Source organism: Panicum hallii, chromosome 3 (genome assembly GCF_002211085.1).
Source record: "Panicum hallii strain FIL2 chromosome 3, PHallii_v3.1, whole genome shotgun sequence".
In the NCBI taxonomy this organism is placed as follows: Eukaryota; Viridiplantae; Streptophyta; class Magnoliopsida; order Poales; family Poaceae; genus Panicum; species Panicum hallii.
Genome location: NC_038044.1, coordinates 16,952,964 through 17,013,911, shown reverse-complemented (window position 1 = coordinate 17,013,911; position 60,948 = coordinate 16,952,964). Strand labels below are relative to the sequence as shown.

At 51.5% G+C, this 60,948-nt stretch overlaps 7 protein-coding genes across 8 annotated transcripts; 3 read left to right on the top strand and 4 right to left on the bottom strand.

Annotated features, from left to right (window-relative positions):
* Positions 1–6,005: 6,005 nt before the first annotated feature.
* LOC112885291 lies at positions 6,006–9,249 on the bottom strand. Its single transcript, XM_025950941.1, has 3 exons — positions 8,540–9,249; positions 7,939–8,065; positions 6,006–6,809 (listed from the first exon to the last, which is right to left on the bottom strand). Exons 1-3 carry the CDS (start codon positions 8,998–9,000, stop codon positions 6,006–6,008), a joined length of 1,392 nt encoding a protein of 463 aa, XP_025806726.1. The 5' UTR covers positions 9,001–9,249.
* A 2,098-nt stretch (positions 9,250–11,347) lies between these two features.
* LOC112885868 lies at positions 11,348–13,735 on the bottom strand. Its single transcript, XM_025951546.1, has 3 exons — positions 12,267–13,735; positions 11,982–12,178; positions 11,348–11,844 (listed from the first exon to the last, which is right to left on the bottom strand). The coding sequence occupies exons 1-3, from the start codon at positions 13,550–13,552 to the stop codon at positions 11,810–11,812; spliced, it is 1,518 nt and encodes a 505-aa protein (XP_025807331.1). The 5' UTR covers positions 13,553–13,735; the 3' UTR covers positions 11,348–11,809.
* Positions 13,736–18,515: 4,780 nt separating this feature from the next.
* On the top strand, positions 18,516–21,464 carry LOC112887380 (glycerol-3-phosphate 2-O-acyltransferase 6-like). The gene is made up of 2 exons (XM_025953529.1): positions 18,516–19,142; positions 20,463–21,464. The coding sequence occupies exons 1-2, from the start codon at positions 18,528–18,530 to the stop codon at positions 21,330–21,332; spliced, it is 1,485 nt and encodes a 494-aa protein (XP_025809314.1). The 5' UTR covers positions 18,516–18,527; the 3' UTR covers positions 21,333–21,464.
* A 2,080-nt stretch (positions 21,465–23,544) lies between these two features.
* Positions 23,545–25,482, bottom strand: LOC112884251 (uncharacterized acetyltransferase At3g50280-like). The gene has a single exon (XM_025949626.1). The coding sequence runs from the start codon at positions 25,314–25,316 to the stop codon at positions 23,775–23,777; it is 1,542 nt and encodes a 513-aa protein (XP_025805411.1). The 5' UTR covers positions 25,317–25,482; the 3' UTR covers positions 23,545–23,774.
* Positions 25,483–31,411: 5,929 nt separating this feature from the next.
* Positions 31,412–34,880, top strand: LOC112885783 (coronatine-insensitive protein homolog 1b). The gene is made up of 3 exons (XM_025951430.1): positions 31,412–32,186; positions 33,198–33,672; positions 33,762–34,880. The coding sequence occupies exons 1-3, from the start codon at positions 31,669–31,671 to the stop codon at positions 34,563–34,565; spliced, it is 1,797 nt and encodes a 598-aa protein (XP_025807215.1). The 5' UTR covers positions 31,412–31,668; the 3' UTR covers positions 34,566–34,880.
* Positions 34,881–40,180: 5,300 nt separating this feature from the next.
* Positions 40,181–43,384, top strand: LOC112885827 (beta-glucosidase BoGH3B-like). 2 transcript variants are annotated; one of them, XM_025951493.1, is made up of 8 exons: positions 40,181–40,637; positions 40,722–40,821; positions 40,916–41,064; positions 41,145–41,388; positions 41,476–41,589; positions 41,668–41,850; positions 41,953–42,154; positions 42,685–43,384. In XM_025951493.1, exons 1-8 carry the CDS (start codon positions 40,279–40,281, stop codon positions 43,179–43,181), a joined length of 1,848 nt encoding a protein of 615 aa, XP_025807278.1. In that variant the 5' UTR covers positions 40,181–40,278; the 3' UTR covers positions 43,182–43,384. The 2 variants fall into 2 exon arrangements, with proteins under 2 accessions (XP_025807278.1, XP_025807279.1); XM_025951494.1 differs by having other exon boundaries at positions 40,182–40,637; positions 40,731–40,821.
* A 6,475-nt stretch (positions 43,385–49,859) lies between these two features.
* Positions 49,860–51,627, bottom strand: LOC112883873 (transcription factor DIVARICATA-like). Its single transcript, XM_025949128.1, has 2 exons — positions 50,590–51,627; positions 49,860–50,494 (listed from the first exon to the last, which is right to left on the bottom strand). Exons 1-2 carry the CDS (start codon positions 51,066–51,068, stop codon positions 50,041–50,043), a joined length of 933 nt encoding a protein of 310 aa, XP_025804913.1. The 5' UTR covers positions 51,069–51,627; the 3' UTR covers positions 49,860–50,040.
* Between the last annotated feature and the right edge of the window lie 9,321 nt (positions 51,628–60,948).

Sequence of the window (60,948 nt, the reverse complement as noted above, 5' to 3'; positions counted from 1 at the left end):
CGCGAGTGCGAGCTCTGCCGCCGTCGCGCCCTAGGAAGACCCACCGTCCCTTATTCTACCGGCCTTCGCTATGTTCGGGAGCTCCAAGGAGAACGACGTGGGAGGAAGAAGAAGATGATGACAAGTGGGGTCTCCTCGTGAGAGAGAGGAGAGTTGAGCGGGGAGGGAGGTGGATGACACAAGGGGTCCGCTTAACAGTTTTCTCAAAAGCTACAGCTGGCCAACTAAATGGTTTTCAGCTTTCTTACAGCACACGCCTCACAGCGGCTTTTCTACGTTCTACGTTTTTTTTTTCAAAAAACACAGCTCAACCAAATATAGCGTTGTGCAGTAGTGCACTGTACACGCATGCCTCGCCACCGGAGAAAAGCGAAAGCATTTTGCCAAAATACTCGACTGTGTTAGATGACATGTGGGACCACCCTCAACAATTAACATTTCTTGAATGTAATTAACATGTACCTCTAGCGTGTGCAGGCGAGTCCCTCACTCGTCTAGTTGTGCCGCTCGTGTCGTTAAGCTTGTCGAATTGGAGTCACCCATCAGTGCGTGACTGTCTGCGTCCGATGCATAGCACGACACGACAGAAATCACCTCAGCTCTCGTGACAACCTTCTGCACGTACCCCGTGTCTCAAATCCAGGGACACGCATCTTCCATTACACATTCCTAGTCGCCTTTTACGGTGTCGCGCACCACCGGTTTACACAAATCTGCACGGCTACGCATGATCCACGGAGTTCATTTTGGACTCGTGGCAGACGAGCTCATCAGTCATCAGGGCTCCCACACGAGAAGGGCCCTCCGCCCTCCGGTGGAGACTGGAGAGCACTGAGCTGGGAGCAGCACGCTGGAGCTCCGCTTTGGGTCCGAATTCCGTAAAGTCTATGCCGATAGATTAGACGGGATGGAATGGATAAAGATACCGGCGAACATCATCATAATAATGCGCGATTAGACATGTAGCTAAGATCTGTCCTCCTCCGGCGTCCCCCTACACCCATGTGTAGAGTTGGTGACCACGCACAGCGTGCGTGCGCTCTCTGATGAGAAAAATAAAATGCAGTCTTATTCAGGCATATCGTGACATGAAAGCAGTGAAAAAACTTGTTCCATTTTGCATTATTCTACTATCTGCTGGGAATGAAACCGTTCCGGTTCGTCCTTTTTATGCCCTGGTACACACACTGAAAAGGGCTTAGCTTCTCTGTGGTTTTATTTTTCAGATTGGGAATAGTCGGATGTAGCCCAGGACATTATACTAAGCCTAGCTAGGGCCCTAGGCTACGCCTAACTCAGCAAAGTCTGTGTTTTTCCGATAGATTCTCTTGCCTTTGGCAATATGGCCCAGATCCTGCCTAAATTCCGCTCAGGCTTATCAGAGCCTTTCGATGGAATCGGTTCCAGATAGGAGCGGTAGATGTCTAGCGACGCTTTCGCCAGCCTCCTGACGGAAAGCGACGTGCAAATATCACCATCATGTAATGGCTATGTGTTGTCTACGCAGGTAGCTTCCACGATCGCAGGCATAAGCATATATCCTCCTTGAAACGCAGCATATAATGCCCACAATGTTTTTTCTTAAAGGAAAAGAAAAGACAAGTTGTAATGTCCACGATGTGCTAATAAGTGTAAATTAAAAGGTTTATGATTAGTTGAAGGTCCACCACTCACAAGAGGTGACGAGGGCATCAATAATAGTTGAGAGATAGGCAGGCAGGTATTGTCTCCAATATTGTCCACATCACCTATAGATTTTATAAGGGCAATATCTACAATAAACTATTCCTAATATTAAGGGTCAACCATGAAAATATTCTAATTAATAATTTTATAACTTTTTAAGTATAAAACATAATTTTTTTACGAAACGTACACTGTACAAATATAGATGCTTATGTACACGCATGTGCACTCTCTACTATAAATACATGCACATAACCCTATCCATATAAGTAGGTTCGAGCGAACCGACATATTTTAAAGTTGAGGAAGTCAACACGAACCTCTCGTTGTTGACGGATATTTTTGCCTACTACCGAAAAGAATAGCGATTTTAATTCTTAAAATAAATTTAGAAAAATGCAAGTCACATGCCAAGTGGAAAACTGTAATCCTGGCGCCTCTAGGATGAAAAAAGAAAGGAAAATTTTTTCAAAAAGGTGAAGTGAACAGCTATAAAGCTCTTAACATTGAATGATATGGCATGAATAGCCCAAGGGTGATAAAATGAAAATGTGATTATGAATATTTTGCTATAGCGTTAATCCCCTCTTAAAGGGGATTATCCTACCCATTCCCCTCAAAATCAAACAAACCATATTACTGGTATTATTAGCAAGGGTATATAAACAATCAAGTAACGTCTCATTTCTCCATATTATATTTTGTTTAGGGAAAAGTCTGGTTTACACCCTCAAACTATCGCATAAGTTTGATTTTCAACCTTTAACTGCAAAACCGGATAAGAGAGACCATCCAATTGTTGAAAACGGACAAATTTGGCCCTTAGGTGTTTTGTATTTTTTAGAAAATAAACAATTATAATTAGATTAAAAAATCAAAACCAATTCATTTTAAATTAGAAAAATATGAAATTAGTTCCAATTTTTTTCCTAAAAATGTAATCTATCTATTATTGCTTTATTTGAATCTTATTTATTTAAAAATATTAGGCATAACTACAAACAACCAAATACTATGAACATAAAAAAATAGATCCGAATAACTGACAAGTATAGTGCCAATAGATAGGTTATATTTAGAAAACTTTTGATACCCATTTTGTATTTTTTATGATTTAAAATGTATTACTTATGAACTTTTTAGTTTAAATTTGAATATTTAACTTTTCATAAAATGGAAACCACCTTCGAAACCATCCAAATGGTCAAATTTACCCGGTTTTGATAGTTGGATGGCCTATGTTATCCGGTTTTGTAGTTGAAGGTTGAAAATAAGAATTTTGTGATATTTCGAGGATGTAAACCAGACTTTTATCTTTTTTGTATGCAGAAGCCAGGTCTTGGGAGCACCGGTGAAAAAATAATTTGCTTCTCAATTCTTTGTAGTAGTCCAACAATCTCAATATAAGGACTCATTTGCTGATCCAAAGAGTATCACATCAACAAAATACCATTGAAATCATGGTTGAAACTCGTTCTCCAATGCAATACCTCCCTGAGTATTTCATTGTGTTATTCATAGGCCTCCATGAAATTTTATCATATAAGTCATCACGAGCAGAAACCATGTACAAGAGGTTTTCGTCTAGACGAATCTGCTTCATTCGCTCTTTCTTTTTTACTTCTTTATAACATCATAAAAAATCCTACCCCATTAAACGAGAATCAAACTCCCATTACGAGTGGTTTAATAATATCATTTTTACTGCCAGCAGATTGTAACTGTAGATATATATGCTAAATTAGTAGATACTAGTACTAAATTTTGATATCATATCCCTTGGATATAATTTTAATGTGTGGTATCTCCCAAGGATTTCAAAATAGGGATGCAATACGATGCAGTTTATCCCTACACATGAGATCCGCTATATTTTTTTGTACTAGATCCATAATAATCTCAATGGAAGGATTCATTTTGTTGCTCTAAAGAGTGTCCGTCACATCAACAAAAAAAACCAAAGAAATCATGGTTGAAACTCTTTCTCAAATACATTACTCCCATGTGAGTATTTCATTTTGCTGTTCAGAGGTCCCATGATATTTAATTCTAGAACTCATCATGAGTTGGAACCGTATACAACTGGTTTTATCTGGATGGGCCTACTTAATTTTCTCTCTTCTTTGCTTATTTGAAATATCTTAAAAAATCATACTCCCATTAAATGAGAATAAAATTCCATTAAGAGTGGCCTAATATAATTGTTTCTTAATTACTGTCCTTGACAGATGTACCAACACATTAATTACTCTTTCCACTCCAATTTAGAGATCGTTTTAACTTTTCTAGATACATAATGTTCCTAATGTATCTCTACATTACGTATATCTATGTGCATAGCAAATGCTATATATTAAAAAATTAAAATAATTTATAATTTGGAATGGAGAGAGTATTACTGTAGATATACTAAATTTTAGTAGATACTGGTACTAAACTTTGATATCTCTCTAGATATTTTTTTGTGGTAATCTCTCGCCCTGAGGATTTTAAAATCGGGATGCAGTACAATGCATCCTGCGCCATTTCCGTTTTCGTTTGGTCCTCGTCGTGAGAAATTGAAACGAGAACTGTGCAATTTGGGTCCTAAAAAATCCTATCCCTGCGCATGAGAGACAAGCACAGTCACGAAAGCGTCACTGATGCGTCATCCGAGCAGATGCGCCTGGACGTTGGGCGACCGATCGGACTGGACGTGTCTGGTTGGCACGCAGATTGCAGAACCGAGGAAGACGATCGAGCCTAGATAGCATAGTCCTCCACACTTGCGCTTGCCCGTCGCATGCCGCGAAACGATCGAGCGAGCGAGGGGTTTGGCGCTTGGCAGCGCCGGGAGCCCACTACCAGCGATCCTAGCTGCAATGATTAGGCGGCGGATCCGGGCGCCGTCCGCCGAACCTGAAGAAAGCTACGTCTTGTGGAGGCGGGTCTAATCGCCGGTTAGTGGCAGTACATTTAAAGTAAAAAACCACTTGCTTTGACAGCTGATTGCTACCGTTGCTAGTAACCTTTGTTTTCTGTTGGCTGCTGGATCCATTGGCTGCAATGGCACCGGCGAGGTGAGGCACAATGTTGCCCTGCCCGAACCTAACTTGCTAGCTCAGCTAGGCGCCTGTACCAGATGAAACTGTCTGATGGTTCTTCATGCAGCACTTCGCCTTGACTGATTCGTGAGTGATGGATCAGCATTAGCTGCTTGCCTTGCATGTTCGAGAGCCACATAATCCCACTGCAATATACATGACAGGAATGCCATGACGAACCGGCTACAGCGCTAGTGCTAGTGGTGCAGGCACCACGACACGACCGCTGCCCACCGGCCACCGCGTCCTGCGGCCGGTGTAAAACCGGGAGACCGGCCCGGTGGCGCAAACGCTGGCGGCCGGCCGGACGGGCGTGTGCCTTAGCCGTTCTGTGCCGCTGCTGCTTGATGCAAGTGCCTTCGCCGTTCCCTTTCTTGTCTGCACCTGGGTGATCGATTCAAGACTACAGGATTAAAGGACCCAGCAGTGCTGCACTTGCTCACTGATCATGGTGCCGCCGCAGGGCGTGCCGACCATGTTCCGGCACTCAATCATGGTGCCGCCGCGCCGGCGCCGCTTCAGGAATGGTCGAATGGGGACGCAGGCAGGCAGGGCACTCTGGCGGAGGGGACTCCCAGCTGCAGGTACCAAATGTTGTCGGTCGGACCCTGACGGAACTGAATCCACCGAGATGCCCGCCACTGAATCCCTAGAATGGGGGCCTGCAGCTTAAAGTACTCCCTGTTCCTAAAATGCAGCTTAAACTGTACTCCCTCTTCGTAGATAAGTATCACTCGGGAAGCATGTTTACCTCACAAATATGCTTCCCGGACTTCTTTTCGTCATACATTGCAACCGCTTGGTCCAACCTCCGAACCCACGCACTTCTTTTCGTCATACATTGCAAATCAAAAGAAAATCACCACATGCTTGACCCCTTCAAATGAGAAACGCAAGAAATTCCAAGCGCAACCAATTACAGATTTAAAGCAAAATGAACTGCAGCAGCAAACAAAGCACAGATATAGTCCAAAGCATACCAAGGTTCTTAATTTATATCAAAACTCCAACAGGTAAAAGTACGACACGACAGCAACACGACATAGTTCAACGATACGACACGACATAGTTCAACGATACGACACAACAGTCAAACGACATGGTTCAACGATGGAAACTCAAAAAAGTCTTCGCCGTCCATAGAAGGCGCTTAATTTGTACTGGTTCTGACGAACTGCTGTGACGCAGCTCTGTTTATCTGTAGCCAGCAGTCTCATCAGAAGCTGGTTCTTCACCTCAAATGGCGCCGCCGCGGCCACGCTGGTTATGCTGGGCAGCTGGTGCGTTGCCGCTGAATGGCATGCCGGCCAGCTCCGGGGCCGCGGAAACAGAGCCAGCGTTGCCGTGCGCCTCGTCACCGCCAGCGCCGCTGTTGCTGTAGTAGTGGCTCGTCCCGTCCTCCGGGGCGTACACTTGCTGCCCAGCGAACGGGTTGTACGGGAATGTCAGGGGGTTGTAGTATCCGGCAGCCTCGGCGGCGGCGGCGACCTGGTTGGCCGGAGCGTAGCCGTCGTGCCCCGGCGTCGGCTGCAGGTGCACGTAGCGCACGTAGCCGTCGGCGTCGTACGTAGCATACACGCAGCTCTCGACGTTGTTGTGGTCTGGCAGTGGCGCTGGCGCCTCCATTATCGGTGGAGGCAGCATGCCGCCGCAAAGCATCGGCAGCCAGCACTGGTCGGGCGAGTTGGAGCCCGGCGATGGCTCCGTGGCGGCGGGGTTGTCGTCCGCCTGCCAGCCGTCCGGCACAGGATCCGGCACCGGCGGGTCAGAGGCGCTGGCCGGGGCGCCCGCCCCCTTCAGAACACCGCACTCGCGCACCATGTAGACCACGAGGACGTTGGGGTGGGTCCCATCCTTGACGGCCATCTCAATTGTCTCCCTGTTCTTCCACACATGGCGCCTGGTCGCGTTCCAATGGTTCTTGAGGCTGTTCTCTGGCCGGCCAGGGATGTGCTTTGCCATCTCAGCCCAACTGGGGCCGAGCTTCCGGTGCCAGGCTACAAGCATCAGGTCCTCTTCTTCTGTCCAGAAGGTATCCTTCTGCAGAACACGGTGGGTACAAACACAAATTGTGGGAGCATGTAAGTAAAAAAATATGTTTGAACGATAAACAAAAAGTTCACTGATTTTGACATTCAATAGTCCACTAATCCAGTACTCTGATTAGGATCTAATCTGAAGGTTGAAGATATATACTAATATAACAATACGAAATTATGGAAGGAGCACTACTATATCCTAGTACTATGCATAACAATACATATATACCAAATGCCTTGCCATGAGGTTAGGATATATATGTATGTACTTATTCAATGTTCCTTCCACGTTAATTCTTTGGTGAAAACCGATAAGAAAATTATTGGGAAAACAATATAGAATCACATGTTAAAAAATAAAAAAGGTCAGCCATCTACAAAATTCCATGTTAGCCCAATAAAAAGGAAAACATCAAAGATATCCACATATTGTTTCGCTGCAATTTTGTGGTTCAAAATGCATACTGGGAATCAAATAAAGATCATAAATAACCAGTTGTTCAATTAATGTTCTGAGAACAAAATCAGAAAAAAGCATTCTCTCGAATACAAACATAGCAAATTCGTTGTGCATAAATATGTAGTTAGAAATTGGGTATAAACATCCAGAAAAAGCACAGAATTAAGTACAATTTCTAAGAAATTTATCTGCATGTATACAAGTATTTATATCCAGAAGAAGAACACAAAATCAAGTGCAATTCCTAAGAATTTGATTTTGTATGTGTGCAAAAACAATTTCATTAGGATGTGCAATTATACAACTGATCCATAGATACTGTAGTTTAGATATTTGATTTCCACATGAAGATCTCCCCGGAACAGAGTCTAATAGGATTCAATTAGAGATGTTGTTCCCTTCCCTTTTTTCACATCCAAAATATAGGGCAAAGATATATGTTGTTGCTAATAATACGTGTAAGAACAAAATGACCCGTATCCTATCCTATGTATAAGGAAAATATACTATTGTGATCACACAAAGGAAGCAATAGAAACATGATATTCATTGAAGAGTAAGTATACACATATTGTAGTGATATGATACTCTGTAATGAATAATCTGAGGAAAGCATGTATCTATGCATTAGAAATCAATCTTAAAAGAACCATTGAAAAAGTAGGAATACCTTAATGCCAGGCTTCAAATGGTTGAGCCATCTCTCTCTGCATTGCTTTCCAATCCTGCCTGGGAGATCCTTTGCAATTTTTGACCACTTCTTTTCACCTTGCTCATTCACAAGCTCTCTAAGCTTACTGGAATTCAACACAAAAGGGGCAAATAAACATTTTGGGGCCACAAGCCACGCAACAGGACATTTCAAATTGCAATCAAATCTAGATAATATATTTGTTATACATGAAAAAAACTATAATGCTCCAATACTTAGGTTTGATTCATAGAATACTACAATTCCAACCTCGAGTATTACAGAAAGGAAATTGGATATGCAATTATGAGGGGGCATATATCCGCCTTTAAATCATACTACTCAATGATTGGCAATTAATTAATTACTGCAAAAAAATATGGTTGGGGGATAAGTATACACTTAAAAGAAAAGATTGCTGAGATCATTAGTATTATGTCAAGAGATGAACAAGTGTGAAAGAAAAATCATCTAATTCATCACACAAATAGAAAATCTTGTATTATCACAACGTACACATGACAACAAAATCTACAAAAGGAATTTCACCATGAACAACAAAGAATCTAGATTGTTGTACCTATCCTCATTAGGTGTCCACAGCCCTCTCTCGTTGTGGGTTGCAGCATCCTCTTCGGCATATGCCTGGCTTGCTGCCATATCAATAGTCACTGCAGAACTCTCCGAAGGAATGGTATTTTCCATAAGGGCCTGATTACTACATATAGCATTGCCAGAATCAAAATAACCCGCTCCCATAAATCGTGTAGCATCTTGTTGTGGAACCTTGCCATCTTGCGCGATATGATTTGACCCATGAAGATGGACATCACCGGTTGCAATCAGAGGATAAGGAGATGTACCATACATGTCGCCGCCTTGATTCTCTTCGGGGATGTACAGATCCGGGCCTGGGAGAGTGCCGGTGATGAGCTCCCGAAGCAAGGACCGGCTTGTGGCCCCGATTCTCGTTGATGGAGTTGTTCTTTCTGTCGGCACCGGCTCGCGGAACATAGATCTATCCCCAAATCGAAACACCATTGTTAGCTTGAAAGGATTGCGTAGTCTATAAAGAGGGCAAGAGATCCAAGGGATACCTCAAGGAGGTAGGAAAGGCGTTATATAGATCGACTTCATCATCTTGACCGTTGGCACCATGAGAATCCAGTGGACAATACTTACGCTAGCGAATAACCTTCCAACTCATTCTTTACCTAAAAAGGCCCCTTTTTCATGTTTATTTTTTTATTTTACACTTGATGTACTAAGAATGGCATATGTGACAATATAAAAAATAAAAAGAATAGTATGTATATAATAAATGCTATTAAAATAGACTTTTCCCTATTTTCTTAACACAAAATTGAACGCTCGCTCTACTGTTCACTTGTCATATGAGTGCAATAATGTTGGTATGTATTATTTTCTATGACAACCATTGCACCATCAGCAAACCGCTATGTTAGACGATTACATACTTCTATAGTAGTGATCCCTCTTTCTTAAAATACATAAATTGAATGTAGGTAAATGAATAAATTTTTCTAAGTGCCAAATGTCATCTATAAGTGTTGGAAACGCAATTTAATCTATAAAATCAATGTAAAAAGATATGCTTCATATGCCTCGCTGCCGCCGACGGGCGCATTGCTTACTACTAAAACAATAATTAGCTAAAGATGAAAAAAAAAATGTGAGCTATGCTCAAGCGTAGCTTGGTTATTTTAGTACTTTTGGCTATCGTGTTGGTAAGGCCTGTTGGGCTGCTGCCTTCTGGTCCAGAGAAATGGGCTAACATGTAGTTGGGCTGTCCTAGTGTAGGCCGAGGTTGTTCCGGGCCTCGCTATAAATATATGTCCTCCTGGAGGCGTTTCGCTTTGTCCCATACAGTATTTTGGACCTGCCCGCCACATGCAGAAAATCAAGCTCGTTTACTGTAGATAGACATACGCAATCCGATGAGCCCTGGACAGATGGCAGCCATGGCAGATGCTAATATTGTGCTCCCATTCCCAATGGGGACTGTTCGACCATGACCAGCCAGGGAGGGCATTCTATTTGCGTCCTTTTCCTGATTAGGGAGCGGAGAAAAAATGGAACATGGTCTGTGCCATGTTCCATACTCATGGCATTTTGCTCTTGGACACAACTCCGGATCATGCCCCCTGGTCCGTTCAGGGAGCACACCGGATCAATCAGCACAGGCAGGCACACATCTGATCACGGCTTGATCCTGACACGATGGGCGCAACCATACGGAAACGCACTAGCCACTTGGTCCGGCAGTCCAGCTCCAGCAGCAAAACCCCGCAAGGCATGTGCCGAGCCGACCCCTGTCTAGCCGGTGCCGACGTCCGTGCACGGAGCCATCCAGAACCCGCATTTTTTTTTTCTTTTTCCCGAGCAAACCACGCCGTCCCGTCGCGTACGCCGCCGGCCTCGCGCGCGCCCCCCATGCCGGGTTTTGGACGCGCGCTCTTGGTGCGTTAGCGATCATTAGCCCGGCCATGGCGCCTGGCAGGATGTGATCAACCTGTCGCAAGATTAACGTACTGTGCGCGTCGCGAGGAAGCCGTGGTCGCCGCGCACGCCCCGGTTTGTACTCTTTCCCGTGATCCGGAGCCGGGCGATGGAATATCGGCCCGTGTGCGGCTGAAGGCGGGTCGGTTCCGTGCCAAACCGGGCCGCGCGGGGGGGTGGGGCGGCTGGACTTCTCCGGCCGGCCAGTGAGATCGACTGTGGCACGCAGCGCCCGTGAAAATCTGGTAAATATCTTTTCGATACCTCTACTGGCAGCTCGGCGAAGACTCGAGGGGTCTAGTAAGTCAAGTGCTGAATGAGCTCTGAAACTGTTGGGCACGGGTGGCCTTTCCGGGCGTAAACGAGGTGCCCGTTTCCAGTGCGGTGGACTGGCCCGGGCACATGGGAATGGACGGGCCGCAGCTTGCACGGGATCGGAGGGAGTGGGCAGTGGGGAACTGTGCTCACGGCCTTACGCCGCTGCGGGATCGTGCTACGAGTCTAGCGGTCACTGGCTCAGTGCCTGTGACGCTGCTTCGTGCTCACTGGCTCAGTGCCTGACTCTGCGTTGCAGAGCATGTGCACAGGTACTATGATTGTTGCGCCTGCTTGGGTGAAACCGTTGTGCTCGTTACCGCTTCGGGTAGATAACTCTGCAATCCGCATCACAAAGAGACAGGCCTCACGCGTCAATTTCCGCAATCGTTCCACTGAATGTGCAGAGCATCAGGTCAGTGATCGAGATCCGCGAGCAGAAGACACTCTCACTTCCCACTTGGCTCCCGATCTCTCTCAGACGAAGAGCGAGCTTGCGATGGCCGATGATAGGGGCAATCCCAAGGAGTATTGGTGGTAGAAACACGCGAGATTCGAGGTGGATTGCACCGGGATTACCACGATCTTCTTATTCACTTAGTTATTCGTTCTCTTTTCCACATCCACATAATTACAGGATGCGAGCTGCTATACAATACTCAACACAACATCCGTCCATGATCGACGCCACCTCGTCGCGCTCCACGCCACTGCGCTCTACCAAATCTTTTCTACAGCCGTCCATACCGCCCGGCCGCCGGTTGGCCCCGACAGGCTCGTCGGGACCCGAGAGCCCGTCGTCCCCGATCCCGGCCAAAAGCTCCAATTGCCCGGATTCCCGGAGCGGGGGAAGAAGAAGCAGAGCCACCACCGCCATGTCCTCCTGGATCACAACTCACTCCACTGCCCACGGCACGCACGCACACTTCTAATCAAACTAAGTAAAGGGACGATATCATGTGTCAGCTCCACTCCACCGCCCGGGCCATGGACTGCATCGGTGTGATGTTGTGGTCTAGGCGTCTCGCCGCGTGGCCGCCCCCGCGCATGCTGCAAGAACTTGACTTCTTGAATTCTAAATTTTTTCTTTGTTCTTTGTTCTTTGGCATGGCCGGTTCGTGTTTGATCCGCGGCCATTGCGGTGCCGGTGTTGGCGCGTCAATCGAGTGGGTAGCATGTGTCCTCACCTCCGGTGTTCCAGAGGAAATGCGCGTAGGCGGCGGCGTGGTGGGCGTTCCCGGGGTCGGCCGCGATGGCCTCCTGGTAGGTGTCCTCCGCGCCGGCGAGGTCGTTCCGCGCCTTCCACAGGAAGGTCGCGTACCGGCTCAGCGCCTCCGCGTCCGCCGGCTCCGCGCGCACCGCCCGCTCGAAGTAGTGCTCCGCCCTGTGATGAAACGAGAGCTATTGATCAGTAACCGCGGTTGCGTTGGCAATTCGTCGAACAGTTGGTGGGCGTAGCCGAGAGGACCTACCCGTCGTGGTCGTTCTGCACGAGGTAGAGGAACTGCGCGAAGTTGGCGAGGATGAGCGAGTTGTTCGGCTCATCGGCGACGGCCAGCTCGTAGCTCTGCTGCGTCCGAACGTGCTCCGCGTGGTCCTCCGTCTCCAGCACCGCCTCCACCGGCGCGACGAGGCTCCCCAGCACATCCGGGTCGCTCAGCTCCTCGGCGCGCCCGCTGGCCTGCATCCTTAAAGCCTCCGTGACCATCATTTCCCAAATGGACTGCTCGTCCGCGTCCGCGGCGTCGGGCGCGGCCTCCCCGATGCCCGCCCCAGCGGGCGTCGACGGCTGCTGCGGCGCCACGCGGCTTAGTCGATAGAGGGACTCGTCCGACCGGCCGTCGCCGGTAGCACCCGCGATGGGCGGCGCCTTGCCGCCACCGCCGCTGTTCCCGCCGACCGAGGCCGTCCTGCCGACGGAGAACGTCTTGACCGAAGCCGCGTCGAACCGCTTTCGCGACGGCTCGGCGCGCTGGCTGTCCACGAGCGCCGCCGCGGCCGCGACGGCGGGCGGAGCGGGCGGGACGGTGGCGGCCGCGGCCGCGACGCTGTGGCCCATCGAGTGGACGGTGAAGTTGGCGAGGAGGAGCATGAGGGAGACCATGAGCGCCGGCGTGCCGGCGAAGATGTGCTGGAAGAGCCAGACGAAGGAGGCGTGCATCTCGCCCTGGACGCGCGCCAGCACGCCCTGCAGGTCGTCGCAGAGCAGCGCGTCGCGCATCTGCTGCAGCGCGAAGCTCTGCAGCTCCCGCACGATGAGCACCATCGAGGAGAAGGCGCGGCCCACCGACTCCCCGGCGGAGCCCAGCAGCCCCTCGTCCCACCGCGACTGCCGCGCCACCACCTGCCGCTGCTGCTGCGCCTGCTGCTTCTTCCGCTTCAGCATCCGCAGCGACAGCGGCAGCCCGACGCTGCTCGCGCTCCGCTCCACGCTGGCGGGCCACCCGCACCCCGCCGCGCCCGCCGGCTGCACCCCCGCCGCCGCCGCGAGTTCCTCGATCTTCCTCAAAAACTCCGCGTCCCCGGCCCCCATCCCATCCAAGCTCGCGCTCAGCGCGCACCTCGCGGTCGTCGGCGCCGGGCGCGGCCGCCGCACCATTAGGCCGGCTCCCCAGTTAACCGGCGACCGGGATCTTGCGAGCCCCGCGCATCCGCCGCCGGCGCCGAGGAAGGCGGGCAGCGGTCGCGAGGAGGTGGAGGGCGACGAGGAAGAGCGCGCGCACGGCGACGGTGCCACGGCGGCAACCTGGAAGCCCATGACCCGCGGTGTGGGACGATGCCTCGAGCGAGCGCCCCCGGCTGACCTCTGGTTGGGCCACCACCACCACCGCACGGGGGAGGTGTGGAAATAGCAGCGCAGCGCACAACCGCAGGACTGCAGGAGGCGGCTGGCCAAGCGCGAGGAAAAGAAGGGTAAGCGTTGGGGGCGCTTTAATTAAGAGGCGTCCTGGTCAGCCTCCCCTCGCTGCTCGTGAACCGGCGGCCTACTTGTGTTGTGTGGTGACAGTCACCGCGTGCGAGTGGGTAAAAGATCGCGGCCGTGTTTGTCCAAAAGTCCTAATAGTACAGATTAGGATTGATATTGATCTTATAAATTTTAGTGGTACATCATACTCCATGAAGAATAAAAAATGGTAGTGGTGCAACGTACTCAATGAAGTATAATCTTAAGAAGTACTCCATCCGTTTCATATTGTAGGTCGTTTTAGCAAATTTAGATGTATAATTTTTGTTATAGATCTATATCTAGATGCATTGCCAAAACGACCTACATTTTGGAGCTATTTTATTTGTTAATCTTTAATGACCATTGATCTGAATATGAATTTGGGTAAAACGTACATAATTAGCATGGCATCACAGCAACAAGAATTCAGAAAAATACATAAGATCTACCAAATATATTTTTATGGTGCTATGCCTTGTGTTGGTATTTTCTAAATTTCATTATCAAATAATCCATCACATAAGTTTGTTAGACCCCGCCTTTTGTTTTCGATAAAGGTTTCGAGAGCAATATGTCGTGGAACGTGAGTCCTTTGCAACTCTGAGTTTTCTTTACCTACATTTCCTCAAATATCTTGTAGGAAAATGAGTTTGACAGGCCTTATGCGATTCGGATTCTCTTCCCACCACCTCGCCGAAGCGTTGGCCAAAATCAATACAATATAGTTTCGAACAAAAGAATCTCAAAACTCAGATCACGCGTGTTCAAAACAATGCCAAGCCCCCCAGCTAAACTAAGATACTAGCTCCTAAAACATGTGGGATTAGATACTATGCACCAATAAAAATAATAGTTCATTCAGACCAAATAAAAGTCTCACTAGAAAATTGATCGTAGGTTAGTCGTTAGGTCTTCTCTGGTGGAAATAAAAATTGAGAGAGAAGAAAAGAAAAGAGGTCCCGGGCTAAAAGAGTCCAACGGTACCCAGGTCACCGCTAAACTAACCGCGTGATTGGCTACTGAACGGCGGTGCGACGCGGACCAGCTCGCGCATGGTGACGCTGACGCCTTGGCGCTAGGCGCCGGGACGGTAAAAGCGATGAGAAAATATCGCGGGCCGCGGGCGAACGGGAACGGGGCGGCTGCGCGGAGGGCGAAAAGATGAGGGGGCGTGACGCGGCGGCACCAGACTCCAACCTGGGTTTCCGGTGAGGATGGGCCTGGACGCTTCGCCCCGGCCGTCCACGCGCGGCACATGCGGAGATCGCGTGCGGGTGAAGAAGGTGAAGTGCTTCAGGGGCACCGTCCCGGTACGCTCTCCCCCTCCCCTGGTGCTTTGTTTTTATCTCGACGGAATCGGGAATCGGAGAAGCAGGCCATAGCGAGACTGCTCGACAAATGATTGGGTAAGGGCATAATGGTCATTTTTCTTGCACAGATATTATTACGCGTTCGTTTGATAGGAGCAAATTTGGTAGGAGCTCTGAACAGCATCGCACGGTGTAGAGCGTACGTGACGAGCCCCACCTTGTTCGTTCACTGGCTAAGGCGGCGTACGTGAAGGCCGGACCCGGCGTCCCCAACAGAGCCGCCAGCTCCCGGAGATATTTTGCCTCCTCCTCGGTCTAGTACTCTACTCTCACGGTCGCAGAACAGCCACCGCTCAATCGCTTGCAGATACAGGGACAGGACAGCCGATGCGCAACCTCTTAGCAGAACACGAGGATCTGAAATGAAATCTCTCCGTCTCCGCGTTCGAGTTACCAGCAGGGAAGCGCTAACCGTGTTATCAGATCAGATCGACAGCAGCAGGAACAACCAGATTCAGCGCTCTTGGTTGGTCATCTCTAGAGAAAGCGAGAAGCTATCCTTGGCTCCAATGCGTTCGTAGCAGCAGCTTCCCCCGGCTGCACCGTCCCTCTCGACGTGTCCGGCATCGATTCCCCTCCTCGCCCTGTCGCCAGCCGGCCGCCCCGCAACGCAACCCCCACCCTGCGCGCCTTATCCTCAGCTCCCTCCCGCCGCGGTTAACCGCGCGCGCGGCTCGCCTTGGCTAGCTCTCTTTTTCTCCCAGCACGCACGGCACGGAACACGCGCGCGCATGCGCGGGCGAACAGTCACCATACCCGTAACATCTCGCCGCTATCCTCAGCTCCTCCTCTCGCCGTCGCCGGAGGGACGGATCGGCTCGCCGCTGAGGTGGCGCCTTGCACGAAAAGCTGCCGCGCTCGCTGTCGCGCTAGCTAGCCGCCGCCGCCCCTCCCCGTCGTCGCGTGGTTCTTCCTTTCGGTCAGCGGCAAGCGAGACCTGCACCGATCAGAACCTTCCATCACGAGCCGTGCTGGCCGTGCTTGATCTGCTGATTAGCTGGATTTAGTGCGGAAATGCTGTAGCTCGCTAGCTTTAGCCTGGGTCGATCGACCTCGACCTGCTGCTTACGGAGTTCCTTCAGGCTGATGACTACTACCTTCATTCAGATGATCATCCGACCTGATGGCCGGGTTTTCAGATGATCGAACGAAGTCGACGCCGATCGCTTTTCTCGCGGCGTATCGCTGACAGCCTTGACAGGGAAGGGGCTGAAGGCTGCGTGTGCGACCTGTAGCGTAGTACATGTCGACGCGGAGCGGTCTCGCATTATCCGGAACCACTTTACGACCGGCAACAAAGAGGAAACTCAAGAAAGGGATGTATATAGCTAGGCGACGAGTGCTTTTTCTTCCACCTCAGCTGCTCCACGTTCCTCATCCGCCGTGTCAGCGCTAGCTTGCCAATCCCGCTTGGGTGGCACCGGTAGTGGTAGGTCTCCCTTAGTCAGACAAAAGATCAAGCCAGCCGGACGCATACGAGCTTCTGCTGCCGAACGTTCTAGCCCTATCTTTGTCTTCGCAGTGAACGTTCCAATGTCCGGATAGCGTGCGTATGATCCAAGCATACTGCTGTGTTGAAAGGTTTTAGATATTAATCTCGGGGTACTCCCAAGTGGTAATCGTGAACAGGATCGTATTCTAGCTACGAGATGGCGTCTATTAAAGATTTTCCTTTTCAGGAACAGTACATTTACAGATGCTCGAACGCACACGCACTCATCGCTGCGGGACACAAACTCTATCCCTATGAACACTATACGAAAGACTAGATTGGCAGAATATGGTATTATCAGAGACATCGCATCACCTTGCTGTTGATGAACATGTCATCTACCACCCAGAAAATAGCCTAATAGTGAGGCACAAATGGTATTGAGCTTTGAGTTTGATCCCTGATGGTTACGGAGCACAGCAGCCTCCACCTGACTATTCAAGCTATTGCTTGGCACTCGCTAGAGACGATACCTTGATGGTTGGAAAAACAAATGATACTCCTGACAGGTTAGGGTCAAGCAGAGTATCATGCATCTCTAATCACGAGAAAAGAGAGCTAAATCTTACAAATATAAGCTGCTGCTCTCTCGAGCTTGATTTTGTGACCTCGTAGGCATGCCCATCTAGATCTAGTGGAGGGAGCTCATTTCCCGTCTGCAATAGATCCAAGTCTCTGGTGACGTCAGGATTCGGCTGGCACTAAGATTTGGAATTATGGCTTGCTGATGGCCGACAAGGATTAGAGAGAGCGTACCAGTTTAGCGCCAACAGCAACAGCAACAGTGAGCCTAAAAGATTGTAAAAATTTCGATATTCGGACTGGCTTACTGGCCAGAGCCCGAAAGGCCTGTACGAAACAGTGAGCCCAAAAGACTGCACGAAACATCACCGCACGCGGGGCCCAATGTCTGGGCTCTGAAAGCGCAATCGCAAAAGCCCAGACCTAGCCCACGACGTCGAAAAGCCCGAAGAATCCGGTGGCCGTGACCGTGAGAGATCTCGAACAGAGTTTTGCAACCGCCAGGTCTGCCGCAACCCTTCTCCCTGTCTCTCCCCCCGCCTCCGCCTGCGCGTCCGGCCCCCCGCCCCCGCCGGCTTCCGTGCGGTAACCGCGCTCTCCCTGCCTCCTCCGGTCCTCCCCTTCCACTACTGATGATGATCCCTGCGCGTCGCCGTCGTCTTTGGGCATGTCACCGTGCCCGCGCAAGTTCTGCGATCTCTAGGAGCGACCCCCTATTTGCAGTCTGCTCTCTCTATCTCATCAGCCGTCACCGCCGACGAGCCCCCGTTACCGGACCAAGGAGACCCAAAGTGAACTGTGCAGGATAAAGATCTGAAGGAGGGTTGCTGCAGATCGATCTCCCAAAACACCTTTGCTGTGCTATGATTAAGGCCCCGGGACCTTGTCCATTCAGAGTTGTTCCGGGCATCAGTTGCGGCTCTGTCCTGAATGGATCAGGATTCAGGATTGGATCGAATGCATGGGAGACTGGAATGTGGCCATTGGATCTCCTCACATTGCCCTCAATACGCCAGGTGTCCGGAATTAAGCTAGTGTTGTTCGGGACAAAACATTTATGATTTATGTAGCAAAGCTGGCAGCCTTTTCTCACGGCTCCTTAGCAGTCTGCTGTCAAACCTCCAACGCCGCAGCAAAAACTGCACGGCTATTCTCAGATGCAATGGATGTTCTGATCAGAATTTTTTTCCCCGAAATTTTCACCTTGACCGTGACAGTGCAATTGTCGAGTTACATGATCCAAAAGTCCAGAGACTGGTAGACGCTAATGTCTGCAGCATTCAGACGTCCAGAGGAGCAGCTCGAATGAATCATCGAAGCACCTCTTCCACATATATACCTCGTCCCGGCCACTCCAAGGTTTGCATCTTGGCCACTCCATCCCCGCTCTCGCAAGGCAAGCATGGTGTCCCGGAGGTTCAACCCGGTCGAGCAGTGCGCCTGCGAGGGCCGGTCGCGCCAGGCCGTCGCGGCCGACCTCGACGGCACGCTGCTCCTGTCCCGCAGCGCGTTCCCGTACTACCTCCTCATCGCGCTCGAGGCCGGGGGCCCCCTCCGCGCCGCGGCGGTCCTACTGTCCGTGCCGCTCGTGTACCTCACCTACGTCGCCGTGTCCGAGCCCCTGGCCGTGCGCGCGCTCCTCTACGTCGCCGTGGCGGGGCTCAGGGCGGCGGACGTCGAGGCGGCGGCGCGGTCCGTGCTCCCCAGGTTCTACGCCGGCGACGTCCACCCGGAGGGGTGGCGCGTGTTCCGCTCGTTCGGCCGAAGGTGCGTCGTCACGGCGAGCCCGAGGGTGATGGTGGAGCCGTTCGCCAAGGCGTTCCTTGGCGCGGACGTGGTCATCGGGACGGAGCTGGAGGTGGGCGAGGACGGGAGGGCCACGGGGTTCGTCGCTGAGCCCGGGGTGCTCGTAGGCGAGCACAAGAGGCGGGCGGTGGAGAGGGAGTTCGGCGACGCGGTGCCGGACGTCGGCATGGGGGACCGCGAGAGCGACTTCAACTTCATGTCCGTCTGCAAAGTATGGTGACTTTCTTCAGCTGTGTGTTCTGAACTTCTGATTGCACGCATTCTGCAGGACAGCTCACTGTTAATTACGTCAAAAAAAATCTTATCATTTATCATTTAGAAGTATTAAATAAAATTTAATTAAAAAACTAATTGCAAAACCCCTGACTAATTTGCGAGACGAATCTAATGAAGTATATTAATCCATAATTAGCGGATGGTTACTGCAGCATCATTATTACAGATCTTAGCACCAATACGTGAAAAAGTTTTTTAAACAGATTTTATATAATATTTCTAGATGGTAATATTTTCTTTGATGTGATGGGCTAAAGTTTAGCCTTCCGAATAAAATGAGCCAAAACTGTACAATGTTGGAATATGACTTTAGTGCATTATGCACACAGCAGAAGGAACTTTGCAATAGGACCGTACGGTTATTTAATCGGCCTCCTGGGTCCCAAATCTACAAAATTGCAGCCTCAGATATCGATCAGACACGCACCAACTCTGCATTTCCTGCGTTGCCGTTTATGGCGTTATGCCATGTTCGAATGTTCCTCTGTCGTGACTGAGGCCCCGTTTAGATTGTAAAAAATTTGCAACAGTGCCACTGTAGTACTTTCGTTTGTATTTGACAAATTTTATCTAATCATGGACTAACTAGCCTCAATAGATTTGTCTCGTGATGTACAATTAAACTGTGCAATTAGTTATTTTTTTTACATACATTTACTGCTCCATGCATGTATCCCAAAATTGATGTGATGGAGAGAGCGTGTAAAAAGTTAGAATTTTGAGTGCATCTAAACAAGCCTGAATAAAATGCACTGGCGCGCGCGCAGCGAGCAGGTAGCTGATGTAGCGGTGTCAGTGTTGGCCCACCGAGTTAATAGCTCCCTTTCATTTTATGGAAGGAGCACTGTACTCCCTCCATTTTAAAATATAAGATATTTTAATTTATTTTAAGTTAAAGTAGTCTAAATTTAATCAAATTTATAAAAAAAAATAATATTTCCCTCCCAATTAACGCCAAAAATGGCACTGAATAGGAATCCAGATCTCATGACAACCTGTAGTAGCTGGATATATGTCGTCCAAGGACAGTTTTGCAGTTTTCGAACCATCCAATCCTGCAATGAGTTAACGCCACATTGCCTGACGAGTAGGTCGCTGCTCTGGCACTGGTCCAGCCGTCCAGCTGCTTCTGGAGATCGGTAGCTAGCTTCGTTTCAGGGACATCGCGAGTTCACGTTCAGATCGCCATCGCCATGCACGCACATGCACTGCCCGTTTTTGTGCTGTCGCTGATCGTGGCGCGTGAATAATGCAGGAAGCGTACATCGTGACACGGCAGAAGTACCGCGCCGTGCCCAGGGAGCAGCTGCGGAGCCGCGCCGTCCTCCACGACGGCCGCCTCGCCCGCCGCCCGACGGCGACCAGCACGCTGCTCACCTTCCTGTGGGTGCCGCTCGGCTTCGCGCTCGCGCTGCTGCGCGCGCGCCTCCACCTGCTCCTCCCGCCGCGCGCCGCCTCCTACGCCTGCAAGCTCACGGGCGTCAAGCTGGTGGTGCGCGGCCACCCGCCGCCACCGCCCAGAAAGGGACGCCCGGGGGTCCTCTTCGTGTGCAACCACCGCACAGCGCTCGACCCCGTCGCGGTCGCCGTCGCGCTGGGCCGCACGGTGAGCTGCTTCATGGACAGCGCCCCCAGGTTCCCGGGGCTCGTCTCGCTGGTCAGGGCCGCCGTCGCGCCGTCTGGCCGGGTGCGCGAGGCGGACGCCGCCCGTGTCCGGCGGCTGCTCGAGTTCGGGGACGTCGTCATCTTCCCCGAGGGCGCCACCTGCCGCGAGCCGTTCCTGCTGCGGTTCGGCGCGCTCTTCGCCGAGCTCACCGACCGCGTCGTGCCCGTGGCCATCAACGCCAGGGAGAGCATGTTCCACGGCTCCACTGCGCGCGGGGACAGGAGCATGGATCCCTACTTCTTCTTCATGAACCCGCGGCCGACGTACGAGGTCACGTTCCTGAATCAGCTTCCGAGGGAGCTCACCTGCGGCGGAGGGCGGTCGCCGGTCGAGGTGGCCAACTACGTCCAGAAGGTCCTGGCCGCGCAGCTCGGGTTCGAGTGCACTAGCATCACCCCGGGAAGGACGAGTACGGGGTGGTCGACGGCTCTGACGGCCGCGCCCCGCGCGCAGCGTTGAAGGGAACGAGGAGAGCTAGTGAAGACAGAACATCGAACCAACTGTTAACCTTTTATTTTATTTTGAAATATTGTTATCTTCAACGGATACGTGCAATGATACGACGACTAGTTACACGTGCTATGAATAGATATTTCCGAAATTTGAAGACTGTCGCCGCGCGTCGAGCGTTGCGATCAATCCATGGTTTGACCTTCATAGTCATCTTCATCTATCCATGTATCTTAATTTCATTACTCATGTACCTTCAGCAGGCGGCCTCGATCAGGCTAACGTGTCCGTTTGTGCGTTCTTGTTATGTTTTCAACCTTATTGTATGATGATTTTGCCATGTTTTCTAGGCTCATCACTGATTTCACTTGTTCCAAAACGACCATAGAAGGGTCAAAGAAACTGACATGCTCAGTCTTGTTTCCTTCAAATGCCACTAGAACATGGCCATTGCCAAGGCCCATGTAGGCAAAGGACGTTTCAGCCATGACGAAATAGTCTTTTCAGGGGTTGTTATTTTGCATGAAACAATACATGAGGTACAGAAGAAAAGGAATAATGGTGTTTTGTGTAAGATTTTGGCAAGACCTATGATATGAGTTTTTTTTTCAACAAACACCTAGAATGAAAGGTTTCTTCCCGACTTGGTGTCAGTGGATTCAATTGTAAATGATAGTTTACTATCTTATTTCTAAATTGTAAACGAAAAAGGCTTAGGCAAGGTGTTCATCTCTCCGCGTACTATTTACAGTAAAATGCACTGCCGATCCTCGAACTTAGCTCGTAGTGTCAACTAGATCTCCAAACTTTCAAAATGCGTATATAGATCCTCAAACTTATTAATTGTGTCTCGTGAAGTCTAAATCACCATTTTTAAGTTATAAAGTGGAAGTATTTCCGCTGATGTGGAGCTTAAATGTGGGTCCAAATTCTATTTTTAAATTTTATGCTCGACTCTTATATTTTCAAATTTTTCTCTAAAATTTTATTTCAAAACTTTATGTCCGAATATTTTTTTTCCAATGTTTCTTCCAAATATTTTTATTTTTTCTTTGATTTTTCTTTTTACAAATTTTAGCTTATGAGCTCATTTTTCTAGAAACATTTTATGCAGATCTTTTGGATCTGAGCTTATTTGTACAAGTAAATATGTTATTTGTTATGATTCTTTTTCCGTGTATATATTTTGTATTTGAATAAAATATATAACTTTCGATTTAGCATAAGCAACTGTGATTTGGACCTTACGTGATACGATTAGCAAGTTTAAGGATCTGAATGTGCGTTTTAATAATTTGGGGATCTGGATAACACCCTAAGTCAAGTTTAAAGTTTGGCTGTGTATTTTACTCTACTATTTCATATAGTGGTGGATATTTTGGCAATCACACTTATTGCTAGAGCGAATGGGGAAGGACAAATGAATGAGATAGTGCCACATTTAGTAGAAGATGGTTTATCTGTCCTATAATATGCATATGGTACAATTACCATGATATTGAGCAAGCAAAGAACAAGTTATATTTTGTACTTCTAAGCAATTATCGGGCGTAAAGGTAAACTTCTATAAGGCTGAAATCTTCTGCTTTGGATAAGGAAAAGATAGTGAGTCACAATATTCACACTTATTTGGCTGCAAAGCTAGCTCTTATCCTTTTCGCTCTTTGGGAATCCCAATATACTATAGGAAGTTAAATAACACAAACTGTAGAATGACGAAAGAATTGAGGAAAGGGTAAAGTTGTTGGAAAGGGAAACTTCCATCGGTTGGTGGTAGGTCAGTGCTGATTAATTCAGTGTTGTCTAGTTTACCCATGTTGATTTTATGATTTTTACATATTCCTAGGAGAGTCCATTACAGACAAAATGTTCTTCTGGCAACTTTATTATCATAAAAAATGTAGAATAGCGAGGTGAACATTTTATGCTAGGCAAAGAACCAAGGCTGTTTGGGGACTCAAAATTTATATATTCAAGACAAATGTTTACTAAGTGTTTTTAAACTATGTAACAAAGAAGGGATTATGCAAGATTTATTGAGAAATAAGTATTGTAAGGACAAGATGTCAACTAAATGCGCTTTTTTTAGTTGTATGGATGCCCGTTTTCTTTTACAATTGAGTTTTAAGTTGGGATCCTTTTAGGTGATTTGTGTTGGCGCTTGAGTAGCGGGTGCTACAAATTGTATTAGTGTGGTCTTATTTTTTCCTACCGAGAAGGATGAAGCCAGAACATTCATCTTTCAAGTATTCACTAGTCATAACCACTACTCCACTAGCCTACAACGGCATCACGAAGGAACCAGCACCACATCATCTCTATATGGACACATGGTCATTCCACTCCCAATCCTTAAAAATAATAATAGCAACCACTATCTTCTGCAAGCGTACAAATCCAGTAACGGTGGCGCTGCGCGGCCAAATGCCGCCCTTCAGATGCTTCCCTCTGTCACGACGCAGGGGAGGACACAAACTGCAAGAACGCCTCGTCGCGGAGGAGGCAAGCCATGGTGTCCGGCGCGAGGCACACCTCCACGTCGACGCTGCCATCCCCAGCCTGCCCCGGGAACGCCGACATCTTGCCGTCGAACTTGTTCGCGCGGCCGCTCCGCACGGCGAGCGCGCGGCCCCACCCGAAGTCGTTCCCGTCGTACATCGGGAACCGGGGCGAGCTCCCCATCGTGAGCGCCGCGCCGTCGGGGTTGCCCAGCGGGAAGCACTGCGGCGCGGCCTCCCACTTCGCCGCGGCGCGCCGGATCGCGCCGTCCTCGTGCGCCGCCACGGTCGCGTGCAGCTTGGCCGCCGCCCAGCCCAGGTCGTTCGACGCCAGCTCGGCCACGGTCGCCGTCGTCGCCACGCTCTGGATGGCGTTGCCGAAGTAGAGCGGGGAGATCGGCGGGTGCAGACGGTGCCGGCAGTTCACAGCCATGCGGAACGTCGTCGTCTTGTCGGCGGCCAACAGCCGGCGCGCGCGCGTCACCGCCCTCCATATGTGCGCGCACAACGACTGGAACGACGAGATTTGCCCGCAGCCACCCTGAGCCTTGGAGTCATGCGTGGCCTTGCCGTTAACCTCGGAGTCTTGACCTGTTCCTTTCCAGCGGTTGGCCGTCGCCTTCAGCTCGCGAATCGCGGCGGCACTGAAGTGGAGGATTCGCTCGCGGAGGGGCGCATCGGCGTCGAACGTCACGGCCGGGCCCCCACCGCCGGGGAAGCGCAGGACGGCGGTGGACTCGCCAAAGAAGTTGCGGCGGAAGTCCGGCTCGCGGACCGGCGCGCCGCGGCACAGCCCCGCCCACGTGTTGAAGAAGTGCCAGAAGGAGGTGCCGTCGACGACGGCATGGTTGGCGACGAAGCCGACGAACACGGCGCCGTCGCCCAGCACGGTGAGCTGGAACGACGTGAGCGGGCGGGCGTGGCCGCCGTAGCTCACCGTCCGGTCCATGGGGAACAGGCCGTTCGTGAGCCTGGTGGGCACGTCGGCGCCGGGCACGAGGAAGTCCCCGAGCGACAGAGCCGGCGCGACCGCGTGGTAGAACTCGACGGCCGCGCCTTCGCCGCACCGGATCACGATGCTGCCGTCGTCGAGCGTGACGAGCCGGCCGGCGAGGGCAGGGAAGACGCCGAGCGCGCGGGAGAGCGCCGCCGCGAGCGACGACACCAGCGGGGCCATCGCCACGCCGGGGGGCGGGAAGAAGAGCCCCTTCTGGATGTAGTGGCACGACAGCATCGGCATGTCCGAGACCGAGAGCCTGAGGTCCCCGACCGCCGAGGCGCCGGCGGCCGGCCGAACCGTCTGCTTCGAGACGACGAAGATCGCCGGCGCAGGGACGTCCTTGCGAGCCATTCCGTTCTCGGCGACGGCCGAGGCAGCCTCCACCACGGCGTCGGCGGGTACCGGTGGAGCCATCCTCGGACCGCGCTTATCTGGAGCAATTGCCGTGTGTGGTGGTGATGCTTGGTGCGGAGTGAGGACGTTATATATAGGCATCCAGAGAGCTTGGATTCGTGCACCTGCGCATAATCGACTGGTCGTGTCGTGTTCTTGGGCCCATTTCCATGGAGCTTCAAGTTTTCAGGCTACCGATGATAGAGAAGTTGAAGCTTACCAAACGACGGAGCAGCGAAGCTAACCAACACACAACCAGTCAGACACAGGCATCAGTCTCTCAGGGCCTGCCTGCCTGTCCCGCCGTGCCGTTGTCTTGTGGGCCGAACCGGGGTGCTGCTCCGACGGCTGTGGCGCGCACGTGCTGGGCGCGACCGCCCCTCGTGCGGCCTGTCGCGTGGTCCACCGCCGCCGCCGCAAGCCGCCAGGGCGCACGATATTCGTATCCCCGCGACGGTGCGGCGTTGCTGTCAGCCTGTCACGGGCTGGCCGTGGCCGCGGCCGGCCGGGGAGGGGCACCGGACAGCGGCCACCCGGGCCGGGCGGGGGCCAGCGCCCACGCGCGGCCGAGGTTCGCGGCGGCCGCGGCGGGTGGCAGCGCACATGGCCCCTGAGGCCCCAGATCCCCGCGGGCGCGGCGTGGAAGCGGCGGAGCCACAGCCTCTCGCGTCGAGGGCTCGGTGGCCTCGTGGACTGTACGCTGTAGGGGCATGGCGCTGCACGCCGCCCTGCCGCCGCGCGGTAGCGACGGGGCGTCGGCCGAGAGCAACACCGACGCGCGCCGCGCGACGGGCTAGCACCGTGCGTGCTGTGGCCGGTCTGGCTGCCACTGCTGCGTCGTCGTTGTCCCATCGGGCCGTCCGTGGTTGCTAATCTAGCAACTTGTCAAGTTGTGTTGTGTAACCCCCCACTATTATTTGATGGGCCCAGCAAGCGCAGTGAATGCCCCAGTAAACGCGTTCTGTGGAACTGGGCCTGACTTCAAACCCGGGCCTGCTCTCAAGAAATTAAAGCTACCATGGGCCTGAGGTCTTCTGGCATGAAGCCCAGTACGTAAGTCCCATTTACAACGCTTCCAGCCCAGGCTACTGCCAGCCCAGCCAATTGCTGCTTCCCTCCCTCCTCCCGTCCTCCGTCCTCCCTCCACCACACCACCTCTCCGATCGCGCTAGATCCTCGTAGCGCTCCTGGACCATCCACTTGCCTCCGTACCGACGCAATCCTCCATCCCTCCCTGCTCCTACGCCCGTGTCCTACCACGTTTGCAGGGACCCCCCGCGGCACCAGGGCGCAGGAGCTGCCCCACCATGTGTACCGTACCCCGGCAAGGCTGCACCAGACCGCCACCAGCTCGACAGACACGCAGGTCGGCCGACGCCCCGCCGTCGCTGTCACGAGCCCCGCCGGACGCCGGAGCCACCGCATGGACCGGCCAAGGACAGCGACGGCCGGCGAGCAGATACCGAGAACCTGGAAACCAATCCGTCGATCGAGCCGCTGCAGATTTAGCCTCCGATCGAGTGTTACGTACGTGCCGCCTCATCTTCCGCAGCACCTCTTGTTGCATTGGCATGCGATGCCAAGGCCAACAAATATCCTGGCGTGTAACTAGTAACTGGCAGAAATGAGAAAACCACTCGCAATTACTGATCTACTGGCTGAGACCGTCTGCGCGTCGCTGTCGTCGTCGTCGTCGTGGAGCCCCTGTGCGAGTGTGACTCACCCATCGTCTCGTCGAGGACGCAACCTGGCCTTCTAGAAGTCGGGGCGGCGTGGATGGATAACCATAAACCCTTCGGCGTCGCGGATGGGCGGGCCGGTGGGGGTGGCTGGTCGCGTCTACCGTCGAATGCCTGCGTCGTTATTGCTACGGTTGATGAGTTCATCTTCAGTTGACGAGACGAAAAGGGTGCGCGGTTTTTCCCCCCGTTTTGGTGTCGCCTTGGAGCATCAGATGCTAATGACGGTTCAACGGATAACAAGTACAGATCAACATGATTAGCCTGTGTGGTGAAAGATGACCGTGACATGAGGAGTTGAGGACAGATCTTGATCGGGCGGTGGTGGTCCTAGTACCAAAGAGAACAGTACACTAGAACACTACCTGTAGTGTTGAAGAAGAGCAAAGACTACCTCCAGTTCTTCGTTAACCTGACACGACCTCTATGCCGTAGCAGTTTTGACGGTTTTTCTTTCTTTCAAAGGTGTCTGAATTGTCCTTACATATGTAATCGTAGTGAAATATACTACTTTACTAGTAATGTGTATTTTTGAACCATGTAGAAAATATTTTATACAAAAAGGATGGTCAAATTGCTACTTTAAAAGATGGTGTCGAGTAGACGAAAATGCATGGAGCTATTTCAGAAACATAAAACATAATCAAAGACAAAATATATGAATTTCTCACGCAACACCTAAAGTACCCGTAGCTTTTATAGTCTCCTCTCCTCTTCACACGTGCCATAAAGTGAACGCAAAAGGTTAGCACTGCGATCGATTAATTTCTATCGCATAGATAAAGCAAAAACAGCGCCTATGCTGATATTTAGATCCAAAATAACAAGAAATTGGAGTAAGTTTTTAGAAGAAATTCTCACATGCCATTAATTATACTCTAAATCTCTTATGTGCCACTGTCCTTTCAGGGCATTGATATGTAAGGTTTGATGTTCTTTGAAAACAGTTGTAATATTAAGAATCAAGTTCGTAAGAAAGTAACTAGACCAACGTAACTTCAAATAGCTGCTGCGACTCGAATTTGGCACTTTCACACTTTTTTTCTATCAAGTTCGCAGATAACGATTTCAACTAAAACAGTACCTCTTCTTCACACGAGGTGTCAGTTTCAGCACAGCTGCCACATTTGCCCTTTTTAGCTTGAGCTTCGCAAGTGGTATGCGTGGAAAATTCCGTTTTTTAAAAAAGAATTGGAGGTGCACCGCTCGGCCACGTCACGTTGTTACCTGGTTCAGTAGCCGACATCCGTATTCCCCGTATTAATACGACGGCAGGTATGTATTTTCTTTGCCCAATTGCCAGCACGGAGACGAGAGTGTGGGCAATTTTTCTTTTTTCCAAGGACGAGAACGGACGTGACGCTCGACATACCCTCGGTACTCGTCAGCAAATTCACTCGACTGACCATGCAAATTTTTGAATGGAGACGCGACGAACCGCGACGGCGACCGGTGATCGATCGAGCGAGCGATCGAGACCTCCGGGACCCAGCGGAGAGGAAAAACTGGAGCTCTCTCCGGCAAGGCTGAAAGGGAGAGGCGGAGATGGAGCCACGGCGAGCAGATTTTGCTGCGCTTAAAAAATTCAGAACTGATGGGAGAAAGCGCCGAAGCTTATCGCCTGAAATCCCTGCACTAGTTGTCGCGCTCGACTTTTCGATTGGGTGCAAAGCAAGTGCTACGAGCCACTTGCGAACATGAGGATGGCTTCAGGCTGCTTCATATTTTAAAGCCTCCTGAAGTACGACAACTTGGCGATGGATTGGCCATCGGCAACAGTGTCGGGCCTGCGCAAGTTGCCGCCGCCGCCGCCGGTTCTGGTCTGCCCGGCGCCGCCGGCGATCGCCAGCTAAAATTCGCGCCGCCGCCTCATCCTGTCATCCAACGGGTTAGACCCGCGCGGTTAGGGCAGAAAAGGCAGGACGCGAGCCCTCTTCTCATGGCACCGTTACCGTGCGGCCCCTCCCGTCAGGCTCAGCTAGCGCCGCGGGCGGCCGGCCGGTGATGATGGCGCGACGCCTGCGCGAGGGACAGGGGCGCGTGGGCCGCGGGCGCTGCCCAGCCCAGGTGCACCTGTACTAACGAGCGCTGCAGGCCGCCGCGGATTCTCTCCCTCGACCTTGAGATCCGGCACCGGCACCGGCACCGGCACGCCGCACGCTGCGGCTGCCTGCCTGCGCCCACATCGCCTCGCCTCGGATCCCACCCGTCCGTCCACCGGCTTCCGGGCGGCCCGCGGCCGTAGGCCCGTAGCTGTAGCGGTCGCTGCTCGTAGTACTTGTCGGCGTCCGTGCGACGTCACGACGCCCAGGTGTGAGGGCACCAGAGATAAGATCGCGATCCGCGGACTTTCACGGGCGCCGTGCTGCTGCATGGCGGCGGTTGGGAGGGAAAACAAATTTCAAGCAAGTGGATGGGTCTGCTGACTGTTGCAGTTGCAGATTATTGGAAAAAACTTAGTAGGCTAGGTTACCACAAAGGGCTAGGGGCCTAGGGTTGTTGAGATCCAGTAGTAGTAGTACTCTTGGCGCTTTCTTCTAACCCAACTCATCATTAGCCTACGGCAGTCAGGTGGGGCGAGACACCCAGTTCTAGATTTGGTAAAAAAAGAGCGAGCTCTGTTCCCTTTTTTTTTCTTTCTTTCTTCCATCCAGACTTATTAAGCAAAGCTAAGACTGTTCATTGTTGCAAAGCAAAGCGCTACTAATTCCAGGGATGCGCAGCGCGCAGTTCAGCTCCGGCTTGAAACTTAGGCGGAAAGTACCATCTTTTTAGGTAATGGAGGTCACACCTCCCTTTCCTTTTCTGGCGCTGGGCTAGGCCACGCACAGCGCACACTCACCTCCTACGCCGGCGATGATGATGGTTGCGCGCGGGCCTCCTGTGCTGCGTGCTGGCATTTTTAATGGAACACGGACGGGCCATCTCCTGTATCTTCTCCGTGTTTAGCCGTGTGACCTTTTCATCACAGATGCCTGAAAAGGAAAATCAAAGTCGCCCGGCCTGCCCTCCCTGTCGCCATGGGAAAAAAAATACTCCCGAAATATGCCGCGGTGCCACTCCACAATAAGCTAGCTCGACCAAGCACAAGCCGCCGCCCGTCCGTCCATGCGGGCATCATCGAGCGCGCATGGACTCCTCCAAGAGGAACCCGCACGCCAACGCCACGGCGATTAAGAAACGCGAGCTACTATATGGAGATTCCTAATCGCGGCCGGTTTTGGGAGTTGTTTAATCCGGCGGCGAATATTTTCTGCGTGAGCGAGCGCGCACTCGGATCCGGCGAGCGAGCGGAGATCTCGTCCGGCGTGGCGGCGTCAGCGAGGGTAGAAGAGGAACAAGATGGGCGGTGGCGTACGCCGGCGAACGGGACGGGAGGCAATTGTTTATGCGCTAATGACGTACGGATCGGCCAGATGCCCACTAACGAGGCGAGTGAGGCCCTGCGCCGGCTGTGCCCCCGCCCAATCCCCGACCTGCTTTCCCGGCCGCAAGAAAAAACTTAAGAAAAGGGCATAATTGCTGGTGAGTGGTGATGCATGCCGTCATCTGCTACGTGCACCCGGCGGGCTTGGTTTTGTGTGCAGTGGAGAGCTCCCTGTAACCGTGCCGCTCCAGGCAAGCCTCCTGTGGATGAAGCCGTGATCGTTGATGACTTGCAACCTGATCAATAAAAAAAATAACATCATCCTTTAGGTGCAATGTTGTGCTGCCAATATTTTTCCATCCGCGCTATTTTTCTCATCAGAAACAAAATTACGATTTCCCTTTTAGATAAACGTATCTATTTGTGGTTCTGTGAGTACTTTACAAAATCACGATTTTTGGTGAAAGCAAGATAATTATGATAGGGAAGAGTTAGTTACTCAAGTCCATTCCCAAAATGTACCCAGTAGTTGTTTGTCAAGAAAAGATGCACCAATTAACGCTCAAAATGTAGAAAACTAATTATTGCAACAAATTATATTAGTAACACTATTTCTTGAAAAAAGAGGCGACCAACCTGAACGTAAATCTTAATTATCGCATATAGCTGTTTGATCAAATAATCTAGATCTCAACAACACATGAAGTTTCATTTATTATACGATACTTTACATCCTCCATGACTTATCATATTAGCACATAATTAGAAAGGACTAAAGTTACTATCCTCCATGCTCAAACTCAAAAGTACAAGTTGACGATAATGATCATCTTCAACCAACGCTCACATGGTACAGCTGCTGGCTATCGCATCCCGGCCCCTGTTTCAAATCTACGGTTCTATTCATCACTAGTTTAATTATAATTTCCACCGCCACCGCACACAGCCACGAAGGAGCAAATGACACCAGCCGGCGACAGGGCCCGTGCCCGTGTCGTGCGTTGCGTGTGCGCCGAGCAAATTCCCTGCCCGGCCCCAGCCGACGTGGCTCGGCATCCCCAGCTGGATCGCGCAGAAGTAAACGCCCCTTCCCGGCTTCCCCAATCCCCACCCCACCTCGTCCTCTGCTCTCCACTCTCGCTTCTCCCTCCAATAATTCTCTCCGCCTCTGCTCGCTCCAGCTCCAAGCCGCCACCGAATCACGGCGGGAGGGAGCGGAGGAGGGAATCCCCATGTCTCCGCCCCTCGCCGGAGCACATCCCCGGCGAGCCGGCGCGGAGCTGCTGCGGTAGAAGGCCAGCTGAGCCTGCGAGCGCCTGATCCGCTCGGGCCCCGATCGGGATCGGCGATGGGCGGGGAGGCGCCGGAGCCGCGGCTTCTCACACGTGCGCTGAGCATCGGCGGCGGCGACGGCGGGTGGGTCCCCGAGGAGATGCTGCACCTGGTGATGGGGTTCGTGGAGGACCCGCGCGACCGGGAGGCCGCGTCGCTGGTCTGCCGCCGCTGGCACCGCATCGACGCGCTCTCGCGGAAGCACGTCACGGTGCCCTTCTGCTACGCCGTGTCCCCGGCGCGCCTGCTGGCGCGGTTCCCGCGGCTTGAGTCGCTCGCGGTGAAGGGGAAGCCCCGCGCGGCCATGTACGGGCTCATCCCGGAGGACTGGGGCGCCTACGCGAGGCCATGGGTCACCGAACTCGCCGCGCCGCTCGAGTGCCTCAAGGCGCTCCAGCTCCGCCGTATGGTGGTCACCGACGACGATCTCGCCGAGCTCGTCCGCGCCAGGGGGCACATGCTGCAGGAGCTGAAGCTCGACAAGTGCACCGGCTTCTCCACGGACGGACTCCGCCTCGTTGCCCGCTCCTGCAGGTTCGCGACCCTCGATTCTTTCTCTTGCTCCCCTTTGCTCCGATCTGGTATGGATGAAGTAAGCTCCAATTGGGGTTAGGAAGAAGATAAGTGACAACTGACAATGACCGGGCGTTAGCTACTGTTTAGTTGATTCCCCGGAATGGTGCAGCAAATAGCACCGAACTGAGCATCTCTCTCTGCGCGTAGAAACTTGTTCTACCTTTGCCACCTTGGGAGGATTTTTACGAAAAGGTGGCTCGAGATCTGGCGCCCATATTTGGGCGTGCTGTCCTCAGTGATTATAGATCGTACGATCAGTAGCATAGTAGATGTGCAGATACCTTGGAAATGCACTTTCATTCCTGTATGTTTAAAAATTTACAATTCGTGGCTTCCTTTGTGGATTTCTCTGAAAGGAATTTCAAAAGAAATAGTTGATGCAATGGTGTTAACTGTGCATAATTTGATTGTTCTTGTGCCTTAATTGGATATATGAAGAAAAGGGGAACACACTGAGGAAGTCACTGGAAACAGGGAATCAAATAAGGGAGTTATTGAAGATCGTGTTCTTATTCTGATCTGTTTAGATAGATCTACCATAAAAGAATCTTTAAATAACCTCAAATTTAGGAACCTCTTTGTCTCTAGTATTGATTTAACTGTTATACTTGTTCTATGTATTTCTTGGATTCTTGGGAATATCTAATACCACAACACTTAAACCACTGAGAAATCTCTACTGGCTTGAGTTGACGAATGTAATTCTCCAGCTTCTGAAATTCTAACAAAATGCTCAAGCAACGCTGAAAACGGTGGCATAAGTCTCTCTTTTTGTTTCCCGATTGCCCCCATGACATACAGTTTTCAGTGTCAGCCACAGCTAACATTGTATGTGGAGTGCTAAAGAAAGCTACATTTGTTTGTCTGTACTGCATCCTTTCATCCTATGATTTTTTCCCTTTAGCATACTTATAGCTGCTACTATTATGATGACTTCACTGCACTAACTTGTTGTGCTAAATTCATCAGATCGCTGAGAACTTTGTTTCTGGAAGAATGTCAAATTATTGACAACGGCAGTGAATGGATCCATGACCTTGCATCCAGCTGTCCTGTTTTGGCAACATTGAATTTCCACATGACTGAGCTTGAAGTGATGCCAGCTGAACTAGAGCTTCTTGCAAAGAACTGCAAGTCGCTGATTTCCCTGAAGATTAGCGACTGTGATCTTTCAGATTTAATAGGTTTCTTCCATTCTGCGACAGCATTGGAAGAATTTGCTGGAGGGACATTCAATGAGCAAGTTGAACTTGCCAAGTACGGGAGTGTTAAATTTCCATCAAGATTGTGCTCCTTGGGTCTTACTTTCATGGGTACAAATGAAATGGCTATTATATTTCCCTTTTCTGCGATACTCAAGAAGCTGGATTTGCAGTACACTTTCCTCACCACCGAAGACCATTGCCAGCTCATTGCAAAATGCCCGAACTTACTAGTTCTTGCGGTAATATCTCCTGCTCATGTAAATTATGAAGATAACCAACTGGTGATCTTTTTCATCGTAACTGACTTTATACTTTTTTTTTCCAATAGGTGAGGAATGTGATTGGAGATAGAGGATTGGGGGTTGTCGCAGATACCTGCAAGAAGCTCCAGAGGCTCAGAATTGAGCGAGGAGCTGATGAAGGAGGTTTGCAAGAAGAGCAGGGAGGGGTCTCTCAAGTAGGCTTGACGGCTATAGCCGTAGGTTGCCGTGAACTGGAATACATTGCTGCCTATGTCTCTGATATAACCAATGGGGCCCTGGAATCTATTGGGACATTCTGCAAGAAACTTTACGACTTCCGTCTTGTTCTGCTAGATAGAGAAGAGAGGATAACAGAATTGCCACTGGACAATGGCGTCCGAACTCTACTGAGGGGCTGCACCAAGCTTCGGAGGTTCGCTCTGTACTTGAGACCAGGGGGGCTCTCAGATGTTGGTCTTGGCTACATTGGACAGTGCAGCGGAAACATCCAATACATGCTTCTTGGAAATGTTGGGGAAACCGATGATGGATTGGTCCGCTTCGCGTTGGGATGTGCAAACCTACGGAAGCTTGAACTCAGGAGTTGTTGCTTCAGCGAGCGAGCTCTGGCCCTTGCAATACTACAGATGCCGGCGCTGAGGTACATTTGGGTGCAGGGCTACAAAGCCTCCCAAACTGGCCGTGACCTCATGCTCATGGCGAGGCCATTCTGGAACATAGAGTTCACACCTCCCAATCCCGAGAACGCACGGTTGAATGAAGACGGGGAGTATTGTGTAGATAGTCAAGCTCAGATACTTGCATACTACTCCCTCGCCGGGAAAAGGTTGGACTGCCCGCAATCTGTGGTCCCTTTGTATCCTGCGTGACTGTAAATACACTAAGCTGGTGTCTTCCTCCCCTGTACTTGCCCCCCGCCCCCCCCCCCCCCCCCCCCGCCTCCCCTGTCATTGTCAACAAGAGTGTTGATAACTCGATATGAGGTCATTGTATGGATCTAGATGGCTAGCTGCTATGTACTGTAATAAGCTACTGGTAGCTGAGAGATGTGCTTGAATAAGCGCTTACTATTTTCGCCTGTACTGCTATCTTAATCCTAGGAAGATGTATACTAAGTAACGATGGACGCTGTGAGTCTGCGCTTGTTGAGGCAAACTCAAAATTGATCCTTGCATTGTATGCTAGACTGTGCTGAGTATATGATGCTATGTCAGGGTCATGGAACTCTGTTTATGATTTTTTTTTTGAAAGGAACTAGCAAGAGTTTTGCCGTTCATATATTATTAATAAAGGGGAGAGAAACAAAAGTTACAAGGCCCAGGCCAGCGGAGATGTATCCACTCATGAGAACGGGAGGTCAGGGAGCACCACGAACCCCACCTGACACCATCGAGAGACGGATCGCAGGTGCCGCGGCCATGACCGCCATGATAGGCCTCTTCGGTGGTTTCGTTTCCAGCCGTCGGCGTCAAGGATGCCATCGCAGTCGCAGACGTGGCTCCAGGAAGGCGACAACATTGTCATCCAGACCAAAAGGTCTTGCGAAAGAAGGGCGCGATCGCATGGCGCCACACAGGCCTGATGATCTGGGCACCTAGTTTAAGGGTGGCGGACAAAAGGTGCGCAGGATGATGGTGCCCGCCGCGTCTCGCTTGGCAGGTGGGGGAAGCCGATCTCACCGCGACGGGGACGGCTCGCGCGCGGCCCAGCGCTGCGAAAACGCCAACGGGGAAGCGGCTGACGCTGCCGATCCGGCGATCCACGCGCAGCCCGGTCGGTGTCGTCGCCTCTTCGTACGCTCGAAATGCCACGAAAGCGCTTTGCATATATTTTTTTTTTGTCCTTGAGAACACGGGACCGGAGCACGGAGGAGGGGGGGAGCAGCGGAGCTGCGTCTAGGTAGCTGACAGCTGGGCCACGTTGCCGATCTTACCTGCCGCCGCAAGTTGGACCTCCCGTACATCGCTCAGGCAGGCATGCAGGCTTCGCCCATGTGCATCTGCGCCCATGATCCGGGACACGAGGATCGGCGCGATCCAGATTCCGGGGCACGGCGCCGGTGGTCAGGCATCGATCCTGCAGTTCCAGTGGTTGCGTTGCCAGGCTGCAGTGCATCCGTCGGTTTGAATTCTACTCCGTAGAGTAGAGCGAAGCATCGTTCCCAATTCACATCTCCTGCCATTATGTGATTCGTGCTTTTCGTTTCGGCGCAGCCTCATGTAACAAACCTTTTCATAACCCCGCCATGTGCGTAAAAGAAAGATTACTGTCGAGCTGGGGGAATATTGTGTTGTGATCTATGTGATCTAGCCAGCTAGTATGAAGTTTGCTTAGACTTGAATTGATTTTAAAATGTGGTGCAGTTTCGGATAGCCTTTTGAATTTACAATCAGAGGCATCCAAAAATGTTTTAAACTATGCAGCTCTATTTAATCCTCCGTTACACGATGCAGTGCCTACTTCTTAGTGTGTGCCCAAACGCTTGCCATGCCAAGGCCACATGGTCTGGGAAATGGATTCATTCTTAAAATGAGCAACTCCAGTAATAGTTTCTAAATCAAATTCTCTAAATGCCAAATAGAGGCTGTCTCTATTTTAAAAGGCTTCCAAATTCCCTCCAACTCTAGTAATAACCCTTAATTCTAATTTGTAATAGAGGGTTTTTTAGAAACTCCCTAGGAATGGAGGGTGAAGGAAGGAATTTGGAGGTCTTCCAAAAATAAAGAGCTTAATAGAAAATAAAATCTGCTAGAGTGCATCCTTTTTATTTGTCTGACCCTCTCATTTGAGATAGGAGCTGTTTAGAGGGGTCAGCGGAAGTTGCTCTAACTTTAGTTAAAAAATGCTACTAAAATAAAAGAATTTCTCTATGGCGGTCAAAACTAACGTCGGCCCGCATTGAAAGAGCTCCCCCGAAAAAGGCCGAAACGGCATACCAGGCCACAATTGCAAAAGCCCAGTAAGTAGCCTTCAGGCTGCAGCCCACAGCGGTTACCTTGCTTACTTTTATATTTGCGTAACAATAGCATCGGGGTGCTGTACACGCCGTTTGGACTAAGAAGGGAGTTTACTGTTTAGTGTTTAGTCACTTCAAAGTTCAAGTATCAAGCAGATTATGCAAGGTAATGATTCCATGAGAAATTTAATTTATTCAAGTACAGACTAGCAGTATGCAGCACCTCTTCATGTCTGAACTTTTGAAGAATATAGGAAATGATAAAAGGTGGAAACTATATCTCCGCAATCCGCATTGCTTCAGAACATCATACCTAATTTGTGTTCACTGACTGAACCGTGTATATTTAAAGTGTATCGAACTGGTTACCGTTTTCACCGTAACTAACATTATAAAGTGCTAAGCCAGGTGAGGATAATGTGATTGAAGATGGAGGATTAGGGGTTGTTACGGAAACGTGCAAAATCTTCAGAGACTCGGAATCGATCGAGGGGTCGGTGAAGCAGTAAACAAACTACTAAGCTCTCTGATTTCGAGCCAAATTCCGGAGATAGCACTGCGGATCCCTTCCTCGGAACGAATGAGGCTCGCCACCTGCAGATTGTCCACCTCCAGTATCACCTTTGTTGCTCCCTGCTCAGTTGCAAGCAGCACACCGTCCCTCGCCGCCAATGCTTCTGCCATAGTCACATCTGCAATGTTGGTGTAGGCGCGAGCCACTGCTGCCAAATCCTCGCCCTGGGAGTTCCTGAGCACCACGCCTCTGGCTCCGGATGCTGTCGCAACAGAGTAAGAAGCATCCGTGGTGACCTTGAGCCAGTCCTCCGGCGGTGGCCTCCACCGGCTACGAGGCGACGGCAGCCTCACCTCCTGTGTTGTAGTCGAGCACACCAGATTCTCCAGCATCGCTGACACATGCCTGACCGCCGCTCCCGGGTTCCAACTCTCCTTTCCGTGTTTCCGTGCGTTTCTTCCTGACCAGAGAGACCAAACACCACAGATGACCAGGGCAGCATCTGTTATTGGGACACGACCGGGTGTCAGAAGATCCATGGTCCAAGTTATTGCGTGCATAGCCGGTATTTTGATGCCAACCAGCTCTTTGGCCGACTGCCAAAAACTCCTCGCCATGGGGCATTCAAAGGCCACATGAAAAAAAGTTTCACCTTCTGCTCCACATGTTCCACAGAAATCCTCTTGTTCCACATGTCTCCTTTTCAGTTCCTTCTTGGTGGGTAGGAAGCTGTGAACTGCACGCCACCAGAAAATGCGGATTTTCGGAGGAATCTTTAATTTCCACAGCCTGTTCCATATACCATGAGCATTTGACGAGCCAGACTCATTTCCTGCGCTTGCTTCCTCCTGTCGTTGCTCAGCTTTCAAAAGTCAGTATGCTGAACGAACCGAGAAGATTCCAGTTCTTTCATAATTCCATGCTATGGTGTCTTCCATCATCCGAACACCGGGCTTGATCTTAAGTATCTCCTCCGCATCCCAGTGGACAAAGGAGTCGCGGACCATCTCCTCATTCCACCTCCTGGTGCCTTGGATAAACACCTCATCCACACGCTCAGCAATGAAATGTTCTTGTCGGAGCAGTGGTTTCAGTTTCAATGCCCCTGGAATCCAGTTGCCATGCCATATATTGATTGAACTCCCAGGGCCAACTCTTTTAATCAAACCCCTCCGGAGAATATCTCGACCATGCAGTATTGCACGCCATGTCTCCGATGATCTCTTCTTTCGAGTGGCCGTTAAGAAATCTGCATGGGGTTTGATCACCCTCGTGCACAGGGATTCTGGACGCGTAAGTAGACGCCATCCTTGCTTCCCGAGCATTGCCTTGTTGAATAGCGGCAAATCACGATAGCCCATACCACCTTCTCCTTCCAGAGCAGTCAGCTTAGACCAGAGTTGCCAATGGATCTTGTGGCTATCAACCGAGCTGCCCCACCAGTAATTTGAAATATACGTCTTCATCTTCTTACATACCGGAGATGGCAGCTTAAAGCAGCTCATCGGATACGTCGGAACTGCCTAAGCATTTGCCTTTAAGAGCACTTCACGGCCAGCACAACTCATACTGTTTTCTCCCCAGCCATGAACGAAGCTCCTGATCCTATCCGCAGAATAATCAAAAGCCCCATCAGAGACCTTTCCCACTGCAGTCGGCAAGCCCAAGTATCTTTCTCCCAAGGCTTCTTCAGTTTGAATTTGGAGTGAGGAGCGAACAGCTCGCCTCATATCCTGATCACAGTTCTCACTGAAGAAAATTGCAGACTTCGCTTTGTCTACAAGTTGGCCAGATCCACGGTGATACTGGTCCAGAATAATGGCCAGTCTGTCTGCACCCCTCATACTTGCTTGCAAAAAATTAAGCTATCATCTGCAAACAGTAAATGTGAAATCCATGGCGCATGTATTCCTATGCGAATTCCTTTTGCGAAGTGTTGCGGCCCACAGAATTTAAGCACGCTTGTCAGGCCTTCAGCGCATAGCAGAAAAAAGATACGGAGAAATCGGATCCCCTTGCCTAATGCCCCTTATCGGATTGAAGGTAGGTGAAAACATACCATTTATTCGCACCGAGAAGGAGACGGATGTCACACATTTCATGACAAGGTCACACCACCTCTCCGAGAAGCCAAGAGCCCCCACGATCGGGTGCAAATAGTTCCACTCAACCCGGTCATATGCCTTTGCCATATCGAGCTTCACAGGACACGCTCCACTTTTTCCTTTCTTCCGTCGCAGATAATGGATATTTTCATAAGCAATAAGAACGTTGTCCGTGATAAGTCTGCCCGGCACAAAGGCGCTTTGTTCCTCTGAAATGATATCATCCAGGACAAGCAGCTGAAGGCAGGTCAGCAACTCCAGGTCCTGGATCCCAAGCTTGCTGGATGAAGGGCACGTAATCCTACTACATTATTGGACAGTGCAGCGGAAACTTCTGATGGATTCTACTACGTCAAGAAGAATAAGAAGGGTAAACATTAGCGGTACTACGCCAAGAATGCGTCGCGCATGTCAGAGCGCACAATGGCGTGGCGCCAGCCACCGGACGTGCTCGGCACTTGTTTAAAGGACTGATAGCGAGCGGAAGAGGAGTAGGATGGTGTCTGCATCTATAGCTCTTTATGTGGGAGAAAGATGGTTGCAGCAGCTGCCTCTAGCTCGCTATACCAGCCGGGCCATGTTTGCTGATCTCGGGGTAGGGTAGGACGGGCGCCTTGCTTGGATCAGGCTCCTCGTGTTTCCTTCCAGTTCCAGGACGAGCTAGATCTGCGAGATCAACGCGACCCCGACCCGTGACTCCGTCAGGAAATGAATGATCCTCCACTTCACATGGTCGTGGGCGTGGCTGCGGCTGCAGAGAAGGCACAAGTGTTGTGTTGGCGTTTGTCTTGTCGGTTTGGATCAACCAGCGCCAGGTCAATGGCGCCGGGTGGGTCCCGCAGTCGCTGACGATTTCCAAGCGGCAAAACCCAGGTGGGGCGAGGCGACGGGCGACCAGACATCACGAAGCCTCGTGTGCGTCCAATCCAATCCGCTCCCCGTCGGCCACGGCGAGTACCCGTCTGCTCCGCTTCGCAGCTCTCTTCCGCCGCAGCCTCACCCGCGCGATGGCGGCGCCGCTGTACAGGGACGCGTCGGCGCCGGTGGAGGCGCGGGTGCGGGACCTGCTGGGCCGCATGACGCTGCGGGAGAAGGCGGCGCAGATGGCCCAGATCGAGCGCGCCGTCGCGTCGCCGCGCGCCCTTGCGGAGCTCGGCGCCGGCAGCGTCCTCAACGCCGGCGGGAGCGCGCCGCGCGAGCAGGCCTCGCCCGCCGACTGGGCCGCCATGGTCGACGGCATGCAGCGCCACGCGCTCGCCTCCCGCCTCGGCGTCCCCATCCTCTACGGCACCGACGCCGTCCACGGCCACAACAACGTCTACGGCGCCACAGTGTTCCCACACAACGTCGGCCTCGGCGCCACCAGGTACCCGTTGATCGGACCGCGTAGTCCGTGTGATGCTGCAACCGTTTGGCCACGTCACCGTGCTATCCCCTTTGTGTTTCGTTGACCTCACAGGGACGCGGAGCTCGCGCGTAGGATCGGCGAGGCGACGGCGCTCGAGGTCCGCGCCACCGGCATCCACTGGACCTTCGCACCCTGCGTCGCCGTGAGTAAAATTCAAAAACTCTCTCCTGAGTCCTGATTAATTGGTGGCGTCTGTGCTGATGTCCTTGATGTGCGTCTGGTCTGGTGCACGCTAGGTCTGTCGGGATCCGCGGTGGGGCAGATGCTATGAAAGCTATAGCGAGGACCCGGAGATCGTGCGCTCGCTGACCACCATCGTCAGCGGCCTGCAGGGGCAGCCACCGGCTGACCACCCTCATGGTTACCCCTTCCTCGCTTCGGTTAGGTACTTCCATGGTAATTTTTAGTGCGTTCTCCGAATATGCCCGCGACCTGTTTGTGGAAATGTGCCCATGTGGTTTGCAGGGAGAATGTACTTGCTTGCGCTAAACATTTCGTAGGGGATGGTGGCACGGACAAGGGGGTGAATGAGGGGAACGCTATTTGCTCGTATGAAGATTTGGAAGCGATCCATATGACGCCTTACCCTGATTGTATAGCTCAAGGGGTGGCTACAGTGATGGCGTCCTACTCTAAATGGAATGGGGAGCCATTGCATTCGAGTCGCTATTTGCTGACGGATGTTCTGAAGGGCAAGTTAGGCTTCAAGGTAGCCGAGCCTATAGCCATCGTTTAGTAACAATGATTGAGGCTTAGGTTGGCTATGAATTTTGACGTGTGTAGCTTCCTGTTTCAGGGTTTTGTCATTTCAGATTGGGAGGGCATTGACAGGCTCTGTGAGCCTCGAGAGCCTCGGGGGTCTGATTATCGCTATTGCATTGCACAATCAGTAAATGCGGGAATGGACATGGTATATGATTACTGAGTGTTCATATGAAATGCTTTATTCAATTTTCTGTTCTTTTTGCCTACGTTGAGCAACCTACAGATTATGATACCTCACAGGTTTGAGAAATTCTTGGAGGATATTGTGTTCTTGGTGGAGACAGGGGAGGTACCAATGTCTCGGATTGATGACGCTGTTGAGCGGATTCTGAGGGTTAAGTTTATTTCTGGAGTGTTTGAACATCCATTTTCAGACCACTCTCTGCTGGACATTGTTGGTTGTAAGGTACAATGCTCTTTCAGACCGACTCAAACTTATGCTTATCTTTCTGCTTGAGTCATCTAAAATTTGATATCACCAACCATGTACAATATGTTGACCTTTTAGGAACATCGGTTGCTGGCACGTGAGGCTGTTCGCAAGTCTTTGATACTTCTGAAAAATGGAAAGGATCAGAAGGCGCCATTCCTTCCATTGGCCAAAACTGCAAAAAGAATACTGGTTGCAGGAACACATGCTGATGATATTGGATATCAGTGTGGTGGGTGGACGATAGCATGGCATGGAGATAGCGGGAAAATAACTCTTGGTAAGATGGAACTCTGCTTTTCACAAACAAATATTTGTATTTATAAGTTCTTTCCATACTTCATACATTCTTTATTTTTTATTATCAAGCAACTGTTTGACCTAGACGATACAGTTATCTGGTACTCTAAGATAGGCAAAAGGCTTCATAGTGTTGTCACTTGTCCAAAGTTGAACCAGCACTGGTATCCTCTTTCCCAAATGACCATTGTTTCGAGTGAATAACTTGGTCCTGAAGAAACCATTTCTCCCTTGACGCTTGGGAACTCTAGTTGTTAACTAGTTCTTCATAATTCATATAGCACTTTCAACTGCCATGGTGAAAACAAATGGTAATTTGTTGCTCTGAAAAACAATCTTAAGTTGTTTGTATTGGATCATTGATGAAGTAGTATTTTGTCATTTCCCCTTGAATAAACCTCGAATTTATTTTTTTTATCAAAGGAGCATTTCTAGTTTAATTATATGAAAGTAGTACAAGTCTGCTATTTTTTTTTCAAGAATAGCTATTTATGTGATCCAAACGAACAGGTACAAGCATATTGGAGGCCATAAAAGAATCATTGGGAGTGCAAACTGAAGTTGTGTATGAGAAATGCCCAACAGAAGCTATGATTGAAAATGGGGATTTTTCTTATGCAGTAGTTGTTGTTGGAGAGGTTCCATATGCTGAATGGACAGGAGACAGAACTGACCTTAGTATTCCGTTTAATGGCTCTGAGCTGATCTCCCGTGTTGCAAGTAAAATCCCTACCCTACTGGTTGTTATCTCTGGCAGGCCATTGGTTATTGAGTCACAAGTTCTGGAGAAGATAGAAGCTCTAGTTGCTGCCTGGCTGCCTGGAAGCGAGGGCATGGGAATTACTGATTGCCTCTTTGGAGATCATGATTTTGTCGGCACATTGCCTGTGACATGGTATAGGTCCGTTGATCAGTTGCCAATAAATGCTGGAGATGCTAACTATGACCCGTTATTCCCAGTTGGATATGGGTTGAAAATGTTTCAAAGCGATGATGATTCAACATAATCTTATCATTTATTTGGTTGTACATTTGAAACTTTGTGATGTTGTTATATACTCTGTACCCATTGACTATTGGAAATTAAAGGGAAATAATATCATGTGGCTATGTGCATTGTAATGCGTTAAAACATTATATTCTTCTCCTAGATTTTAGTTACTCCTTCAATCACCTTTCAACATGAGTGCACTAATTTGGTTTCCTTCAATTTCATATTACTATTTCCCTTGACTAGTTAGTGTTACTTTGTTCATTACAATTTTTCTAGATGGAAACTATGAACACGGAGGGAGGATTGGTGCATATCAACAGATTAAAGTTCAGGGGTGATGTACATTAGAGGTAGAATTAGACAGAACTAACAGATGCTCTGAATAACGTCTTTGAGCACTTAGCTCATTCATTTACAATCACAGTCCCTCATGATGGTAAAAGAACAAAGCACTGCAAAATGGATTCCTGTAACACAGCTCGCTTCAAAGGCCTTAGAGTAATAAAATTCTTGGACATTGATCTATTTTTCATGACATGTTCATCATGTAGGTTGGTGCTGGTACTTTCTAGAAATATGTTTGAACCCGAGGCTCTTCTCATACTGCCAGTAGCCACATTGTGCAAGCATCACAAATCTCAACTGATTTGCAGGCGTATGTCCTATACGTAACAGTGGACGGCATCTGAATGAAAGAAAACAGCCTGGTGAAGTGGTACATGAAAATGAGGTATAGCAGTTGCCTCTGTTATACTATCCTGCAGCCATTGCAATGTTGTCAATACCAGCGTTCCATGGATCATATTTTTCGTGCAGACTGAAACATTTTCATTAGCTGAGATACTATTATGTCACCTTTTACTTCTTCTAGCAGTTATTCTTATGCAAAATCATCTGTTTGCAGGACACCCGCCTGTGTTTCCTTTCATGCTAAAAGTTGCTCATCTATTATGGTAGTTACTGTCATTCTAGGATAAGTGCTTGGACTTGGGTGAAGTTCAACAGATTTTGTTGATGGAAATATCCTAAACAGATTTCGTTGACGGAAGTACATCCTCAACTCTGCATCAGGCATACTGCTGGAAGACATTATTTTTTAAATTGTTCTCTCAATATGTTCTAATTATGAAGGACATCTTACCTCGCACCAAACTTTTTATCAGGTATGAAACTGCTAAAACATTTCCAACCGTAGCTGGAATTTCGCATTTTTGTTATTCAAGTGATGATATTTTTTAGTGTAAAGAAGAAATTGAGACATCTGATACTACTCTTTGCAATATTTGGGATCATTTACTTATATAAAATGGACTCCATTATACCAATACTTCTCCTTCTCCTTCACATAACCCTGTTCCTGCAATCCTGCAGCATGGATTTGGTTACTTAAAGTGCTATTCATACCAGGAGATAAGGACAAAGTGAAAATTGAAGCAATACCCAAAAGGACTAGAAAGCTACAAAGGTGAGGATGAAAACGAAATTCCACCTACTTCAGGATCTTAGGAAGCACAATATCTGGTAAATCAGGCGAATGAACATGAGATGACTTCCTTTTGTGCTCAGTGAATGTTCACAGACCTGCGACAGGGCACCACGATCTGATCTGTGGTCCGGTCCAATCATTAGATCCCTGCATGAAACGAACCTAAGGCGTGTCCATCTGCTGAAGGGGGGCACTAACCACCGGAGTCGATAAGCTTCAGAGGCTATTTCTTGACTGGCGACCAATGGGAAACACCTTTCACTTCACCACCGGTTCACCGCATAGAGACGAAGCTGCAAGAAATATGTACCTTGATGTGATAGCTGTCATCCTTCAAATTTGGACAAAATATAGTTTTTTAACTTTACATAAATCGAAGGTAGATTGTTAGCCTCTGACAACGATGTCCAAGATATTGTAGTATCCATGTAGTGCCCATCCTACTGTTGGACCCTATACCTGTTTCACATGGAGGAAAAGAGTAGGATCACAGAAAGGGTACTCTGAACTGGTAGATGATTTGCTGCTCCCTGAAGGCCTGAACCGGTCAGCTCGCTGATTTTGCAAGCAGTTGTTTTGCTTTCCTCCCCGAGTGTTCCCCATACATGCAGTCTCGTGGCATGTGCCCATTTTGGTCCATGCATCTTCCCCCTCCTCGCGTCATGCATGTGCAGCCGCACCCCCAGTTTCAACTTTCAACTTGTGCATACAAAACAAAACCAAAAAAAAAAAGAACCGGATGGTCCCTCTTTCCATTCTCCTTTGCACAAACGACCAGCGTACGTGACACGATCCAAGTTTTACAACTCGCATGGCACCGCCCGGCTCTATCCGTTGCCTGGGAAGGAGTGTCAACAAGAGAGAATCCATGAGCGTCCTGCTTGCTAGATTCAAAGGAACAGGCACGTATTGTAATTGTAAATCTGCAGTGATGGTTGCAGCTGGGGAGGCCGGTCCCCGTGCTACGGCGATGGCTACCTGCTTGCTTCAAGCCTTCAACGACCCTGCTACCTGCCGATCCGAACGGCCCTTGACGCGGAGTTGGAGTCACTAGTGCCAGTATGCACCAGCAGCGGCGGGAAGAAGCCAGCGGCAACTGGCCCCACCGGGCGCCAGCCGCCACTGACCGCCGCCCGGCCTGTTCGGCGACAGCGACGGGTGCCCCCCGGCAGCGGCAGGGCATCTCGCCCATGACGTCGCGGCGGCGGCGGCCAGCTCAGTTGGTGCTCCGTTGCCGTCTGATCTGACCGCCAGGGAGAGGCGCTAAACTTTGCTGAGGCCGCTGATCTCGACCTGCTTCTGTTTTTTTTTTCTTTTCTGTTCGCTCCCCTCCTTGGCCGCGTGCGGAGCTTTGCGTCACGGAGAGCAACGGCGATAATTGGGCTTTGGCGTGTCGCGTAAGGTGTGCCACTGAACGCGCCTGCTCGCATGTTCTTTTTGAAAGAAAGCTTTGCATGTTCTTGGGCAATGCGCTTTTGCAGCAGGAGCAGCAGTAGTTGCCCTTGTCTTGTGATCAAGCAACTGAGCTGATTGGCACGGAGAAGGGAGCCGATGAGTATTCTGATCGTGGTGGAGGGGAGTAAACTACCCGCGGCCTCCTGCAGGGAAACTACACCTGCCGGGGGACCGGTAATCTACTAATCCGGGTGCCAATAGACTACGCTGGTCGGTGGTGAAGCGCGGTTGTTTATGCCCGCGCATGCGCGTAGCTCCACCTGCCTGCTTGGGCTGATCTAAGCTCTTTCCACCAAATCTAGCCCTAGATACCTCCGCTTTCCCCTCGTTTTGGAAAAAGAGGAGGCGAGGTGGCCTGCTTTCGACGGGGGTGCGTGCTGAGCATCATGAGGAGGCAAGGACCTAGTATCATTGTGCACTAACAGGCGACAACAACATTAGCTTCCGAGCGTTTGCATCTCCTTTTTCCGGCTCTAGTGCTGCTGTACGGTGCTTGCAAACATACAAGTTGATGATGCTAGAGCATGTTTGGCCAGGAAAGATTCGCGTCCGAATTTCAAGTGATTTTCAAACACCCGTGATGATGCTGCTGAGTGCACCCTTGCACAGCAAGCGTCTCTTCATGTTTTACAACTTTTCCATCTTGTTTGTGAGCCCGTGAACTGAAGCTGGCTGCATGCTTTCCCTCTCTTTCCATTGTGATACGCTCCACCCGCACGGCACCGGCCGGGAGCGGCGGATCCGTGTGGTCCGTCCGGCGCGAGAAAGCAAGGGCGGCGGAGTTGGGGAATCCGGAATCTCCCGGCTCGATTATGCGCCCATTTGGAATCTGAATCCAGCTTCGTGCCGAGGCTTTTTGACGGGCGCCGACGCGAGATGCCCGAAAGAAAAGCGCCGCGGCGTCGACGCGAGCGCGACCTCCCCCCAATCGCGGATCGGCAACGCCGAGAGCACCCGGCCCCGCGGTACCATGCCGCCGGTGACCGGCCGACACCCTGCGCCGTCGCGGGACCCCGGACCCTTGGCTTTTGCAGGTGTTACTCGACGTTCACGCAACCAAGAACCCCCACAGCCACAGCCTGCAGGTGCTGCGTGTTCTTGGTACTCAGCACTGGTGATTTGCGCCCGATGCTCAGTTTGGTAGAGTCCATTAGGACTACTAGACACACATGTTGTCACGGAGCTCTTTGGCGTACAAATTGTTGGAGTTCCACGTGATCTACTGCAACAAACAATGAGAAATTTTTTGCTGGAATCTTGCCTTCCGACCAGTTGTTGAGAGTTCGAGACACCGTTCCCCCAACCATGTCCATATAGCATAATGGCAGGACCTCCATCTCCTGTAAATAACAAAGTTGCAGGAGGCACGACACAAAGTTTTTTTTTAAAAGTTCTGCTAGCTTGTAATGCACAACCATTATTGTATATTGCCATTTCCTATTGCTAGACAGTGAGGCGAGCAAAGAAAGCAAAAGGCAAGTCGAAAGGCACGCAGCAGCGCCCGCTTTGCTTGTGTTGGATTGCATGCATCTTCCCTGCCCACTTGGGGGCCCGCGTGCAGCCCCACAGCCGCAAGTTGCAATCGTGGCTCCTGGCCTTGAGCATCGAGGCGAGGGACACATACAATACAGTAGCCATGTAGCTATGTGGTAGGGTGGGCCCAGCAACAGCAATACACAAACATGACACGATAATCGTGATGCTGCTATGTTGTTGTAGAGGTTGCAGTGCTAGTATGTTGCCACATGCCACAGTGACAGGCAGCAGAGGATCCATGGAGATTAGAAACACGACCACAGGGTTCGCAGTGAATTGGACACCAACCAACCAGCACGCAGGATTCACCAGAGGGGCTGTGTGATCATGTGACGGGAGCACCCGGTCACCGAATCCCAAGCTCGCAATGGCACTGGGAGCGTGCGGAGGAGGAACTAATCCTTGACGTGACAGGAGTGAAGTGCGTTCTTTTGCTGGAGCTGAGTCAAGTGTCACGACATCAAACAGCGAGGCCAGTGGCGTCCCGTTTGGGTACCTGCAGGGCAGAGTGTTCTTTTGCGTTGACATCGCCATCGCCTGGTGGACACGGTCCCTGTTGTTGGTCCTCCCAGATTCCTCTTCCCTTCGGAACGCTCGTCATTTTCTTTCCTACTTTTATTTTTTGAACAGAACACTTTTCTAAAAACTTTCGTAGAACTCTGATGAAATTCTTACTCTCGTTTAATGTTTGTGTAAACCACAGATGCCACGGACAGGCCACGGGAGCCTCTCTTTCTTTCTTTCTTTCTGTCACCCATCTTTCTGGAGGGCCCGGGGATCCTCACGGTTGTCCACGGCAGGGGAGATACCGCAGCCACCACCGGAGGTCCAGAATTCCTCCCAGGACTGCGTCTTCTCCCCGAACAAATCAACCTTTTCCTCCCCCGCGGAACCGAGCAAAAAGTCGGGCTCGGCTGCCGCCCCCGTATCAGATCGGCGAGCCCCCTTTCCCTTTGCCGGGAGGGCATTCCGGTTCTCACCCACGCGTACGGCCACCGAGACCGTCCGATTCACCCCCGCGCCCGCCGCTGCGAGCCACCGGAAAACCCCACGCGCCCTTTCCGGGTGGATCATCAGCTGCTGCGGCAGGAACACGACGGGAATGTGTGCACAAGTTGGGGCCGGGAAGAGATGCGCCCGGCGACAGGCGCAGACCGCGACCCTGTGGCCGCGCGCTGGGTGGCGCTGGTGATGCCCTTGGCAGGGGAAGGGAGGAGCCCTGGGAAACAAGAGGGCAGCGGCTAGGGGGGGCATGTGATGCCTTGTGCGGCCTCCATTGGTGGACCTCCAGGCTCCAGCTCATTCCCCGGCAGCCACCAGCCATGCCTCCATCCTGCATCAACGTCTAGGAAGGTGCTGGAAAGGTACGACCTCCGTTTCAGCTAAACTAATCAGGTCCTCCGGTGCCCTGCTCCCATTGGCCAAGAGGAGAGCAGATTAGCGCGGTAGTACTATATTATTAGTTCAGTAGAGCAGCCCTGCCTGATCTCTGACATTTCGTAAATGGCCATAAATAAGATTGTGATTTGACGATTTTCAAGTCAGAAACCAGGCTGCCATTTTGGCTAGCAAAGTACAGTGCTTAGACCAGATTTCCAGTCAATGAGAAGCTTATCCTAGCTTAGATTCTACTCCTACACGGCAGGGAAAGAGAGAGACTTGGCCCATCTAATCCCTGGAGTCCCCCCACCACACCGCCGCATCCATCAGCGGCAGGGTGTCATCGCCTCAAAGGCGACAGGAAACAGCTGATGAAAACTACAATCATGTCATCGCCATCATGATCAGGAACAAAAGCACAGGTCAATGAGAGTGTGACCGGAGCTAACCCCCCCCCCCTCCCCCCCCCCCCCCCCCCCACGCACACACACAGCTTGAAAGATAAAGAACCCTTACAACGCTGATGCTACTTGCCATACCAAACACATGACATTAACCGATCCATGACGCAGCATTACAGAAGAAAAGCTAGCGTAATCAGAGCATCTAGCAGGACACTCTCCCGTGCCTCCAATAACACAGGAAGGTAATTGCAGTCGGAAATTATTTCACCGCGGGCGTGGGGTTTTTTATGTACACAGAGGCTAGATGCTGGGATGACGTCGTCTATGTATCTTCTATCTTGCCTGTTCTTTTTCTTGCTCTCATCTCCGGAGCACACGGCACGGCAGTAGGGGGGTTCAGCTTAGTTTCAGTTCAGCAGAGAACCAGAGCTCGGCTGTGAGTTGTGCTGAGCTCGTAGCTGTATGATCCAACGTGCTGTACCCGGATGCTGCTTGCCTGTTGGGAATCAACAACAGACGCGCGCAACGGGGTGATCCCCTCCTCGTGCGTGGCCAGAGATGAGAGCTCTGTTTCCTCTTTCTGCCCTGGTTGCTGCTCGAGAACCAGTCGGTCAGCCGAGAGGCTGCAGCTGGCCGCATTGCATCTGCATCAGCACAGAGTCGTCCAGGAAGCCGCCGTGGCGGGGGTTGCCGGGCTCGAGCTTCACGCTGCCGTAGGGGTGCGGCATGAAGTGGTGCGTCGGCGCGGGCTTGCTGTCGACGAGGACGCCGAACTGCTCGGAGATGACGGGGCCGCCGGTGGACGAGGGGGTGGAGGCGGCGGTGAGCACGGAGGGCGGCGATGGCGAGGGGTTGCCGCCGCAGCCGCCGTCGTCGTCGGGGAGGTTGACGGTGGTGATGTCGTGGATGCTGGAGCGGCGCTTGTCCTTGCCGCCGGAGTTGAGGCGGATGAAGTACTTCTGCGCGTGGCTGGCGACCTGCGTCGGCGTCCGGCTCGTCACGAAGTTGCGCGAGATGTTCCTCCAGTCCCCGCGCCCGTACTTCTTCAGGCCCATCAGGAACAGCCTGCGGCAAGCGGAGCGAGTCGATTAATCTTAGGCACGGGAACCTCACCAATTCAGCGCGCAAGAGCAATCGGATGGTTAGCCGGGGCTGCTTACTTGTGCTCCTCCTCCGTCCAGGGCACGCCCTTCTTGCGCTCCTGGTCCGGGCCGCGCCCGCGCTTGCCGCCGGCCATGTAGCAGGAGCGCTTGAAGCCCAGAGCGGCGGCGGCGTCGTCGCCGCCGTCCCAGTCGAAGGTGAACCCGGCGGCGGACTGCGCCGCGCCGCCGCCGCCGCCGTAGTGGGGGAAGGGCACGAGCCCGGCCTCGATGAAGCAGACGTCGTTCTCGAGGTCGTCGTAGTGCGCCACGACGTCGGACACCATCCGCCCCGGCAGCAGCGCGGCGACGCGCTCCCACCGGTCGGGCGCGTCCCAGTCCACCCGCGCCAGCGCGCGCTCGAACAGCTTGTTCTCCTCCAGCGTCCACGCCCCGGGGCCGGGGGCCCGCCGGTCCGGCAGGAAGCGCCCGGCCGCCTGCCCCGCGAAGTAGGGCGGCGCCGGCGCCGGCGGAAGCACGTCCATCCACGACTCCGTCATCAGTCTCCCACCCCGCCTAAGTAACCGAGCGCTGGCCGCCGATCAGCCGGGCCGACCAAGATTGCGCCTTTCCCTGTCGCGGGGAGACGAGACGGAAGGCGGCGGGTCCTTGGGCGGCGGCCGTGAGCGGCGATCCGGAGAGCAGCGGGGGGAGGTGGGAACGGGCGGGGAGGAGGGGGTATTTATGCAGGCGGGGAGGTGGTGGCGTCGGACGCCGGCGGATGCCAAAGTGGCTAGCGGTGATTCGGCCTCCACCGCCGGAGGGCGCTTAAAGAAAGAGGCGAGCCCCCTCGGCGATTCCGATTGGCCCGTGGCCGAGTTTGTGGCCTCTCAACCCGAGAAAGGCCTCTCCTCACTCGCTCGCGGCCACTCTGCCGAGCTCGCTGCGTTTGTCCCGCTCCGCGGCCGCGAGCGCGCGCAGGGGCGCAGGGTAACCAGGGCGGGGAGCTCGCGGCCGCGCACCCCGGTGCGCGGGAGCAGCTAGCGTGTTCGTCCCAGCAATCCAGGCTGGAGGAGTAATAGTTTGTGCGTGTGGTCGCAGGGGCGACGTCGTGATGCTACGCCCCCTCCTCCTCTAGTCCTCTCCCCCCCCCCCCCTTTCTTTATTGGCCGTTGCTTGCCGCTTTTTCCAATGCTGGGCTCGGCTGCTGCCGCTTTACTTTATGCGCATTTATGGATGGATTTGCATTTGCTATACCTGTGCTACGCTGCCTGGCCTGCTTCCCTTTTGAGGAATTCTGACCGGCCTCCTCGCCCGCCAATGGTCCAAAATGGCAGCGGCCATGGTGTCGTCCGGTCTGTTGTCGCGTGGACCATGGTGGTTGCCATTGGGTTTTCTGCCAAGTTATCCTTCCTAGAGAGTTATGGAGCACGAGGACGTCCAACCTTCAATGTAGAATAGTTTTTATAGTATTAATTATACCATCATATAAAATTTTTAAGCTTATGTGGCACCATAATAAATAAGAGAGATGGTAGAGGAAGAAATTAGGTCTCAAGACCCAGTGTCATAAAATAAACTAATACGGTAGACACTACAAGTTATGCATTAAGAATGAGGTTGTGTCTTCATAATAAATGGAGAATATAAGTAGAGAAAAGAGAGTGAGTTTAATAAGATTCCGCATCAGAATATCATTGGTTGTAGAATGCAATTTCTAAAGGTGGCGAGCACTCTCACGAGCTAGGGGCTAGCACAGCGTGCTCTCAAGCAGGTAGCCTGGGTTCGAGTCTCGCATCTGCCCTGTGGTTCCTCTATGGCTCTAAGTCCTGTTTGGTTCCTCTAGAAACTAAATTTAAGTGCCACCCTATTTGGTTGTAGGAACTAAAATCATTTAATATGGTTGTTCAAAGACCCTTATATCCCTGATCATTTAATATGGACACGGGAGGAAGGGGTCCTGGGGCAGCAATAAATGGAGGATATCTCCTGTCAAAAGTATCTTTTAGCTCCCATAAGCTACAACTTTGAGACTTATGGATTTATGAATCTTTAGTCCCGATAAGTCATCATATTTGGCATTTTAAGGATTTATTGAAACTAAACTTAAATCCCTAAATATAAGCAAGTGCCAACCAAATTGGTCCTTAAATCAAAGCGGGGTGCAGTCTGCAGCCTCCCATCCATTTTTTAGTTTCTAAATGTCGTGCCTCGATGATACGATAATATAGACATTACTCATAGACACTATGCATCAGGATTGCTCTGATAGGGTAGAGCTGTAGAGAGCATTAGATTGCGGCTGGGTGTGCATGTAGATGTTGGTCAGGTAAAAGATTGGAGGAAATTCGCAAGTACTCCGCGAGACTGCAAGAGTGAAAATGGAGGGTAGACCATCGAGGAATGACCACTGCACGTGCTCCCTCCGTTTTAAAAAAAAATACTACTCTAATTTTCTAATTTTTGAGGAGTTAAACAATTTTATATTTGACCAAATTTATAAAAAATAGTTACTAACATTTGTGTCTCCAAACAGATTTAGTATGAAAATATATTACATGATCAATTTAGTGGTACTTATTTTGTAATACAAATATTAATAGTATTTTGTATAAATTTAGTTAAAATTAAATTTTTTTGACTCCTCGAAAAAAGAAAGTTATATTTTTAGGGACGGAGGGAGTACGAGGGAGTATAATGTTAATCTCAGACACGGCCCATGGATCCATTTATTGGTGCTCCGGTGGGAAATTAAAGGAGAAGGCCGGCAGGGAACGGTCAGGCGCGGTTAGGTAAAAGACCGTATCTACGTGTCAATTAGGTGTCGGTGTTTTGTACCATCGACCAGTTAATTTATATTTGCACGTCTGGTCCTGATGGTGTGAAAGGAAGATACATAGGTTTATACCGGTTCGGGTGGAATGTCCCTTACGCCCAGTTCGAGCTGTTCGTGTTCTCGCACTGGTTTATAGTAGGGGCTACAAACGGGCGAGAGAGTGAACAGGCTTCCAAATCTCTGGTGGCCAAGTGTTATGTGGGTGAGTGAATGTTATTCTAAAGAAAAAATCCTTCCTCTATGGGGGTCCTTCCTTCCCTTTTATATGCCAAGGGGTAGGGGTTAGACACGAGAGAGAGGGGTCGTCAGGATCCCGCTTTTTCTCCTCCCTGCGCATGGTTCTCACTGGACCTGTAGATGATGATGGGGGTGTCCCTGCGCCGCTCCCTGGCGCGACGTGCGTCTCAACAGGGCGGGCGGCACGGGCTCCCTGGTGTGTTTGGTGGGCAACGTGTGCCCCGACAAGACGGGCGGCGTCAGCTCGGCGCGTTTTACGGCTTGACCTCCAGTGTGACGGACGATCGGGACTTGTGGTAATGGTGTGTCCTTTCTAGGAGTAGTGTTGAGGCACGTCCTTACCTACCCCCCACCAAAGGTTTGACCCCGGCACGACTTGTCATTCCGTGAGACCCCAAGGGCCTCACGTCTTTGCGGCGGGTATGGTCGAATCCATTCCCTCGGAGTTGGGCGAAGCGGAGCTCCCCCTCGGGGTCGGGCGAGGCGAGTCCAAGCCCTCGGTGTCGGACAAGCCGGGGCTTCTCCCACAGGGGTCGGGTGAGGTGGAGCCCGTCCTTTGGTGGTCAGGCGAGGTGGCTCATGTCCTTCTTTTGGGCTTGGTATCGGGCTATTGATGTCTTTCCCTCCGGTGGGCCTTCCGTGGTCATGCGACAGCCTTGATTAGGCTGAGCCGCATATTGCGGGAGAGCGGAATCGCAATTAGCTTCCTGAGGAACGTACTTTTGGAGGATCCGTGATATTTACCCCCACACAAGGCACATTTTTATTTGGAACCTCTCGGTTTACCGAGAATTCGCTGAAAATTCGTTGGAGTGTCGAGGTGTGCTAATGCGGGCGCAAGCGTCGATCCAAGCGGTGACCAAATACATATGGGATGCAGCTGTGATTGGTAGGGGTCGGTTTAGTAGCAATCCAGATCCATCCTACGTTCTCATATGAACTGTGGAAACGTTATGTAAAAAATATGGCATTAGATAAAGAATGTGAGGGAAAACTAAAGAAATTGCAAAAGATTATAGCTCGAAAAATCTTAGCAGGGAAATGTGGTTGATTTATGCACACCAATCATCACTAAATTCTAAAACATAGCTATCTTATGAAATTCGCATATATGATTTTCTAAATATGTCACTGGCCACGTACCGGGGCATGGGCTAATACAAGTCCATAGTCTTTTAACTTTTTTTTTACTATCTCGGTCAAAGATATTCCATGTCGTAGTGTAATGTCGCATACGTTTTTATCCGTTGTTGCAGCTTGCAAATGCTACTCTTTGATGTTGTAGATGAACGAGAGAGACGTGGAACATAATGTTGTAGCTCCAACGTTAATAGCATTGTAGAAGTTGTTTTTTAATGTTTCAGAATTATTCTCTCATGCTGCAAACTGTGGCCTGAAACTTTGTTAAATTTCAGGAACCTAGAATTAATCACTACTCCCTTATTTTTCTCTGTTGTGCGTTGTGGGGCTCATGCTAATTAATGCCCAGCGTGTGGTCTATACCTACTTAATGCCAAATTTATTAGTGTCCTTGTGCATCTCGCGCGCTTTTGAATTAACCCTGGGGTCAGAGGATGACAGAGATACAGATACTAGCCGTGGCAGCACCAGGCACAGATCACGTTTCGTCCCCAAGCGAGTCCTAGGAGCAGGCCCAGCCTAGGCTGCCCGAACCGGACGCCGGGCGCTGCTCAGTAATGTCACGCGTCAACTCCATCGACTGATCTGATCCGGCGGTCCAAATGGGCTCGCGCGTCACGAGATGCTCGGCCCTGCGCCGTCTCCTTGCCTTGCCACGCCCGCAGCGAGAAATTCCCCGCGCGGCCGGGGCTCTCGTGACTTCGTCCTACGCCGCGGGGCTTCGTGTGGGTTCCGAGCTTGACTGGTGAGGGGTCCTCGCGCGGTTTGGTTTCATCATGACCACCGTGCCGCGGGCGCCCGGTGATGGGTGGGGCGGGCGGCGAGGGCACCTCGCTGTCGCGCCCCACGCACGCCGCGGTCCCCGTCCCGTTGGACGACGTGACCAACTACCAACACCCTCCGTGCCTGATAACGGGTTCGCTGCCGTGCCGCGCCACGATCGAGAACTTCACCTCCAACGGATCGGAAGAGGCCACCCTGTTGGCGGTGGGCGCCTGTTGTGATGTGCAGGAGCGCGGCGCGTGGACGAGCTGAGCTGAGCTGAGCTGCGCGGCGCGGCGCAGGAATCCTGGCCTCTTTCGTCCGGAGTGGCATGCGGTGTCGAGTGGCCATTGCCCGCTAATGCGCGGCCACCAACGCCGGAATAATTAAAGCCGGCGACCTGGATCAAGAAGAGCTCGTCGGTGCACTGCACTGCACGCCTTCCGCCGGATCGGCCCAAAGCGGCCGGGATTTGCCGTGCCAGCAATCAGCGAAGACTTGCTATGCTGTCTGCTCGGCTAGGCCGCATTTGCTAGCGCCGCAGAAGATCCCCGCTTCAAATGATGGTCCCTTTCGGGCCCTGCTAATTCTAAGCCGGTGCGGCTCTCGATGTACTTTCCGTTGCCAGCCAATGACAAGCGCCCGCGCACCCAAAACTCCTCACGACACCAATCGTTAGCGACGCATCATGCGGTTAACAACTCAGCTAGGCCCCACCCACACACACCCTCCCCGGCAATCACCGGCGAATCACAGCGCGTCGCGCACCCGCCGGCGGTCAAACCACCGCGCGTGCGTAGACAAATCGCCCGTCGTCCAATCCCATCCTCCTAGGAGGCATGGCTACCTGTAAAAATTTTCCCCCACTTCGGCGGCTCGGCAATCAAGCTACGCGCACGCCCATGCGGCCCTGCCTCTCCTCTCTTCTGTAGCCTGGTAGCCGCCTTCCCCTAGCTGTGGCTCACAGTTCTCTGCGTGCGCTTGTTGGGTCTGATTGTCTCAACAAGGTCCCATCGGAACACTTGACCATAGGCATGGGGGAAAAGAAGAGCAAGAGCTAGAGCTACTCTAGACTCCCTCCGTCTTGGTATACAAGGTCAGTTCCAATGCAATAACTACGATAGTTTCTATAGCATTTACTATGCTGTCATGTAGACTAATTTGCTGATTTGGCAATACAATTAAAAATAAGAGAGGAAAAAAATCAAGAAACTAGATCTAATGCAAGAAATGGTTTCTTGCACAAAGCCAAAGTCTAAGAAACTATACGAAACTATTGCGATGGATATCACAGATATCAAGATAGAATTAAAGAGTGGGAAGGAAGGAGATTGGTAAGGAGAGAAGAAAGATCATTGGAGGAATTTATTTTTTAACCATAATTCCAAATTATGCATTTGTTTTTAGTTTCTTAAGTGGTGTCTACGTGACATGGCATATCATAGGCACCACTGCATGGTTTTTTGGTTGGGATTGCTCTAAGACGTAACCACCTCTAGACCAAGAAACGTATTTAATTCTCTCAATCAACGCTAGTATTATTGCATCGATGTACCTATATTTAAGAGAGAGTGCCCCTTATATTATGGGATTTGAGTACTCACAAGTAATTATACTTATCTATTAGAACATAATTATACTATATATATTAGAACGGAGGGGGTAGTTTTTTTAGAACACTCCAGTTATAGAGCCCAGTAGTGTCAGTTTGTCACCACGGATTTATAAACAATCCATTTCTGTTTTTTTAGTTGTTTATAAGTACTGCATGATTTGCTGAGCTGCCAAAAAAAGAGGGGTACACAGGTACAATTATTGGATCTGTACTTTATTGTTTGTGGTTTTTATTGACCAACCTCTGACCCACTAGGGCACAGCTAGCTTTGGAACCTTTTTTCCAGGGGAGAAGAAACCAAGGCTCGGCGAATCTTGCGCGCCCGCGCGGTAGTTGGCATTGGCTCACCAGCATCGGCGTCGACGGTTGATGCGGGTTTCGGTTTCGCAGCGCTGCCGCCTGATGCCGCGAGCGCGCGTGGTTCGGAGCGTGGCGCAGCGTGTCGTGTGAGATGAGCCCATCCCTTCTCGGGGCTAAAGAGAGGAGGTCATGGCGCAAGCAAAGCATCTGATGCCCGTATGGCAAAAAAATCGAGCTGTGTGTGTGTGTGGATGTGATGGATTCTTTGGTTCTTCCACTGTAGTGGTAGTGGCAGCGGTGGTCGAGTCCTGAAGATGTTTTGCCCGTTACTTCCGTTTCGGTGTGTAATGGCAAGTGGAAGGTCCTGGATGACGACTGACACACAGCAACTCCATTCCTGTCTGAAGAGAAACAATGAAGTGGTCAGTTCATGAACACAAACGACGAAGTGGGGCAGCAACACCACCGCCATTCATTCCATCATCTAAAAAAGTGTGCACCTTATGAAAGGGCTGGGCCAACATCTGGCCAACTTAGAATACGAGCAGGCCCTTTAGCCCGCTGGTAAAGAAACAAGCCCCAACGGGCCGTTAAACCTTTGAGCTCAGAAGCCCGAGGGCTTTAGCCGTGCTGCTGCAAGCAGCAAGCCCGGCCCCGCGCGCGCAGCTTAAGCTCCAGATCCTAACCGGCCCGTGGTGTCCCCTCCCCGTGTGGAAACTGGCGTCGCTGCCCAACTTCCCGAGCCCCCCCCGTGCTCTGTCTCTTCTCCTCCCTAGGCGCCGGACCTGCTCTCCACTGCTGCTGGGCCGTTCCACCAGGCCGCCTTCCCTTCGCCCATCCAAGCTTACAGTACAGGAAGCAGCAATCCCGTGAAATTTCGTTCTCCTTGTTCTGCCGAGCCTGTGAAATCGCGCGGCCGCGGCTGGCAGCCGACGCACAACTGGCCGCGGCCATCTCGCTCGTCGCCTCCCCCATCCTCCGGTCCATCCAGCGGCGCCCCGCCCGGACTCCATGCCGATCGCCTCGCACGAGGATGACAGCGACTCATGCATATCTGCCGTCCCTTTCTCTCCAGGTCCTAGCCAGGACGAACGGCTTGATCAGGACACCAGGTACACAAACGCGCCCTGCAGTCTGCAGCGCCGCCTGTCCTGCCCTGCCCCTTCGCTACGGCCTGCGGCCGATCCGCTGCCATCGTTCTGACATTCTTTCCCGGGCCAGTGCGTGGTGTTCGGCTCTACTTTCATGTTGACTGTTTGAGACGGACACTCATTGGCAGCCAAGGGGTTTGGTTTTCTGACCGCTCCATGTGATGATCATCATGGCCTGGGTTTGCTTCCTGAAGACACACCTATCTAATCACCTGGTGATCCCGTGAGGCCGTGAGGTCGGGGCAGCCGGGCAGCGGGGCAGGGTGGCCCTTTCACCTACACGCCCCGTCCATTTCAGTTTCAGGCGCGCCTTTTTCTTCGTCGAGTCGGGGACGGGTCACTAGCGCCGTTTTGCCTCGAGGTAAATCACGCAGCTGCGACCTGAAGCTGCGATCGTAGACGAAGAAACGGGGGAGCTTTATAACGAGACTCGCCATGCGTCTATGGCAACAACTACCTCACTTTGGAACAAGCACTGTTCACCATTCTCTTTGCTTCGCATCGCGGCCACGGCAGCAGCGAAGCGCCCAGCATCCTTTCGTGGCTCATCATATCTCTCAAAGGAAAAAGAAAAAAGGCCAACAATGGACGGCCACGTTGCACTGGCCGGTGACCGCTGAACATGCATGCCTCGTCTCGGCATCCCGTGGGCCGTGGCCATGAGAACTGGGCGTGTCCCGGCGCTCTCGATGTCGCGCTTCCGCACGCCCGCACGCACGGTCACCTCCAACCACACACCCAGCATTGGCTTGGGCATCCAATGCTCCTCTCCCCGTGCCCCGCTTGTTCGCCGCCGCCAATTATCGCCTCATCCCCCCGTGACCGGCCACGAAAAAACCCCGTAGAATAGAACACCAGGAGCCGGGCGACGGCAGTGCCCCCCGAAATCCAAGCGCCCGGCAATGATTAGGCAAGGGGAAACCCAGACCCAGGCAAAGGTAAGGAACGAAAGAAAGGGGTCTTTGCGTGCGCGATTCGGTGCGTGAAAGCGATCGCGATCGTGGTAAACCGCCATCATGAAAGGTAATATTGGGGGTGGGGGTGGCGGTGGCGGCATCGAGATGCGCGCCCGGGAGATGCCCCCCCATCATGCTGCTTGCCGGCGGTGCGCACCTCCGGAGTCCAGACGGCGGCGAGCTCGTCTCATCCGGCTCTATCTTCGCCGTCGTGTTCTACTGGTGGTTTGCAATGGCAAGCTAGTACGGAGTACTAGTACTGCCGCTGACCCTGTACGCGTACCAGCACCTGTACACACTGCTGCCCTGCGTGGCTGCGCCTACTGTACAGGCTACGTGGGGCTAGGTACAGGCTACCACCACTACTACTGGAAAATCTACCACTGGCCTCTGTGCTAGTCTGTGCTGTGCGCCTGCACGAACGCCCCGCGTGTGGCGGCACACTGGCTTGGCATGGCTGGAAAAAAGATGGGGTGATAGAGCTGGTGCGCCCGTTGTTCGTTCGCTTTCTAGCATTCTACCAGCACCCCCACCCTTCGTGTAGTGCAGGGGTTACAGGGGTGTTCTCGTGACGCGCCTTTGGATCGAACTTGAACAGCAGCGGGGGGAGAGGGAGAGGAGCGGCGATGCGGCATGGAGCCGCAGGCCGCAGCAGATGGTTCCCGTGCAAATGGCAGTGCAAAACAGATCCCGCTTTGTGCCCATGGTCACGCGCTTTTCCCGGCCCCCACACTTTGCTGGGCCACAACCAACCATCCATGGCTGGCCTGGTTTGGGAGCTCCAGCTCCAAGGCGTGCTGGCCTGACCCCTGAGCTGATTTTTAGCCCCAGCATGCCAGCCATGGATGTTTCACGCTTGAATCTCTTCCACGTTATGATTCCTTGTGGAGAAGAAACAGAAAAACAGAGAAGATTCTTTGAGTGCAGACAGTAATTTAGTGCACGAGTCTCTCAATCACACTGTCAGTTGCTTTGAATTATAATACTCCCATCTTACGATTCAGTTGTTCAGAACCTGATTTGCTCAGCTGAACTGCAAGTTTATGGAACTGGATTCCAAGTTAGCATTCGTACTAAAAACTCGAAATCACGAGGTCTGTCAGTGAAACGCGCACTGTTGCAGCGGCGGCCACATGCGGGCAGGCTCCGGCGGTTTCCTTTTGCAGGCCCGAGGTCCAGGGCGAGGATACAAGAGGAGGCTTCGAAATTTACCGAGGGTGCTCGGGCCTAGGCAAGGAGACGGTCTTTTTACTCCCCTGCTGGTGGTGCTGGTGCTGGTGCTGGTCCCGTCCCGGCCATGGCCCCTGCGCTGCTGCTCAGCTTGTCTCTCGCTCGCTATCCTATCTTCCTCCCCTGCCTGCAGCCCTGCACACGCCTAGCGAACCCCATTCTGTCTTCGGGATCCGCGTCGCGTGGAAGCAGAAAAACTGGCACGGCGCCGCG

Excerpts from the sequence above, each read along its gene's own strand:
- LOC112885783 (XM_025951430.1), top strand. The coding sequence starts at position 31,669 with ATGGGCGGGGAGGCGCCGGAGCCGCGGCTTCTCACACGTGCGCTGAGC. Across the intron at positions 32,187-33,197 it reads CTCGTTGCCCGCTCCTGCAG|ATCGCTGAGAACTTTGTTTC; the intron begins GTTCGCGACCCT and ends TAAATTCATCAG. Across the intron at positions 33,673-33,761 it reads CGAACTTACTAGTTCTTGCG|GTGAGGAATGTGATTGGAGA; the intron begins GTAATATCTCCT and ends TTTTTCCAATAG.
- LOC112887380 (XM_025953529.1), top strand. The coding sequence starts at position 18,528 with ATGGTGTCCCGGAGGTTCAACCCGGTCGAGCAGTGCGCCTGCGAGGGC. Across the intron at positions 19,143-20,462 it reads ACTTCATGTCCGTCTGCAAA|GAAGCGTACATCGTGACACG; the intron begins GTATGGTGACTT and ends TGAATAATGCAG.
- LOC112883873 (XM_025949128.1), bottom strand. The coding sequence starts at position 51,068 with ATGACGGAGTCGTGGATGGACGTGCTTCCGCCGGCGCCGGCGCCGCCC. Across the intron at positions 50,495-50,589 it reads TGGACGGAGGAGGAGCACAA|GCTGTTCCTGATGGGCCTGA; the intron begins GTAAGCAGCCCC and ends CGCTTGCCGCAG.
- LOC112884251 (XM_025949626.1), bottom strand. The coding sequence starts at position 25,316 with ATGCCTATATATAACGTCCTCACTCCGCACCAAGCATCACCACCACAC.
- LOC112885291 (XM_025950941.1), bottom strand. The coding sequence starts at position 9,000 with ATGGTGTTTCGATTTGGGGATAGATCTATGTTCCGCGAGCCGGTGCCG. Across the intron at positions 8,066-8,539 it reads TGGACACCTAATGAGGATAG|TAAGCTTAGAGAGCTTGTGA; the intron begins GTACAACAATCT and ends GTTGAATTCCAG. Across the intron at positions 6,810-7,938 it reads ATTTGAAGCCTGGCATTAAG|AAGGATACCTTCTGGACAGA; the intron begins GTATTCCTACTT and ends CGTGTTCTGCAG.
- LOC112885868 (XM_025951546.1), bottom strand. The coding sequence starts at position 13,552 with ATGGGCTTCCAGGTTGCCGCCGTGGCACCGTCGCCGTGCGCGCGCTCT. Across the intron at positions 12,179-12,266 it reads GTGCAGAACGACCACGACGG|GGCGGAGCACTACTTCGAGC; the intron begins GTAGGTCCTCTC and ends GTTTCATCACAG. Across the intron at positions 11,845-11,981 it reads TTTCCTCTGGAACACCGGAG|CATGCGCGGGGGCGGCCACG; the intron begins GTGAGGACACAT and ends AAGTTCTTGCAG.
- LOC112885827 (XM_025951493.1), top strand. The coding sequence starts at position 40,279 with ATGGCGGCGCCGCTGTACAGGGACGCGTCGGCGCCGGTGGAGGCGCGG. Across the intron at positions 40,638-40,721 it reads GTCGGCCTCGGCGCCACCAG|ACCTCACAGGGACGCGGAGC; the intron begins GTACCCGTTGAT and ends TGTGTTTCGTTG. Across the intron at positions 41,065-41,144 it reads CCCTTCCTCGCTTCGGTTAG|GGAGAATGTACTTGCTTGCG; the intron begins GTACTTCCATGG and ends TGTGGTTTGCAG.